Below are 72089 nucleotides of genomic sequence, written 5' to 3'. Positions count from 1 at the left end.
GCCCACAGGGAAGGGAGAGGCAGCAGAGTGTGTTTGCTCTCGCTCTCAGCCACGGATATACATACACATCTATGACGGCTCTCTTCCCTCTCAAGACACTGCCGGTTGCTAGGCAACAGAAGCATGCTGTAACTGGGATGTTGGGTTGTGTTTTTTTTTTTTAAAAAGGCAAGTGGGAGTTTGAATAAACCCTCCTGCTTCTGCTGATGTTGGCTTGTCCTAGTAAGGCAAACCAGGCCACAACATCACTGCTGCTGTGTGCATGTTTTAAACAACACACACACACACACACACTGAAGAGACAGGCAGAAACGTGCGTGCTGGGCCTCCAGCAACATACTCACTAAATGTCCAAAATGTCAACTGAGAAGAGCGACTGCTTAACTATATTAGGAGTGTAATTTGACCAAAGATAGACCGAGACAGCTCTCCACCAGCCTTCACCTACACGAGGCAACATAAACTGTAAACTGTGCACGGACATGAATCATGTCCACGAAAAACATTCTTTTCATTCCACTCACAATCGCTGCAGATCTGTTTCAAGTCAGACGCCATTTGGCTTTTGTGGAATTCTGCATTTATCAGATGAGCTGAGGCTGAGTGGAAGACAAGGAGGCTAACAAGAAATGGGACGAGCAACTCTGCTCTGATAATAGCCAGAGCAGAAAAACAGGCACACTTATCACAGCGCCTTCTTCACTAGCCCCTCCCTGCAGCATTACACGAGCCAATAAGAGGAGTCGTTAGTTTGAGTGACAGCTGGGACTGAAGCGCCTCTCTCCTCTGGGTTTCCACAACTGGCTCAGTGCTCAAGTTATATTGCAAGGGAAAATAAACTGTTGATTATTATTATTATTATTATGATTCAATATTAAAAGAGAATAATGAAGCGTTAAATTGTGAAACAAATACATTAGTAAAACGCATCAAATTCATTTTATATGAATTCTCTTTACTATTATTTTTAGTTGTGTTGGAGTATATTTATAGCATATATACATATATAAATATATGTGTAACGACAAATTTAAAACATACATCAAAAAGTGCTTTCAAAAAATAATTGGGAGATAATAAGATTTGGTCGTACCTGTCCTTCCTAAAAAAATTGTATTTTAAATAAAAAATAAACACGTTTATCATATCAGGTGCATAACGCGCATAAAATTAATAAGGGTGCACAATATTAGCATTTGTTTCTCTTTGAAATAAGACAAAATATGTCATATACGACCCACAGACATCTCAAAGTGCCTTTACCGGAATACAAAAGAATGACTGCTATCAGACTACTTTAGGAATTGATATAGGAAACTTAAGGGACAGAGAAAAGTGTTTCTCTACTTATTTATTCAGTTATTTCTGGTGAAACCACAGGCTAGGCCACTATGAAAGTTGGTTATGGGCCTAAAGTCTGGCTCTACTTCTTCTTCTCCATTTGTTGTGCAGTTGTGTGGCAGCATTACAGCGCCACATACAGGCCTGGCATATATACTACAGCATTTACAGTCGTTTTGGGGGCTTTCGTGTGTATGAGGACATTTCCTGTCCTCTAAGTATGCCACGTTATTATATCGTATCACATTTTATTCTGTGTGGATAAGGCCTATTGTGTTAACTTATCTTACAGATAACCACTTCCTGCAGATGCCAGGTTTCCTTCCACATCTCGGGCTGCGATTAACAGCTATTTTCTCGATTAATCGACGAGTCGCTCGGTCTATTAAATGTCAGAAAATGTTGACCACAGACCTCCACATAATGATGTTCTCATATATCTTGTTTTGTCCACTAAAGAAAATGACTTTTTCCTTTGATTTCTTTGTTGTATGGAATAAAGAAACAAGACAATATTCACATTTAAGAAGCTGGAAAATGAGATAACTTGTTTAAATTATATAAAAAAAAACACTTTTGACACTTAATTTGGAGAAATCATTGCAGCACTGTCCACAACAAACACCTACAACTAGAGCTGAAACAATTAATCGATTATTAATCAGTTACTAAATTAATCGACAACTATTTTGATAACCGATTAATCGGTTTGAAGCTTTTTTCATGATTAAAACAAGATTTACGATTGTTTAAGAGTCTTAAATGTAAGTATTTTCTTCATTCCTTTGCTCCACATAACAATGAAATCATTCAAAGTTTGCATTTTGGTTTGTGCACAAAACAAGACATTTGAGAACATCATCATTTCCGGGTTTGACGAACACCAATCAACATTTTTTAAGGTTTTCTGACATTTTATGGACCAAGCGATGAATCGAGAAAATAATGGACGGATTAATCGACTGTGAAAACAATCGTTAGTTGCAGCTCTACCTACAACGACAGCATTAGACTTTGACAGTCAAACTTTATACTCCTGTAAGAATCACCCGTGCAAACACAGCACATGCACATACATGCAGAACAGGTGGGACACCAAGCAGAGGACAAAAACCCCCGGGACACAACTTCACTGGTGGCATTTTGGCGCTGCCGCTCAACACAGCAGCCGCCCAATGAGGCGCAACTTAGCACATCCTGTCAACCAATCCCAGGACAGACAGACGGACGGACTGTGTGTGTGTGTGTGTGTGTGTGTCTGCATAGGGGCTGAGGGTTTTCTGGAAAAGGCCTCTGAGGGGAGGACGGGACACCTGAGCACCCTGGGGGTTAAATTAAGAACATCAATATTTCACATGTAAATGAAGCAGCACACTGCAGAGGCAGTAATGTGAGACGGATTGACCGGGCAGAGGTATCACGTATCTGCGCCCCTGGAAAGAACAGGCACACGTATGAGACGAGCCCATGACATACAGCCACAGTGTGTATGACTCTGAGGTGTGGAGCATGTATGTTAACACTATGTATATACAGTATGTGTGTGTGGGGGGGGGGGGGGGACGACCCCCCACATAACGAGGACCGCAATAAAGAAACAACCTTTTATAACGGCTTGATCTTTGCACTCTTACACTCCGCGCCGTGCATCTACACACACTCTCAACACTTCATAAGTGTATTTTTACCTTTGTCTGTTATAGTCTTCCCTTCCTTTCTTTTCTTTTTTTTTGCTGTATTATTCATGGCAATAAAGCACAGACAGGTGCAGTAATTATCCTGTATGGACTGAGCCATAATGTTTCTGCAGCCTCACTGCTTATAATGGGCCTTGGAGGGCCGTTTTCACCGCGTCGAGCTAATGACGACTGTAGTGGTGGTCAAGCAAAGCGCCGCAGGGGGTTTGGCAGCTCTTGCTCCTTGTACTCTGCAATGCAGCGCCCTCCCTCAATCCCTCCCTGCCTCCCTCCTCCCCCTCACCACCCCAGCCAACACAACTAAGCTCATCTCTAAATCAGTCCCGGTGCCTTTTAAATTACTGGGAGCAGCGTGGGTCTCTCTCTTCCTCTCTTATAGTCCCATCTCTCTCTATTTTTTTGCCTCCCCATCCTCCATCTAGGTTCCCTCTCTTGTCCTCCCCCCCTCATTTTACCTTACTTCCTCGTCGCTTGCCTGCACCATTTGTCTTAGACTGCGTTTTTTGGTTTTATGGACTCCAATCACTCATCCCCCCTCCACTTCCCCCCCCTCCACCCGCCTCCTTAACGGTGCCTCAGTGTCACCTCAGTGTCACTGTCTCTGGGCTTTTCGTCATCGGTGCCAGGCCCCCTCCTTCCATTTACCTAAAAGAATAGGCTCATCCATCTTTGATTGCTGTGAAATATTACAGTGGTGTCACAACAACCAAGCCTCACTGAACCTCATGCAATATTCAGAGGCAATGATATAAGATTCCTGCTAATGAAAAAAACAGCAGGCAATACAAACAGCCCTTTAATAACGGCCTGGCAGAACAGCCTGTTTTGTTATCGAGCTCCGGGAGCAAAGGCTGAAACACCCTGTACATCAACGCTGGGCCCCCAGGGTGAAGGCACCAGCACCCAGGAGTCTGTTAGCTACATGGGACCCACTTTCACCACAGGGCTTATGCACACAACAACGACTATTATCAGTTGTATCATTGTAGTGGGGGAATCAATAACATGGAAATCCACCTGTTGTGCAAACCCTCCCTTTGTGATACAGAGTGTAGCGGCACGGAGGGAAGACAAAGTGACGCTGAAAGGCCCAGTAAAGCTTTTACATTCCCCCGCTTGTGCTCCTGGATCTCCAACGCTTTATAATGTTACGCACGTGAACACAGAACAAACGTCTTAAGATGCAAGGAGGGAACACGCCCACTCACATGTACGCACGCACATGGGGGGGGGGGGGAGGGGGGGGGCACTGGAGTGGCACTGGATTGCATCACTAGCTACTGCAACAGGGATAAACCCCCCCCCCCCTGCAAGGAAGATCAATGCACAAAGACCAATTCAAAGAGACAGGATGGGAGTGAAGGAAAAGGGGGGAAGGGAGGGGAAAAAAAACAAGCAGAGGGATGGATGAAGGAGTAGAAGGAGGTGGGTGGTGCCAGGGAGAAAGCGCTGAGCGGGGATCCTCCTGCTTGGGATTTCCTCCCTCTGATGTACCCCCCCCCCCTTTTTTACCGCAACGTAATCTTTCGTGGGCTCATACCCGAACCCTGCACACACCGCACTAGCTTCACTCCAAACACAACTGCTGCTGCGAATCCACTGAGCCTCGTCGTGCCCCGTCTGCACATCAGCTCACCGCCAAGCTCCTGCAGATTGGCACCAGCCTGACACTTGGGAGAGGGTTGACAAGGGGAAGGGAGGGAGGCAGATATATAATATATAAAAGGGCAATAGAAGAAGGGGGGGGGGGAGTGAAATGGTGGGGCCACGTCTTGCAGAGGCAATGCAGAGGCAATACGATGCAAATGCAACATAATGCAGTGGTGCTGCACTGGGGGGGAGGCATTGCAGATGAGACGAGGGCAAGGACGTCCAAGAGAGGAAGGATGATACTCCCAAGTCTCCGTGGGCTTGAGGGATAAAGCTTGTGACGCTCCCTTGATGACCTTGACGAAAGTATTCGATGAATTACATATTACGACGCAATGGAAACGTGCAACAGAATCTACACCCCCCCCCCACGACAACAGATTTCTTTGCACCCCGCCGTCCAAGCGCACGCATTCATCAGCCCGTGTACACCCGCTCATAACAATCTACGCACGTGCCCGACTCCTCAATTATTCATTACCAATATATACACCGTCTGAACAAAACACAACTGGCTCAAATTTACTGTGACACAAAAGGAGTCATTACTGCAAATAGACTGGGGGTTTAGGTAATGCAGACATGGCAGCCTCTTCTGACGCGGTTCAAAGAAATAGCGTCTTCGGTGATAAGTCATTTGGTTTTTCAGGCCGTCTTGCACCGCATTCAGCCAGGGAGTCACAACACCACTCCCTCCTCCCCCTACGAACACGTCTGGAGAATGTTTTCCCCCCCTTTAATGTTATAACGTCCTGCTATTCTGGTTTAATAATTCAATAAAGCTAAACTTAAAATGGTCTGTGCTCTCTCACCGCTGCCGGGAACAATTCAATTAGCCAGACATGTTGTGACAGCCTGGTTTATGCTTGGATGCCTTATTTGTTCGTCGTGTCTGCATGACCCCTCAGCCTCATCCACCTCTCCGTCTACCTCTCCCTCTTTGTCAGTTCATCCTGCATCGACAGTACATCCAGGTGCCAAGAAAGCTGAGGCAACTCGCCGACTCAGACTCTCTCTGTCCTGCTGTGATGAGCTGCAGGCCACATTTTGTGCTGTGGGGGTAAAAAAACAAAAAACAAGGCTGCTGTCAGTAGGACGGCGGGGATGTGGGGATGGAGAGGCTCTGCATTTGTACGATATTGTACGTGAAAGGTGCTGACGGCGGAACGGTGCGAGGAGGGCACGGCGTTCGCTCCCAGGATAAGCTAATCCGGAGTTATGTTGATTGACAGAGAAGAGAAGTCTCGGCAAAGGAAAACAGCCTTGTAGTCGCACCACACACAGGCTTTTCCACACAAGAGCGTCGGCCCGCATGGATACGTGATCACCTCAGGTCTGCAACAGCATCGGGAGGTGAGCCAAGGCTCCCGAAAAGTAATCAATAGTCAATCCAAAAATAGCGCTATAAATAATTAGCATATTATATATCGGGTAGTTTATTGATCCCGTCCACTGAATCAACAAGCTTGGAAGGCTGCAGAATAACCACTGCACAGTCAGTTAGTGCCGAAACTGACTGTTCAAGGTCCAGTGTGCAGGATTTAGTGACATCTACTGGTGAGATTGCAGACTGCAACAAACACACTCTGTTTCCAGAGCACGGCAGAATACTATGGTACGGACTTTCAGAGATAGGATGTCGTTTGTTTGCGTAGTAAGCTTCCGCTGTAGAAACATGAAGGCACAAAATGGTGGCCTGTGTAATACAATGCCCTTGTAAAAAAAGGGGCTTATTTTTGGGCTATGAATCCCAAATGAGTTTTATTTTAAAGCCATTATAAACACCATTAGTGTACTCCATTTATAATATGCCCTACTAAGTGTTACAATCTTTAAAAGGTGTAGCGCAGAGTTTATAGTAATTTAATCTTCACTACATTCAAACTGTTAAATTAATTCACACATAGTGTTGTCTCTGTGTCAACATTCCTTTACTGCACAGAGTGTTGTTGTGTTTTACGTCATGATTAATGGAGGGAAGGCGGACACATAACAGGCTAAGCCAGCTAAGTAAGATGGTGGAGAATAGTTTGACTATGAACCTAGAGTTGTCCTTTCAGAGCGCTCTCGCCTGAGGGGTAGAGGCAGTCTGTTGTCACCTTGGCTAAAAATGCAATAAAGCACCCATAAAAAGTTCCCTCCTAATCCTCCTTGTCCTGACTCGGGCAGACAGCCTCTGTGTGTGTTTGTGTGTGCATGTCTCTAAGCTGCAGATGTGTCGTCCTCACCGCAGAAGCTCAGTTTGTGTCTATTTTTACTTGCAGCAGCTTGTTTTTCAGCTCGAGATCATAACTGCTGATAAACTGTCCGACAAAAAGCCTTTGGTTTCTTAAATTCATTGATTTGCTTGTCCTGTGTGTTAAGTCAGGGGGTGTGGAGGAGATGGCGATGCTAGCAGTGAGCTTTAACTTGCAGCCATGCCTGCAGGCCCATGACACTGTACTGAGGTCACTGCTCAGGGAACCAGGGAAACACTTGATTTGTCAGCTCACTTGCATAAGTTGCATAAGCCTCACATAAACTTTTGCTGGCCTGAAATAAGGCCTGTGGATTTTGGTCCACATCCTTTAAATTCATGCGCCAAACTCGTACTGACTCAGAAAGTCTGGGGCTGTGTAGCAGTGTTCATGCATGTCATATGTCTACGTATGCCTATCTATGCCAGGACTCTGCTGCATAAAGCTGCACATCTTGCGCCCATGCCAGTATTTCACAATCCAATTCAGTCTTTATTGCAGACTCGCAGGAGGTCAATAGAATAATAATAATAATAATAATAATAATAATAAAACAAGAAAATTAAGTAAAATAACAAACAAAAGCCCAACCACAGCAATCAATTCAGACAACATTCATACAGAGGGCTATCGTGACAATGCCTTCTGAGCCTGCAGGAGTACTGATAGCAGCTCTTCCTCGGGCTGGTGAAATCCTCTATCATGCTGTTCTCTGAGTCATCTAAGTGACACATACAGTTGTACATCAGATGTCTTCACATGTAGGAACACACAGATGACTCTGGGAACCTGAAGCATCAAACTCGATGCATTATTGAAGGCCACGATGAGCCTCCGCATACTACTTTTCCTGTAGTTGCACCAAAGATGTGCTAATATACATTAGGTGTGCAAAAAGCTTTCAAACGTGAGCATTTTACATTGATAGAACACATACTGAATTAGCGGGGCAACATAGTAGCCTGAGCATATTGTTTTATTTCCTTGCGTATCATGAGTGGGGTGTAGAGTTCTCAACGGGCCTGAAAATTACAACCCGACCCGACCCGGCCCGCGGGTCTGCCCCTCTCCATCAAGCCAGATTTACTCTTCACCCCACATGAACAGTGATGATTCACAGCAAACAACATATCATTTACAACCTGGCTAGACAGGCTAGTTTTCTATCCTCCCTGCTTCTGACAATATTACCTCTGGCATTATATTTGATGTCATAGTCAACGTCGTACTGCGAGCACACCTTCAGCAACTGCTGCAGCCCAGCACCACATGGACTAAAGATGACCAGATCATCAGCATACATCAGAAGGTAAATATTAATGTTTCCAACAACACAACCAGTTTCACACCCATTCAGTTGTTTTGACAGGTCATCCGTATACACACAGTATGGGAGACAATACCTCCCTGATCATTAGATACATGAAATGGGGTAGATACAGTGTTACCCCATTTGACCCTCATTGCCTGATAGACGTACCAGAACACTAGAATTCTGACAATATACCAAGCAATTTCAGGAATACTTTTTCATGATCGATTCTGTCAAAGGCCTTGGATGCAACAATAAAACACATGAACACAGTAGAATTGGGTACAATACTCAGCAACTATTCCCTTTAGTGCAAAAATACACATATCAGTGCCACGTTTTCCTTTGAAGCCAAGCTAATTATCTGTTGTGAGGAGAAAAATTTCCAGAATTTTTTTCCAGCAATTTAGAAAGAAAACTAGTAAGGGCAACAGGTCTAAAATGATCCATACTGTTAAGTTTGGCTGGTTTGTCCTTCCAGAATAAAAGCCTTGCTCAGAAAGTTCCATTTTTTTAGAGAGTCCAGTTAATCTAATCTTTAATCCATGTCTTTGGACTGCGGGAGGAAGCTGTTAAACTGAGATCAGAGATCTGGAAACCTTCTTGCTGTGAGGCAACAATGCAAGCCATCTCACCACCTTGTGTCCCAAAGTTGTTCATTTCATGATCAAAATGAAAATGTATTCTAAAGCAAAATCATACTGCAGGGTTAGTAGCATGTTGATACCGTACACAGACCACGTCTTTGATTGATCACAGCCACGCTATAGAGATATTAAATATTAAATGATATTAAACTATAATGAGAGAGCCCAGCATTTATTTGCCTTACATGGCACAGTGCTGTATTAAGGCCTCATGCTTATGAGAGCGAATATGTGTCAGTACATGCTGCTACATAGACAAGACTGGAAAGCAGTAGCGTCCTCTCCGCCGTGTCCACCCACACAGAGGCCTAGTCACCAGGTGGGCGGCTGGCAGTCCACTCTCATTGGCCAGCTGAGGCCGCCGGTCCACTGGTTTTCCCAGCCAAGAGATGATTTCCATCTCCTCACATCTCCCCACACAAACGCAAGCCTTCCGCCGCAATGAGCAGGGGCTGATTCAGAACAGAGAATTACCTTTGGTATAAATAGTTCAACCTTTATCATCTTCCTTTGATGAGCCTTCGCAGAAGATTTAAAGCGATGGTTGTAAAATGTACGTGAGTCACCGTGAATAAGGGAGGCCTGTCAGATGGTACACTTTCACATCGTTAAAAGCAAATAAACAAAGAAGCAGTTAATGTAAAAGGAAGTCATTAGTTTAGTGTTTAGTTGCTGGCCTCGTTCCCTCTCAGGTTTATTTTGGGCAAAGCATTTATACTTTTGCCTCACAGTCCTGTATCGTGCAGCCCTGAAGTACATCTAAATGGCAACCGGTCATGACGTCACCCATAAGAATCTGAACCCCCTCATTTTGAAGCATCCAGAAGTGCACTTTTTTTTTTGTTAAGGTTTGGAAACGTAAATTCTAAGGGATTCCCTACTGGACGATACCAGCTGTCCTCTCACATGTGCCATTCATTGTTGTCTATTTTCCTCTAAATGGGAACATCATTAACAAAATTGAAGAAGACCCTAAAGGATCAATGGAGGTCATTAACTCCTAAGTGAAATATGTAGTGATGATATAAATGAAGTGAAAAGTATGCTCATTTTCCTATAAACTTCCATTCAAACTGACTTCTTTTTGCAACCAAAAAGATGTGCCCCCTGCTGGCTATATAATATATTGTTACTTCCTGATTGACTTCACTGGGGAAACTGAAAGACTGATATATAGGTAAAATACCAAAGAGCAGAGCAAATAATCTCTGAGGCCCAGGAAACAGTCAGCCGTCTGACAAGTAAGAAGTAGGCTAATTTTCCCATAATCTGCCATTCAAATAGACTTCTTGTGCAAACAGCAGATTCGCCCCCTGGTGGCTATTCAGTATATTTTCTTTCAAGAACACCACTGTACGTTTTTCCTTTCAAAGGCTGGTGGTTATACCTCTGTATGATTATATAAATAAACACTCTACAGCACCTACAGGGTAGAGGTAGACAGACTTACAGAGAATCACCTCTTTCAGATGACAAAATGGCAACAGAAATCACAAAATCATAAAAGGCACACTGAATTTAATGACAGGCTACACTGTGTCGTACTGGTATTATGTCACACTATTTACATAGCTGACAGTCTCAGCATCCTACAGTTCCAAACCGTACCATGGTGAGATGAAAAGCACTGGTACCGCGAAGCATAGCCACGTTTTTATTAAATGAGTATAAATAATAATTCCATTGTTTCCTGTCAAAGAGAAAAAATACATGTTCAATGCACCGACATAAACATGATCAAGTTAATAAGTGAACAAATTCCAGGTCAGGATGGCGGATGATGACACCGTACTTTTAACATCTGGCCAAAGAATGACTAAACCTTCCCTGATGTACAGTCGTGTGCCTTTTGCTGAGCACAATCAGTCACACACACACACACACACACACACCCTCCCCTCATCTCTCTAATTACTGCCTTGCAAAGTAATGAGGATTCTTTCGTTAAACTCAACCAGCAGCCTGGCCTTTAATTAGCAGCCTCGCTGGCTTGTTTTTTGAAAACACTGGCAGAGAGTGTACGAGCATCTAATAAAAGCCAAGACCTAGTTGACACAGAGACAAACAAAAGCCGCGATGCTCCACATTATAAATGGTGGGGGAACATCTGTCAAGTGGCTTTGGGTATGCATGCAGACATTTATGAGTATGGATAGGATGAACTTCTCTGGTACCTCCTCTTGCTCATGTGTCTGAACAATACATCCACAACATGATAATTTAATAATCTGATTCCATTCAGACCTGGTCACATGCAGATAGTGCACAAGTCTGAATGCATCGTAAACCCATACATTCATTTATTTGTAGCCACTTCCACAATAATGACATGGACTGCCATATGATTTCTTCCTTCCTAATGGTTAAAATGATCTCATGTTACAGCAGCGCAAGTAGTGCTTTTGATTCCCTCAGACTCTTTTCTCCTCCCTCCCCGGTCACATCTACTGTATACAGACAAACTAGTTAAAAATATCCATTTTATTCTCATGAACAGTCATGACATCAGTGAGTATTTAAATGCAAGTGTGGCAATAAATGATTAGAGGAAGCAACTAGCACAAAGCACAGCATCCCGCCTTGCCCTAAAAAGTAGAAATAGATGTAATATTTGAACGGTTCGGTTGGGGTACATACTTCAATAGTACCAGAATAACCAACCCAACTGTTCCATTTCTTGGCCCCCCCCCAAGAGCAAAATGGTATGGGTCAGTTTTGTCAGTTGACTGGGCGACAAAAAACGTCACAACCACCTTTAGTGTCGTCTCGCATTCAATGTCATACGTTACTCAATGTATCTCACTGCCACGGCTATAAGGCACAGCCCATACCCTGCCTACCAAGTAAGATACTCTTCTCAGTTTAAATGCATGACCCATGGCTTTACCATTCCAAACCAAACATGATGGAACACAGCTGATGAGGACTACTGGTCCTGACAAGGTTAGAAAAGGTCCTAGAAAGGCAACAAATACAAGTGTGCACACACAAACAAACAAACTTGTCTAACTATATCCTTGGTGGACTCTCATTATCAAATTCCCAGCCTCTAAATCTCACTTGAAACATCAATGCCTTGGCCCACATAGAGCCAAAACCTCATTGGTTAGTGCGTATTCACACAAACACACACAGATACACGTACAAACGCAACAGAGCATGTTATATTTAAACGCTCAAGGCAAACTGGACCGTAATGGAGCAGCAGTATTTAGAGTGTCGAGAGTCAAATCTGTGCGGCCCAACAAAGCCAGTGCAGCGTCAATGGAGGGTCAAAGGTTAAACACACTGAGGGCACGGCTTGATGAACTAAAAATACACTTTTCCCCTGCACTCCTTAAGGGCACAGTGAGCAAAACACTTTTCTCTCCTTCCTCGTGTCCACTTTGATGCCTCTCCAGTCTCCCAGGTTTACTAAATGATACCTGGTAGGGAGAGTTGGGGTAGGTCTGAGGGTGGGGACAGTGCACTTCATCAGCTGTTACCAAGATGACTTTGGAAAGAGTTTGAAGATGAAAACCTGAGACGACAACAATGGCCTGCTGAAACTCGCCACCACTCCCCGAGGCTTCTTCAGTTTCTGCAGGAGCACCTGGACTCCAGGGCCAATTACAACACCCGCTGTCGGATGACAGACAGTCAAGGATCAATCGGTGGGATGAGGGCAGCTGGTTGGCAGTCCGCTGAGGTCACAAAAGCAATATTTGAGGAAGCTGAATGGGCCGCTAATGAGACATCGGATCCGAAATGATAATAGGGTGTTTATGAGCGGTCACCTGAGATGACTGATGAATAATAGAGGGGGGCTGGAACCTGGTGAGAGCAGGTGAACTCACCAGGTTGTGGTTAGAGCTCAGCTCCGAGCTGGAGCAGCCACAGGCCAACAATTATTGGCTGGCAATTAACCTCACGAGAGTGGCAACAAGTGAAAGGGCCAGATAAAGGCCAGTGGGCACAGAGCCCGGGGAAGTATGAGGTTCTGACCAGGACCAGGGTCAGGAACACAGAACAGGGATAATGAGACCCAATAGAATAATGAGAATACAGCACCGGAAGCTTGCTCACGTTATTCTTCCAGCTCAGTCCCAGGGTAAAAAGAAAAAGAAACATACTGTATGTAGTTTATCTCTTGTATATCTGCGTTTTTATTGTTGTAGTGTGTGGATTTTTATTCTTTTACTACAGACACTAAAGATCGAAGGATAGAAAATGATCGACAGAGGGAGCAAAGGGCCTCTGCTCAGACTCTGGACGTCCACAGTCCACAACGTTTTCTTTATTTAATCAGGACAAAGTACCTAATGGAAAACCTTGACTGGATTTCTTCTAAAAAGATAAAGGAATGAATAAGACTTTTACAACTCGGTGGCCACTTTATAAAGCACACCTATAAAATAGACAACCCAATACCTTTACACATAGCGGTAGTAATCAGACTGAAATTTGCATTGGCTGTTTATTATTTACTACTCCACCAGATTTTACAAATCAGAAATTTGCTAAATGTTGCTAAGGGACGAAAACTTTTCTTTTGTGTTTGTTTTTTTTATTTACGCATTATTTTTATTGAAAATACTGTATATTATTGCATGGATTTGCAGACACAAAATGTTGATTTAAGAGACAGACCATTACTGTTGTTCAATAACTGGTTACTGAAGTTTTTTCTTTGTATGTTTCTATCATTAAATTGTTATATTTTGTCAGAGGGAGGAAAATAAAAGAAAATAGGCTGCAACAATTAACAGATTACTAACCGACTAAACAATAAATAATAATAATACATTAATAACCAACCTCTTGTATCAATTGATTTAGTTTGAGTGTTTTACTTTGTATAAAGATACGTTTTGGACTAGTTGCAGTTATATTTTCATAAAAACCAACAACCAAAGTTAATGAAGAGAGGAGTGTTCTATTATATTGGTTCTGGTGTAAGTATCAAAACTATAAACTACTGTATATGGTTGAGACAGGCAGAAAAGTTATGTGACATTGTTTAGATAATAAATTAATCATCTCATTAATCTTCAAGAAATGATGTTTGAGTTTGAGTAAATGACACAAAAAAGAACATAATATATATATTTATATAAACCAACGGCCAAAGGCTCATCATTACTCTATGAAGACATCTTCAAATTGTTTTTTTATCTTGTTTCAAAGATGGAATCTTTGGACAAGATTCTGCAATTTTACTTTATGAATAATTAAAACTGATTGAGCTTTTATCACGATAATATGTAACATCCTCATCTCAGCACTCCCTCCAGCACATTCACACCTTTTGGATATTAAGTTCCGACTTCAACAAACCAGTTCAGCTTGTCTGTAAGGAAACACGACACCCACAGTAAACTCACATGAACATGGGTAAAACATGCAAAATCTATGCAAGCCAGCGACACACGGGAAAGGCCTCGGTGCAGCATCTGAACCCAGCGTCTTCTCGCCACGAGGCGCTGCCTGTAATGGAGCGCTGACGGCGGGTATTTAAGTGGTTAACATTTCTGGTGATGCTACCGCTGTCAGCTCAGGCCTAATGAAACATTAATGAGGGCAGATGTACTCTTAATAACCTCACTGGAAAATCCAGCTTTCAACCTTTTTTGGAAGTGCTCACTCATATTATTATTATTATTCATATTATACCTTAATAAGGCACAGTTACATCACACTGTAGAGCTATAATCGCCTCAGAAGCGGAGAAAATGTGTCACTATAAAAGCATATTGGAATTATTTGGACTTGAAAATGATTGGATGATGGTGGCTTCCATTAGTGCCTCCTCACTCTTTTCTCTGCATCTCCCTGCTCGTTTACTCTCTCCCTCTCTCTCTAACTCATTGAAGTATACATCCATTTCACAATAAAAGCCCCCTTTTCTCCCCAGCCTCCTGCATGAGCTCACCGACAGATAAAGGGAACCGACTGTTTCCCTATGAAGAGACGCAGACAAACCAGCCTATTCATTTCCACTTTAAACATGTATGTGGATGGATGGGTCAGGTAGAAGGGGCTACGCTTTGCTCCGAGGGCGCTCCGTCTTTATGCATATTCCAGTGCACAGTCTGTGGGGCTTAACACGCATCACTGGGCATCACTGAAGCCAGCGCATAAAGACAGAATGAGCCTGCTCCTCTGCTTTCCCTCCTTCTGAGGGTTACATAAGAACAGAAGATGCAGGCTTACCAGCACTGTTGCAGCTGGAGGTGAAAGTAGGCCTGCGTAGCCAAAGGTTTTGGTGCACGCGTGGCCGCTAGTGAGGAGCATGTGAGGGGACGGAAAATAGTTAGAAGCAATAGACTGGGACGAAAAAAAACACTGCTTATCTGTTATTTAAATTGACTTATTCATGAACGGAGAGCTTCAGGGCCTGAGTGTCAACACATTTGCAGTGTATTTGAACGTGTGATTTTAACAGAATTACACAAACAGATGGGTGCACGAGGGGGAGCAGGTACAATGCGTCGGGAAACTGATTTAAATTCAAACAGGAATACAAAAAAAGTAGGTGAACCTTTGCTGAAACATGGAATCACCCCAGCAGTAAACACAGAGCAGTGCACTCCCTCCCTCCCTCCCTCCCTCCCTCCAGCAGCCTCTGTGGAACAACAAGGCTTTTACCAAAGACGAGAGGACCTCATGAATATTCATGCTGCCAACACTGCTGGAAACGAAAGAGAAAATGCTGAGATCAGCTCGGAGATATTTCCATTGTGCAAAAATACACATGTACACTTGCTGGGTTGTACAGTGTGTGCACGCGCGTGCTTGACGGAGCTGCCCCTCTTTATTCTTATACACACTCAGATGAACTCAAAGCCACCGTGCTTTCATGTTTACATGCACTGGCTGGTGGACACTGAACATCTTCCCTTTCCCTCCGTGGGGGGGGTCCTTCGCTGAAACTAACAATGACGTCGCGCAGCGTCGTAATTCAGCGTCTCTCCTTGGACGATATTCAAATGTACAGCACAGTCAGTGAGTCTGGATTATTTCAACCGCACACACACACACACACACACAGGAACCACAACAAGCTGGACGTCTTCACGACCTGCAATGATCTGATTTGGACCAGGCTCCACACGGCACTTGGACACAATTTCACACTCTGTCCTCTCTTGTGTTTATGAGTCAGCCGGTGCTTCTCCCGCTGTCCTCAGATGGCTCCGCACCACTTGTTAGGCACCTGCCTCTCAACTGGGCGTCTGCCTCGGCAGCTCCGAGGCGGGCTCTTGATTGTAAACAGTGGTGACAGACAATCTGATGTCAGCTTTGCAGAGTTATGACGAGGCCTACGGGCGCAGTCTCTGACAAGGAACTGCTGGACGCGGTGATCCCCAGGCAGTGTGGTTATAAGTGCATGTGATAAAAAAGAGTGATAAGAGCAATCTGACTATCAAAACGGTTGACAATTGATTTAGTAATCAAATAACTGCTGCAACCCTGAACTAGTTCACACATATTCACAACTTCTCAGATTTCTGAGTAAATAAATAAATAAAAAGAGCACAATCTCACAAATTTTGATATAAAAAAAACGACAATACTTTGTTACATCATGCTGGGAGAACGCGAGCGAGAGTCACCGCCGGCAACAGTTAAATATTACTGTAAATAAACAGAGAACAGCCAAAACAATTAGCTTATTCGGTTTCAACTACTAATCAACGAGAGTTAGAGTCTACAGTCACGTGAGGCTGTATTTGGCAGCAGCAGTGCTTTGTCATCATTAGTGCTAACGGTTGCTAATGAGTACCAAACACAGATCATGGCTGAGGCTGACGGGAACGTCCAAATGACTTTTCAGGTAAAATATAGTGCAAAATGGTGAGCTGGTAATGAGTAAAAACCAGGAAATCACAACTTCTATTACATTTTGTGATCATTTGGACACTAAGGTATAATAAACAATATATAATAATGCCCAATAATACATAATATATGGAATATGACTTAAAAATACAGCTTCTACAGGCTAAAATGTCAAGTATTTATCATGTGACCTCCACTTACACTTGAACAACAGCACAACGCTCTTCAATCTGGAGTGGAAGCCTGATTAACATCATGGTAACATCACTGGTTCTTCCTGCTGTTTCACGATGAAGCTTGCTGCTGTAAAAAGGGTCTGTTATACTCGGTTTAAGACATGCTTGAGCATCACAAACGCATGTTGTAGTTGAGTTCAACTCATTCTCACGCACGTCGTTCCATTCAAAATGCCAAAGATCACAGAATTTGACAAATTGCACGTCTAAAATCTGCATCAACAAGGCCGACATCAAAGCTGGGGGTGACTTGCAGCACTTTCACAGCACTCTAGCATTTTCATATATATATAGGAGTTCAATGTCAACAGAAATCATGCAAGATGATGGGGTCTGACATGGGCAACTGTAGTTAAAGTGGGCAGGTGCTACTGCCACAGCTACATGAAAAAGAGACATCAAGAGATTATGTATTCCCGTGGCACAATATCAAAAAAGCACCATTTTACTATACAGTCATTCCTTGAGATAAACCCGATCCCATCTGACACTTGTTGAGAGAGTCTCCAATCAACCTAATCCAATCTGCCACGTCAGGAAGCCACGTCACTGCCAGATAAACACATCAGGAAATCGAATGTAACAGACATTTGTTCCAAACAACAGCTTTAAACTAATTTGATCAAGATAATAATAGAGCGCATATACTTCAACGGTGCATCGAATCAGAGGCATTTGGTGGTTGAACCGAAATGAGACAGAGACCTGCAGCTGGACATGGTACAGATCACCAATCATAACCCTAATAAACATAACAATAATTTAATCATTTTAAGCTCCTTGAGCTCTTGAGGTAACTCCATTATCACCAATGTTAAAATACAGTGGTGTAAATAGGCCGAGGCAAAGTGAGCTACAAACTTTTCACAGGATTATTCCCAATAAGATACTTTGCTCTCTCATCATCCTCTTCTTCCTCACATATACTTCACACACTGGTATAGTGACATTAATTAAGATGGAGCAAGATATAAGGAGACTCTAACACTGGTATATATAGTAGAACAGTATTTCCGAGTGTCCTCCACGTACCACTGGTGGTGCATGCGCCACAGTTTGAGAACCATGGAGTTATTGGAGCAATTAAGTTGAGATACTGGATCATTAATGTCATGTAAAGTATCTTCCACACACTCTGATGACATTGCCAATGCGGCACACGCAGTTTCCAGTGATTCTATCAAACCAAAGTAAGTAGCTACTGGCTGTAGCTTCATGTTATCGCTGGAGCATAACATTGAAAGATATTTCCCAGAATCTCACAGCTCACAAAACAAACTTTCGATGAAAATAAAAAACAGACTTCTCCTTCACATCTCAGTCTAGACTAACGAACATAATAATTCCGAGTTATCCTTTCCCAACGTCACTTACAGAGGACAGACGAGCTGCACCTCTGAAAGGCACACAGAGCATGACATAACTTCACATAAAGTGTGCGCGATGTGAAAAGACACCTGAAGGGATGTCAGACTGAGTAAATGTATTTATGAATGGGCAGCAGAGAGAAAGAGAAGGAGATAGAAGTGCATTAAGTGATATCATTGTGATCCATCAACGTGAAGTGTTGGGTAAAAGCACCCTGAGGTGGTAGTCTTTCCCATCCTTTAAACATAGCTCGCTTCAAATGCTGCCGACACCGCCCCCCCCTTTTTACTCACACCCCACCGCTCTTTGCTGTCCATCAAAAGCTCTGTGAGTGTTTCTGCATGTGCGTTCCCTGCAGGGTCAAGTATGCCATTACAATGAGGTGGATTTTTATGATCTGGACTTCATGTAATGTATTAAAACAAATGCTTTTTCATACACAAACATAAGGAAGGAGGACATTTATGTCTATGAAACATGTTACTGTGAGAACATATGTGTGTATGCACACACACATTCAGAGGCCAAGGAGGTCAACAAACAGTAAACAACCAAGGTCTGATAAGCAGCAGCGAGTGGACTCTTTCAAGCTGGCGAATTTCCAGCCAACACATTCCCTTTTTCTGGATCCAAAACAGAGGGGGGGGGGGGGTGGGGGGGAAACAAGCTTTGTAACTTGTCAAAGGGCGACACTTATTGTTTTTTTTATGCCTGAAAATGAGTAGAGCGGGGAATTCCTCTGAGGAAATATTTTCTCAAGCCCAGAAGATGAAAATGGAGCAAAACAGAGTACCTATCTGTGCAAAGTGCTCCGTCAGCATCCTGTCAACAGAGCACAGCCAATTAGGACTGCAGCCAAATGGCTGGGTGAGCTTTCAGTTTCTTACTCCACTGATTCTGTGTCCGGCATACACACACACACACGGGGCGATACACAAGTGTATTTTGCACATGTGCTCTTACAGTAAACAAACCCATCATGCATCTCGACAAACAAGAAGCCTGCTTCTAAATTACCACCCCGCCTCGTCCCTGTAGTCTCTGATGCCAGTTGGCCATTTGACTACATTTCCATATCGAGCCTGCTCCGAGCATGCCCTGTTTGGGAAGATGACACTGAACTTGATATCCTGTCTATGTAGAATCATAGCAACAGTACTACCAACTGGCCGGGGAGTCCGTCCAGACACAAACACACATGCTTTTGTAAGCCCTCAGACAAATTCATTAGCCCTGCCTCTCTCTCTCTCTGTGTAATGCTACAGCCATTCACTGGGCTACTTTGCATATCAGAGTTGACATAATGAGGAGACACTGTATGGTGTCTGGGGACAGTGGGTGTGGAAGTGGAAGGTGATACTATCACCTCGTATGGTCAGCTAAATAAACCTGACACAGAGAGCCCTGCCAGCCTGTTGAGGCTGCTCAGTTTCAAGCCCCCATGTCAAAAGGAATTATTATAACACATGAAACCAGACTTTAATAGGACAGAAAAAAAAATCATCTGGGAGTCTGTTAAGGTCATAATATGTTTTGTTTTAGGCAAAGAAAGAGGTTGGTGTTAAAAAGAGCCCTTATAACAAGCACCCTGCCTCTTTAAATGACAGTTTCCAGGCTTATTAATCCACATTGCATGATTTTTTTTTTTTTTTTTTGCTAATACAAACTGGTCATGTGACTTCATAGGGCTGCGTACCCTGATAAAATTTGCAATAGAGCACCGGTAGGTGAAGCACACAATCCAGACGTGCAACACTTGGAACCAAAACAATGCCATTTTGGCAGGAAGCAGCACTGTTCAACTCCCTGGACATAACCAGCAGAAGACTCGTCTCTTCACTGTTTTCATAAAAATTATAAATGGTGAATAGCTGAGCGCCGGGATGCCAAAGACAGGCTAACGAGAGAGCGTTTTACTCGATCTCCAAAGATCCCGAGGGCAGCGGAGATGGATCACTGCTATAAAACACACTCAAAGCGAAAGCAGAAGATTAGAGTTATGGGGACACTCAGGCAATGGATTCCGCTTGTAGAGTGATTACTTCATCCATCCATCCATGCATCCATTGTCTACCGCTTGATCCTCCACATGAAGGTCGTGCAGCTGTTGGTGGTGCCAATACCAGCTAATATAAGGTAGGTTACACCCTCGACAGGTTGTCAGTCCATCGCAAGGCCAACACATAGAGATACTCTCATACTCAAACCTATGGGCTTGTTTTTGGGCTGTGGGAGGAAACTTGCACACACAAAGAGAACATGCAAAGTCCATGTAGAAAAGCCCTTTTTTCCGACCGACTGCAGGGCAACAACCCTAACAACTACCACTGGATGATCACTTCATATCAGGTACGATCATGAATCACGACAGTGGCAGTAAAGAGAAACTTTAGGGAAATGTAACTTAAAACAACTTGTGTAAAAGTATGTTGGAGTAAAATGTAAAGCCTTACAGTAGTGACATTTATAAAACCTTTACTCTAGTTGACAAAGTTAGGGGCACGACCGTTGTGACTTGACCTTCCCCTTAACTACCAAGAGAAGCTGCAAATCGGGATGCCAACTTCAGCCACGTTACAAACTCCTAAAGTTGAAGATGTCGTAACGCTGCAGGTCTTGAATAATGTTAGCTGCGGCTGTTTCCATACTCGTGCAAAGAACCCAGGGGTATTGTAAGGGTCAAATTTTTCATTTTCAGGAGCTTTGCCAGCGAACATGGCGCTGTGAGCACATGACGTCCAGAGCTGTATCGTTTCACGGGTTAAATGAACACAGACAGCCAAGAGGATCCTTCCAAGATACCCTTACACAGCCAATGGCTGAGCCTGAGGGGGTTTACCAACAACACTGTCCACAGAGTAGGAAAAGTGGTGCAAAGTGCACATTATGAGAAAACTCAAGTAGGGTAGAGATGATGTTTTTTTCATTTCTGTCCCTCGATAATACATAGTGAAAGTGAAAGTGAACACACCTGAGTGTAAATGAACTTTAAATGTTTATGGGCTATCATGAAAGATTCAGTCTGAAACTAGTGTCTCTCAAGTCACCGCTTAAGCATGTCGTTTGCATTGAATGGCTTGTTTTCACCTTTTTAGCAGTTGCCAGAGCATGGAATGGATGGATAACAGCTTTAGCTGAGGTTGCCCGATGGTATTAAAAGAGGAGTGCGCCACAGAATGCAGCCGCCTCGCTCAAATTCAGCAGAGGGTCATGTATTCACCTTAATGGTGAAACGTAATGGCTACATAAAGGAAAACAGAACAGACTGGGTCACTTGCTAAGTCAGTTCCCTCTGCTGAAAGTGCAGCCATTTCCCCTGAAGACTGAAATGGAATGGCTTGTGGGACTTTTCTCCACAACAACTTTTGGAGCTAAACCTTAATTCACCCTTATTGAGTCAAGATCCAAACCACAAGGTTGACCTGAGTTGAGCACTGTGCCAGCGAAGCATTCCCTGATGACAATACTCCCTTGTGTTGAGGATGTAGGCTTGCATTAGCCGGGACAGCTCAGCATATCATGAGACTGCTACTCATTCGAAGGGGCTGACAGGTAGCGCTTTCTGTCTGACACTCTGACAGCTAAAGAGTAGATAGGGAGTAGGTGTTCTGTTGAGGCTTGACAATCATGGCTGTCACGGTTCTACCATGCTGCACACTTTGAAATGACGCCATAAGAGCCATCCCTTGTCACTCTGAGGGTCTTTTGGTCACCGTGACAGATTTGGGCACAGGAGGACCTCACTATCATTCTGCTGCAGTGAATCACGCCCAGTCAAACATGAGATACCGGTATCAACCACTTTCATTGGGCCAATAAATCTTGGAAGCAATTTCTTGGCTAAAATAAAGGTCTGGCTTGTGGCTTTTAGCTCATGATAAAACGTGCCAGGCCGCTAAAAGCAATGGTTTATTTAATCATGAAGAATACACTATCAGAACTGGAATACACCTTGAATCTACGAAGCTGGGAACCGGGGCCTTGATCTTAAAGAGGAGAAATTAACCCTGGAAAATATCTTCTTTCACACAGAAGTGAACTTTGTCCATCGTGTGAGAACAGCAATCTAACCATTGTTGGTACATCGTTGTAAAACAACAATCAGCAACGACGCTGGCGGATATTGATCTTTGGTATTTAATGACTTTGTTTCCCAGACAAAGAGATTTTGATTATCTAGAGATGGTTTATCTTATTTCCTCCTGCCACTATCCTCCTATTACTATTTTTCCAAAGCGTCGTAAATTTACAATGCACCATTACGCGTAAACACACATTTATCTCTTAGGCAGCAGTGACTTGATGAAATAGGCCTCTAGAAAGGATGAGATGAAGACACAGTTATACCCTGAGTGATAACGGTGAATTCTAGGCCACTGTCATTGACATACTTAGAGAGGTGATAGCAGGCAGCACCGTCCACCCGATCCAAATCACTCTCTGCGCGTCTCTCTTCACTCTTCTATCCTGATTGCGAGCAGCTCGATTCAGCCCTTCGACGTGAACGTATGGATGTATGCATTTAACGTTCTCTTACACAATCAGCAAAGGTACTCGCCCCCACACAGCCCTGGCACACGGCACACGCGAGCATGCACACAAGAGCTCCACACAAACGGCCTCACTCTCCTGAACAGGCATAAAAATACACACGCGGACAACGCACAGAGGGGCATGGATATAAGTAATTCAGCACAGCGTGACACTTTCATGGTCTAATTAGCCCCAGTGTTGCAGTAAACACGTCCCAGTGACCCTCCAGTTCCGGTTACTCATTAAGTATAGATGGGACTGATGAAGATGGTCAGTTTCTCTCATCCAGCAGGACCTGACTCATCACTGGAGCAGCTCCCCAGCACTCTCTCGAACATCAGGATGAGCAGTGCGCCCGACTCAGCCAAGCATCTTCACAAATACACAACGCTCTGCATATGCGTGTCATGTCCACTTCTGACCATTCATCCACGGAATGTGTGAAGCAGATTCAAGAACATCTCTAGAGTAGGGGTCACCAAGTTTGGCTACAGGCCGTTCTTTTCTTTCTTTTCCACAGCCATTAGATGGCGTATTAAGACAGGCAGCCCTGTGACTTGCTTGCTCACTACTGCTACTGCCTTTGACGCGGTGATGGGGATTTTCCTCCTCCTCTCTCTGTTGCGGTAGCAGACATGGCCAGCAAGCTGTGATCAAACCGTGCCTTCATCCTCTCCTTCGCTCTCTCTTTCATCAGCTGAAAGGCTTCAGTCGCAGGGTGCCCCAGATTTACAGACCACCTCCCTCCTAGCATCTAGTGCAGAGACTGCTGCCTCTTCATTGTAGAGCTCTACTGACACCTACTGGGCAGAAAAGGGTCATTCGACAAGGAAGAGCAAGTTGTTTTCATCCTTCAGAGAGACACACTTGTTTGAATAAGCTTTGTGATACTGACCAAGTGTAATTGAGGTAAATTATGGTAAATTATCTGCAATTTTAAAGCACACGTTTGGGTTAGAAAACCCAAACTAGAAGACTCGTTTTAACAAAGTACTCATTCAATTGATCACTGCTGAATATTCCCAATGGATCAATTAAAGGTTGCAGAGGTCACGCATGAGGTTTCCTCTCAGGCTTGAGGGCAGGCAGATGGACAGTGGAAGGGGCAAGAAAACCGTCCATCAGTGCACATCCTGAGTGTGTGGTGTTAATCTAGTGAGTGGCCTTTTGGCAGAAATAAGTGAGTGAAGAGTTGAGAAAAGCACAGCAGAACTAAGAGCCATTAACAAAGAGACCAGCTCAGCATTAATAAAACCTCCTTTTTTTTTTCCATCACAGTGTGCAATCATAGTCCAGCAACCCTCAGGGGTGACTTTGGGTTAAGCAGTGTAAGGGACTTTTCCGCCTCTCTACACTGAAGAATTATGAAAGAGTTTCTGTGGATTTTTTATGTGTGCATGCTACGCCCAATCAAATTATTATTTAAGGCTTTTAGGCAAGAGAAATTATCAGTGCAGGTTAATACTACAATCAACGAAATGCACAGTTTTATACTTTTTGACTGGAAAGCCAGACAAACGGACTTAAAAGGTAGATTTGAAACCTATTTGTACTCAAATGTAAAATCTTTGTTGTATGATGAATTATTCATGTGAATGTTGGACTCTTCAATTAATACAACCAAAAACTTTAATCAGGTGTACATGCATTGGAACATTTTACCTCTACTGTAGAAAAGTAATCATGATCCATAAAAACAAAGCAGAACTTTGAAAAAAAACCAACTTTACCAACACTTTCCTTTATCCAGGGTTCCCACACATTGGTTGACATCAAACCTGGGGACTTTTCAAGGATTTTCCAGGGTCAATCCCCTCAAATCCAAGGACCGAATGTGCTTTCACATGGGAGATCTGGCTAAGTGATTGTCCTTGGGATCTTAGGGAAGTTGGAATTTGCTCTCTCTCGTTGTTCCGCATGGAATCTCACGTCAACAGCAGAGAGAGACCGCTAGTAATTACGACTCGACAGTAGTTCTACGTCGGTCTAGTCTACGTTCATCAAACAATGCAGGACGCATGAAAGAGTAGGTGCCGTCGCAACAAACAAGGGAGACATTTACCTAAATATCAACTTAACGTCTTTCTTGCACAAAAATTCAAGCACTTTCAATGACCCATGTCTATTTCGGGCGGTTTTCAAAAACTTGCAAAGATTTCTCGGACCTGTGGGAACCCTGTTTATGGTAAATACCGAGAGAAATGTACTGGACGTATGACTGAAGAGGATAAAATACCACAACGACATTACAAAGAAAGATCATCCGTCATTGCACCAAATGTAATTAACATAGGATGAGTTCCTCTTCCAAAAAAGTCCCTTAACTTTGCTCTCTCTGTGTACTGTTAATGCATAAATGCGGAGGGTATTTTTTTATTGACAGATAAGACACAGACAAAGAGGAATAGGGAAAGAGAAGTGACAACGGAAGAGAAACAAAAACAAGAGAAGGTGGGAAACCAGAAATACTTTTGGATTTTTTCTTTTTTTTTTTTTTAAAGAGAGAGACGTAACATTTACACTACAGTATTTAAATAATGTCAGGCTAGATAAAAGACAAAAAATATGAAACATGGCACCGTGGTCTGATTCTGCTTCAAGCTAACCATTAAAAAAAAAAAAAAAAAAAAAACGATGCACAAAACTATTCAGCTAATTTTTTTGGAAAATTGACGTACGTTTCAAAATTGCTCGATTCCATTCAAAATATACTGCACTTTGGAAATTGATGAGTTAACTTTGTACGCGACACCTCACAGAAAATAACCACCTACTCTACAGGGAGCCACAACAGCCCCATTTACGGAAAACGGCAGGAAGAAACCGATTCCTTTAAAAGATTCGAGGCACTGTCACACCAATGGCAACATAAGAGGAAGGAGATGGAAAACAAAACATAGTGAACTAAATACAACACACACGGACGTCTCTATGTACAGAGAACTTCCCATTTCCGCACGTTTAGACTTCTTTTCCAACGGCCTGGCCTTGATTTGACCTAAAAATGTCATGCTGGTAAAATTACACTGAAACATCAAAACATCAAGAAATCATTAAGTACAGTGGTTACCCCACTGGGTTTCAACCAAACCCTGGGGTGTTATTGAGGAATATTTTTATCTCATCATGTTCATAATAATATAATCATCTACTCAATTCATTCTCTATCTCTATATTGGCTTTTTTTTTTTTCAAACCCTGGGGACGTAAATACAGATTTATTAGACTCTGTGGAGCATGAAATTCAAGTTTGACAGCGTCCTCACCTGGATCGGGGGGTTTCTCACTCACTCACTCGCTTATTGACCCGCTTCAGTCCACCTCGTGCTAGCACAGTACAGAGTAAGGCTTCACTGCATTGGTAGTTTGTTTTTTTTTCAGCCGAGGCATTGTCTCGTCTCAGAAAGGCACTCGACTGAGCTTCACAGTTCGCAACTGCTCCAGTTTTTCTCCTTTCTTTTTTTTTTTTCCTCTCTTTAGCAGCACTTTGCATTGATCTCCCGTTCCACTTTGTGGCCTCGGCGATAATATCAACATACATATACATATTTACAGAGTAGACCATCTTCTAAAAAGGGTCAATTGTTCCTTTGCCTTTCGATACTTCCACAAAGAAGGAGTGAAATGAGGTGTGTGTTTGTGTGCGTTTGTCAGGCTTTCGAGAGTAAAATCTCAGGACGTTAGTGTACGTGTACTATACATATGGCAAAACATGGCAAAAAACACGGGAGCGAGGCAAGAGAAACATGGCGAAAGATGATGGTCTTAGTGCTGCACGTGTCTGTGTTTGAGTGTCGGTGAGAGTTTTAAGAGTGCTTGATGGTGTATTTGCCTTTCTGCAGCTGGGAGATGTACAGCTTTGACTTGGTGCCGTCCAGTCGTTTGAACCACACCTCATCGTTGTTGATTGTGGTGATGATGGCACTGCAACACAAACACACAACGACGTGAGCACAACGCCACAATCCTCACAGATCATAAATCAAATCGAGTGGCTTTGCATGAAACTGAGCCTCTTGCATTTGTTTTTCTTCAGAGTGAACCAGAGGCTGCAGTTTTAATGATTAATATGTTATATGGAGCAAAGCAACCATAAAATAGCCATATTTGAGAAGAACAAGATTAATTTAGTAATCAATTAATAATCAATAATTGCAGTTATTATCATTATGTGGTTACTTTTGTGTGACAATATGTGTTTTGGCTGAACAGGCAAATGTATAATCTATAATAAAAAAAATTGAGGTAAACAAGTAAATCCTAACTGACGTGCAATGCTAGTGACTGTACAAACATGTGATGAATGAATGAATGAATGAACACAGCGACTATTAACAGCCACGACTGTGCGTAATGATCACATGTGACAACAGCCTCTCTGCCACTGCTGCAGAGCTTTGAGAAATCTGTGCCTTTTTTTCCAATGAGAGGTCTCAGAAATACCAAAAAGCCTTGTTTCCATCTATTTGCATGTCAGAGAAGGTGAGACTCCACACAGTGACTGAGATCTATTAAAAAAAAATAAAAGAAAACCTGAAAAATGCGTACACACAGCTTCACAGATCTGTCTGTGTACAAGTTCCTGTCTTTGTACACAGACACAGTTTGAAGTCGCGAACCTACGCAGAGTTTTGTGGCAATAGATGTCTTCAAGCTGACTTTAGTGAAACATTGCTTCCCTGGGGAGACGCTGCATCTACACGTACACACAAAGGCTGGCTGACACATTAAAGGAGAACGCAACATAAAGTGTTTTATGAAGGTTGTTGTGAAGACTCCACAACAGCTCGAGTGCTCTGTAGCATAGAGATTGTGTCTAATATCTCCCACAGGTGTTTAGCTGGGTTTATTCAGGCACTCGTCGACAATCTGCATGTTTCAGGAATGTAACAGTAACTGAGCATGTGTCAGAAGAAGGGTTTGGTTGTGAACTCTGTAATTGCAATGGTACCGGCCAAATAGGTAGGACTACAAAGTAATTCAAGTTGTGTCCTTCCACACAGATATACACAGACCTTGGACTCCTTCTAGAAAAGACACAGAGGAATAAAACTAACATTGATTCTGATTCTTGAAGAGTATCCTTTACAGGATGTCTTTAATTGCCTTATAAGCTCTTGGAGAGTCACTTTGAGTGCCTCAGTGTTCTACTTAATGTATAAAAAAAATGTATATCCCAGTAGCAGTCACATTTTCCAATGAAAGATGTTACTCCTATCCTTGTTTCTAATGTATTTTATTTATTAATTGTTGGAGAGCAATCCATTTATACCATGCTATAAATCTGTGCCTGTATTTGTGTCCCTTTTCAGAAGAGAGTCTCCTCCATTAAGGTGAGTGGAGCCACTGCGCTCTCACAGCTCCAGGTGGAGTCATCAGGTCACTGTATTTTTACACAGGTTTGTGCTGCTATTCTTCTCAGACACTGCATTAACTTCCAGCTTAACCAAAGTGTTATCCCTAACCATAACCAGTTAATGCCTAACCCTAACCTTAATTTAACCACAATTCAAATCTTAGTCCTAAACCTTTTAAAAGTAGTGTCTGTGTAAATAGGTATTGCTTTCTCCTACCCTAATTTTACGATTCAGTTTCACAGTTAATCTTCAACTTGTTTTTTTCTTAACTCTTGTTTCATTGAAAGTAGTTGCCAACACTGCCAGACAATCTCCAAATACAAGACTATGATGATAACAATGACAACAAAAATAGGGACAGTGAATGCCAGCGCAAGAGAGAGGTGGGGCTATGACATTACAGTTTTCATGAGGGCCAGGTTTTGGTCTCCATGAGGACTACTGGTCCAGACAAGGTCAGTGTTTGTGCCAAAAAAGGTCCTCGAAAGAGGAAACAAATACACTGACAGCAGGCACACGTCTACAGTCATTAAAAACATTATTTTGTCCTTGCAAACAGACATAACGTCAGTCAGTGCGTATTTGAACACAGGGCAGGGGAAGCCAGATCTTATTTCAAGTAAACACAGGAGGAGCATCAAGGGCATGTTTTAATGCCACGCGTCAACAGTCGTACTTAACGCTATCCACCTGCAATCAGATCACTGAGGATGAATGTTAATATCAGGTCTGAATGGGCCCTGCTGAACCCTCCTCCCAGACAAACGCATACACACCTTGTCGGATACTCGTCCTTCCTGTTGATGCAGATGGCCTGTCCCCTGCAGTACCACTGGTTGTCATAGAAGAGTCGACCGTCCTCGGAGCGCGCCACATGGTGATGTCTGTCAGACTTGACTGGCGGAACTGGAGGGAGAAAAAGACAGGGAGACGTGGGGTAAGGAAGTGATAGGAAGATGGAGAAGGGAACAAGTGACTGAGGACAGGGTAAGGTTAACACCAAAACAGGACAGTGAAGAGGACAAAGACATCATTTGTTTCTTTATCAATGAACTTGAGCACTTTTGTGCTTCAAAGTATTGAATCAACTCCTTCTGTGGAACTGTGGGTCGATCGCTGCACTCAGCCAAATATTGACTGTAACCAAGGACGGGGAGAAATAACACTTACCATCCACCTTCGCCCTGTGTGGCCCCAGCGATGCCATTGCCTACAGGTGAAACAAACAGAAGATCAAATCACCAAATTTAATATCAACATAGATGCACTTGTCATGTGACTTTTTTGTCCTTTTTCACTACCTTTCTTATCGCTGTCCAGTCTTCAAGAATATCCAGATCTTGCAGCATGTAAACAATATAAGGCCGTACTGGAAAGGTTAAGGAAAAACTGTAACTGTAACTGTACAAAACTGAGCTGTAGGACAAAAAAAAAGGACAAAAGACAATGGAAGGATATCGGACACAACAACGGGCTTCTTCTTCTTGACAGGGCAGAACGGATCTTTCTTCTTGTTCTTACGCGAGTGCAATCCATCGTTCCACAGCTCTGGAAAACAAAGAGGACAGATTATTATTGTGCCTCCATGATGATTCTTTCTGTTGGATATTAGCGTCACATTTCCTTCTCTTACGCAACACTTATCGGCCATAATATTAATATTTTACACTAATATTAATGCGAGTTGTTTGTTTTAACTGTGTGGCTGTACCATAACAATAATAAAAGATTCATTTATGTAGCACATTTCAAAACACATTTGCAAAGTGCTGTGCAATAAAAACAAATAAAAACACAGGAGAACGAGCTGATGAAAATGTAACAGAAGCAAAATCACAACAACATCAAGCTTAAAAAGGTGAATGAACAAACAATATGTATAAACAAACATGTCAAACTGTGTGCATAAGCAAAGCAAATGAGAATTAAATAAATAAAATGCCAAAGTCCAGCATTGAATTTAAATGGTGACCGATCAGTGTCACACAGTCATATACTCATCAGTTTTAGGATCAAGAATCAAGGACACAAAGATGTCGCAGTCTTTTTACCCACCCAGGTGGAAAAATCCCAGATTTCCCCTTTAATCCACTGATTCTTAACACAGTAATTACACAGTAATTGAACACTAAAAGGTAAGTGGGAAACTAAATACACGATCAATAGGTTTGTCAAGTGATGCATTCTATTGTCGTTCAATAAAAAAACAAAAATCTCTGCTGCTTTTTAGTAGACATGAACGTAAGGAGGTTTTTTTTTTTCCTACTTCATACAAATACTCTGGGTTTTGCATCACGAGAGGTCAGTTTATTCCCAATCTCACTGTTGACATACCTTCTGTTCCACTTTGACATTATATTGTCTATAACAGACTGGATCGGGACCCAGAGAGGGGTCACCGGAGATTTGTTTGGGTCTCAAAATAAATGTGCAAGTTGTGGCTGGTACCTGAGGTGATATCAATACTGTGTCTGTCCTCTTCCAATCTTCTTATCTTTTCCTCCAGTTCACTCTGCACAGTGTCAAACAGCAGCAACTTCTCACTCTGGAAGACAGAGATAAAGCATATCGCCACCATCATCACATCTCACTGCCTGGGGATCAATTTAATTCAGGTTGTTCATAATAAACACGAAGTATGATGGTGTGTTTCCTATTTTATTCAGACAATAATCTGCTTAACAAAATCTATGCTATTGTCCAAAATGTTAGTCTCTCACCTCCCAGTGTTGACAGGCTGCCTGGATCTCACATTCATACTTATTCTTCACCGACTCCAAACACAGCTCCCTGTAGATGCCTGCAACAGACATTGGTGGCAAGTTAATCTGAGGCAGCCGACATGAAAGATGAGGATTGTTTTAATCCAAGCAACTCTTGTCTTTAAATTACAACAGTAAAGCACTTATTATTAAATAATATTTTTTTTAAAAACAAAACAAAAAAAAAACATTTACACAAACATTAAGACCTTAGTGTGGGTGTGTTTTCACTAATGGTGTGTTTAATGCATAGGTTAAACTATCGAACTATCTGTGTGTGCAAAATATACTAATGCTAATTCTATAAGGAGGTTGTCTAAGGTTAGGGAGTGTAATCCCTGAAAGAATTCAGTGCAATACCAAATTATATAGCTTCTTTGAAAAATGTACTGACATTTTCAGGAAATTGTGTGTGATAATACAACCTCACACTGGCCATTTTACAGAGAGTCCTCCATGTAAAAGGTCGGGTGGGAGATCATTTTCTGGGGCCTTTTTTACTGCATTGCTTAAAATCCTCGTCACAACCCAATTGTAACCAATTGTCACAAAAATGGAAAGTGTGATTCAGCTGTGGAACGGACAGGCCTGTAAAAACACCATCCAAATCATACTTAACAAATTAATTGGATGCATCAATCAAACTGCTGTTGAAGTCAAAATGTAGCCTGCTCAAAAAGGTTTTTCCAGGATCTCCAACCCTACCCTTACAGAAAATGTCTGAGTGAGTGTAAGCAGCTTGAGTGTCTTGTCTTCTGAATGTTAGATACAGGCATCACCCCAGGTCTGGATGTATATTCTAATTCTGTTATGAACGCACCTGATGAAAACAATCTCCCGTTGCTTTCTTCATGTGAACGGCAGCCTGTACCCAAATTTTACAGACATTTACAGAGTTCATGTTTGAAATCAACTTATGTACAGCAAAGAGTGAAATATTGCATTGACTCACCTGCCACTTTGGTCCGGATTTGCATATTCTCCTGCAGGTTGGCTAAAGGTTCCAGGTACTCCTGGGCACAGCCAGCCATCACCTCCTGCAGCTTGATGTCTACCTGGCTCAAACGCTCCTTGTACAACCTATACGGTAACACAGAGAATATGACAGATACACAAAACTCATCACTCATTATTATTGCTGCATTACTGCAAGTTCAGCCGCTATGCTGAATTTTGGGAATCTAGCAGTTGTTTTAAGACTCTATAAACAGCCAAGTCACCACAGTGTTGACAGAAGAAGATAATAAAACACAGCTGGAAGCTGTCATCATACTCCGCTCTCAGTGGTCTGTGCAAGGTCAAAATAAATAGCCTCACTTATCATGATGAGGCATGACAGAGGCGCTGTAAGAGCAGAAAACAATTCATCTATTTTATATGGTGTTGGTCTCATGGGGTAATTAGCAGTCAGTCATTAGTTTGAGTACGAACTTTTCTGTGTTCACTCAGGTCTTTTGCCCAAGAAGTTTTTGACTGTTGATGCTCTGGGGAGTTACACATGTGGGTGTGATTGAAACCTCCTAAGTGTCAACAACCACCAGGAAGGAAAAACAGAAAAACAGAATTTGATGTTCACACATGGCATTTACATGTTTCCTGTATGTGTCTCGTGTCTGTTCATGAGAACATATGTAAGTTTTTTTAAGAAGTATAAAAGTAAATATGGGTCTCCTGTCAATGTGTGTGTGTGTCCCAGTCTGGTTATCGTTGACCAACAGAGAAAAAAGGAGCCACAAAGGAGCTTAGCAAATCATAACGTCACTTAAACCGCTGTAGCATTAAAAAATAATTTACCTAGGGATTGGACTTTTTGTCGATATTGGAATTGCTTGGGCCGATAAAAATACATTTTTCCCTGGGACCAACTGCAGAGGTCATTTTTCTCTTCTGTAGTGAAATTGACATAATATTATGCATAGTTGTCCCGCAGCAGATCAAAATATTCATTGCGCAAAATAAATAAACGTAAAAGAAATAATAGTTGTAGAGGGTGACAGCATAGAAGCCAAGGAGGTAGCAGCCTATAAAGCCTTCTTCAGTAGTCATTAGTCATATTGGCAGATCTTGGTGTGTTTGCAGATAACCAATAATACATTTTAAAGCCAATATCATTATCATGCTGATCATATCGTGCATCTGTAATTTTAACCACTGGAAATCATGTGTTGGTCAGTTGGTGGCTAATCAATGTTTGTCCCCTAACGGGCGTAAAAATCAATCCTCCAAAATGTGGTTTGGACCATCGTATCCGAGGACACATTCATAACAGCATAAATGCATGTTAATACCAGGTCAAATAGATCGTGGGTCTGGTAATAAACCTGAACAGAAACAAACCACATACTATAAAAATAGTTGGAACACTTCCTGTGGGGAAATAATCTCAAATGGTCAGATAATCTGACAGTATGACAATAATCTCCTTGTTTCTGCCACACACCAAAACATATTTACATTCATTCAGGTGAGACAGGTTTAGGGGAGGACTAGAGATTCCTCTCCTGTACACACAGGAACGTACTGCTCTTTCAGGTCAGTGAACTGTTTCTCCAGAGTGGTCATCTCATCCAGACACTCCATCCTCCTCCTCTCGCAGTCTTCATCGTCCATCTCTGTTTACATGAAGACAAGGTAGACATGGCATCAGCTGCTCATCTGTCACTACAGCTACAAACATAGCTCGACACTGTAGCATCAACACTCTAATGAAAATGTCACACAATTTTCAACAGCAAGTCTTTTCAAAAAAACTGTGCTTAAAAAGACTAAGTGTACGCTGGTGTTTAAGGCCTGTTTCTCTTACCGGAGGTGTCTCCATCTTCGGACACGGAGGAGCTAACGGTGTCCTCTTCGTCTGTGCTGCTGCCGTCCTGCTCGGGAAAGTCCACCTCCATGTCCTCGTGGTTGCTTTCTTTCTTCTCCCGAGAGTGGACCGGCATTGCGGCGTACAAATGAGCCGACGTTATCGGGGTGACAGAGCTGTTTGTTCGTCGTACCCCGCAGTAAAAAGGCAAAACTAGCCCAGACAGCTAACCGGTTTGCTAGCCTGCATCTACTTCACTTCTGCTGTGTCTTCTTCACTGGTTTTAGAAATGACGGCACATGACAACTTTGAGTTGCATTACCGCCACCTGCTGGTTGTACTATTGAATTGTTTTCTCATTCCAAAAGTTGTGAACAGTTTTTTGGAGTTTTTTGGATAAATACATTTTTAGAATTAGAACTACTGCACTTTCTCTGGTTTTAATATAGATATGTTTTTATTTATTGCGTTTATTGCATTAACAATATTCTTTTTTTTGATGTGTATATAAAACAAAAACCTATCAATGTAAGAACTAAAGAGATGCTTTATGTTTTCTTTGTGTACAGAAACATTTTATTTCTCCTTATTATTATATAAGGTAAGTTATAGGTAAGTTTTCACTCTTATGTAGATATTGCGCTCTTTGACAAACAGCCGTTTTGACAGACCACAGTTGGAAAGAAAATCACAGGTTTGTAGATAAGATTAGACTACACCCACAGCGCTATAGATAATGGATGTATGTAAATATTATGTAATTGTGTTGCAAATAAAATAATAAAAATTGTGTTTATTCTGTAGTTTTGTTTTAATTCTTAGCTGGGTTAAACTGCGAGAAAAAGCCCTAGGTGTTACCGAAAACATGAGCAATGTCTCTATTCAGTTCATGTCAGAACAGTATGGCAACGAGGCAACTTGTGCCCTGAGAATGAGGCAGCTAAAAATGGAACTCAGCCGTCATCAAATTGGTGGTTTCCTCCTGTGCTTTTCCTACTTTGACCTGTCAAAATGACCCAGTGCACTGTTTGCTTGGCTGACGTTGGTCGAATGTGTTTTTAGTATTTAACATTAACACATTAGATATTGTGCATTCTATCTTTTATCTCTATTTTTATTACTTACTCTATATTATATTTTTTTTTGTAATTTTTTTACTATATTGTATTTTATTTTATTCTATTCTCATTTCTTTAACTGAGCTGTTGTAAATGTGTTCCCCCCCCTGGGGGAGGAATAAAGTCATTCAATCTTCAATCTTCAACCAATCTTCAATATTTCAAAAGAACCTGGATTTCAGTCTTGATAAATGTTAACTGAACGATTCCAACACAAATAGAAATACAAGAAATCACTGGAGGAAACAGACTCCTATTCAGTAACAGCTGTCATGGAAATGCAAAATATAGAAAATGATTTGAAAAACATTTTTTTTAAGCTCACATATCAAGACATGGATGGCAGGAATACCCACATGTAAAAGTGTGTGTACCTGCAGACAGAGAGAAGAGTTTGTTTTTAAGTATGTCAACATTTTAACGTCACTTAAGAAATCAGCTGAATCAGACAGATACACTTTAACCTACTGGTTTTCTGAAGCGCCCTTGTTCTGGAAGTGACCTTTTAAGTCCATGTACTATGTCACACCCCTGTGGGTGTAGTGTTAACAGTGGTCACTCTGTGCAGCTGCAGGGGTTCAGTAGAAAATGTGCTGACTGGAAGATGAAAAATCATTGGAGCCGCAGCCCCAGAGGCAGGAGCTGTGACAGCTCGCTGCTGGACTCTGTGCTCGCTCACAAGTGACAGTGATGGACAGACTGAGGAGTGAGTGGAGGCCTGAAGCTGTGTGTTACCTGCAGAACTGATGACTGTGGAAACACAACACTCGATAGCTCTGGTTGATCACATGTCACAACATCAGTGTGTTGTTCTTGTTGACATGGTGCATATATTCCAAGAGGGCCCTCTGATCCCATGCTGTGCAATGCACGTGTTGACCACAGGAGGGCGATAAAGACCTGTGGAAAGGCGATAAATGGCACCGTTGCTTATCCTGCAACTGAAACAGTGAAATTTCATAATAGTGTTAAAAAAATAATATGAATTCAAATATGATATAATAAAATATAGTATTCATGAAATAAAATAGTAATTTTTTGGAATATAATCCACCGCGGGATGAGTGACTATAGTTTAAGTCAGTAAAGAAAGATCATGAATAAATGATAACATGGCACATAAACTACAGAGCACAAACTAAAATCCTCTGCTTCCTACAGACAAACAGGTTATAAAATAAATGAATCCGGGTTTATTTGTAATGTATTTTACCTTTTTAACAAAAATGAACTGAAACCAAGGGCCAACTGAAACCTTACAAGAATGCAAAACTGCTGATGGGAATATTAAAGTGAGAGATTTTGCTCAGTTGATTTGTGGTTTGTGTGGTAGCCTCACTGTTTCCGTGGTGTGTAGTGCGCTGCCAGTCACACGCTGCTCTAAGTGTGTCAGGAAACTTCTCTGGGCTCGTTTGTGTTCAGAGTGCAGTTCACTGAGCCGTAGCAGAAAACCTGAGCTGTCTTTGCGGTTTCTTTCATAATAGTGAAATTTTTCTCATTGTCTCACATTGTCCACAGCGCAGACGGCTGACACTATGGGCAATCAATACAGCTGCACATGAAGGAATGTAGGAAAGACTCGAGAAAACCAAACAGTGAGCTGAAGGTTCTCTGGTAACAGTTCCATGACTTAAAGTTGTACAAAAACAAAAATGGACATCAACTTGCAATTTGCAGCTGAGGCTAACAAGGAATTAAAATGTTATTAGCCACCAGGGGTTAATAATCTCCAGACTTTAAGACTTGTTACATAATCATCTGTTGGAGAGATATGCTCAGGTGCACATGAGTGCTCACAGGTTTGTTTGAAAGAGAGGGGAATTTTAGAAACAATCTAGTTAGCATGACATTTAAAGGGATAGTTCAAGGTTTTTTATTTGGTGTGGTTGTTTGAGGTACTGACACGCATGGTGTCTTTTCCACTACAGTTCCAGTTACCATGGCTCGGCACGGCGCAGCTTGACTTCGTTTTACACGAGACACACACAAACTAGTGACTTTTAAAGCAGTTGTTTACTGTGTAACTCAATCATTAGAATTAGGTAATTAAAAAGATTTGTTCACAGAATCGTTCAGTACTTCCTGCATGAACTGAACTAAAATGCAGCAGAAGGGGTTATGATGCAGCTTCAGCAGTGCCGTCGCTAAATACACAAGACTCCTCTGTTAAATATTGAGATTTCAGACATTTCCTTGCTAAAAGTTGGAGATTAGCGCATTTCTTCAAGATTTTTAAGTCTTTTTCGGTTTGATTCTTGTGTTGGACGTTTTGCTCATGTCTCTTTCACAGTGCCGACACTCTCTCTGACCAATCACTGGCCTGCAGTCTGACGACGTCACGCATAGTATCAGCTCAGCTCACTTGGAACCTCGCCAGAGCAGGTACGACGGAAAGTACCAGGTACCAGGTACTATCACGAATGGAAACGCAACAAAAACAAAAATGTGCCAAGTAGTGGCGTACCGAGATGAGCTGTGCCGGAACTGTGTAGTGGAAAAATGCCAATAGTTACACAAAAAAAATAAAAAACTCAATCAAAAATATGTTTGCTGCTTGATCATCTCGTCGCAGGACAGCCCTTTCACCAACAACTAACTCTTGAAAATTAGCCTCTTTAAGCTTATGGTGAGTTTGTATCAAAAAATCTGAATGGTGGATATTAACACAAAAAAAACCCACTGAAACTGACTGATGTGGTCAGTCATGGATCAACAGCTCCTGTGAGCCATCATGGAAAATCACTTTTCTCTATGAACTTCTGTTTCCCATTGACAAAATGTAGTCTAATTACAAGATAAACTTAAGATATCATTGGATGAAGCTGTTGTAGATTTTATGAAGTGAACCTTTTGTTAAATGCCTCGAATTTGTTTTTCCTTGTGTCTGGCAGCCATGTTTTCACTGAGGGTGTGCCTGCCTGGTTCAAGACACAAAGCAGTCAGTACCTCACACAACCACACTTCTTCAAACAAACAAACTCACCTCCCAGCACCCCGACTCACTATATTTAACAGGTTACACCTAGTTTGTGTAATCCATACAAAAGCCACATTGTGAAAAAGACAAGGTTTGGTTTTATGTGGGAGTTAGAGACAGGAAGCCAAATGGTAATGACATTAAAACCTCAACAAAATCGGGTTTTAGGTGTTCCCCCCCCAAAAAAAAAATTCAGCTGCTGCTTCTCAGACGAGTGCTATTCATGTTCTCAAGTAACGCTTATCTGAAAATCCCACCCATAAAAACGACCTACAAATGGGACACATAAAGCAAAAAAATGTTTTGTTCTTTGGAACTAAAGTCGAACCGAACCTTTAACATGTGTCCTTATATGTATATTTGTATATCATTTCTTAACCTGATAGTGTGTGTGTTCAAAACACCGTGGGAATGCCTGGGGAGGGAAACAAAGGTATTACCCCTTCTCCGAAAAACACCCACATTTCCCCGAAAAAATATGCATTTGCACATTCAGCGCGAAACCAAGTCAACACAAGGGGAGGATCTCAGAGTTCCTCACCTCAATTTGAAAGTTTCAATCAATGCGTCTCTGATGTCTTCACTTGGCTAGACAGCACTAGAAAGCTGTTGAAACCAGTCCTTCAAACCATCGAAATCACAGAGAGTATCACATGCATCTGTGAAGAGTTTTTTTCTTCTTTTGTTACATCTACAGAAACCTACTTGAAGTAATCGATTGTATTTGTTGTGGGGGAAAACGCGGGACAAAAAAAATAAAAAACCTCCTTGGGTTTATTTTGTAAAAAAGTGAATGAGGTCATGCATGTCTCCTCCCTGTGACTGTGTTGAAAGCTTATTCTACACTGTGATTATATGAGATAATAACCACACAAAATGTTTTCCTTTCACAAAGCACGGCTACGGTCAACTCGAGAAACACATTGACTCACACTGTCAAACAATGAATACGTCCCGACCCGTTATTTAGCATGGAAAACAGCCATGTGTGTGAAGCTGTCATGTACTAAAATACTCCTTTTTTTTAACCACACAATGTGAAAACATGGAGTGGGTGTAGAAGTGCTGTGTCAGTGTCACTGGACCTACACGAGCAATTCATGATCTGAGCATGACTTGCAGAGAAAACGTCCACTGAGCGATTACTGTAACAATGCGCTGATAGTTTCCTCCACACACAGGGAGGAAGTCGTCATGAGCGACAGTCACATATCTGGGAAGTTGAAGCTATTTTTAGAACGCTGACCTAGGTGCAGTGTCGTAAAATTAATAAATGCAACCTGACTCAGACAGTGACCTTCAAACTGACAGAAAATTATTACATCTTATTTTATATTTTTAATTTAAAGAGTATTACATTTTCCCAAGAAATGTGCTTCAGTACAATGCTGAGAAATGTACACATTTGATTTCCTCCTACATGATTTGCCTGTATGCACATTCTGGAGCTGGAAGCAGGAAGCTTTTTGTTTAATTTACTGTAGCTTCAAGGCCAAAGGTTATCCTGACTCCCTCCAGACTGATGTACCTCTATTGCTTTATAATTAAAATACAATATTTACTTCATTCAACATTCATTTGGATGGGATAAAACATACAGCTCAAATCTATCAGTCTTGTCAGGGTGAGATCATATTCACATATCACTGCATATTTCCTTTATTCCAGTGTTGTAACATAACAATATACAAATACTTTGTTAAAATTAAAATTATGTAACTGTACTTTAATACTTATATTTCTAGCAAGCTTTACTTTTACTAACTATCTTTGTTACTCTGCTGTTTTACATTAGTTTTGCCATTCACACATATTTCATACCCATTCACACGCTTCAACGTGTGGTTAAGTGTCTTGCAGTGTCAGGAATTGATCCGCAACCTTCCAGTGGAAAGACAATGGCTCAATCCTTACTCCTCACTTTTTTAATACTTTTATTTCTAAAACTTGAGTACATTTTATATCAGAAAATGACTTTTGACACTTAAGCACAGTTAATGTCATATACTTTAAAACTTTTACTTAAGTAACATTATAAAAAAGTAACTTCAACTTCTACCAAAGTCATTTTCTGGTAAGATACTTTAAGGTACTTTATATAAGACTTTTTTATTTATCTGCCTAAAAGTAGCTTAGACTGGATCTTCTTGTATCTATGGGCGAAGCAGTTAAGATTTAATTGTACATTTTACAGCCAAGTCATTGTTTTTTATCCCAGTTACATTCTGAAAACACGTACCTATGATTACGTGATAAATAAGACTTGGCTGATGGACTGACTGATTAACTGGTTGGTTGGTTGGTTGATTAGTTGGTGGGTTAGTTGACTGAAACCCAGACTGTTACTGAACTGAGCGTCAGTCCAAGGCCCAGACGGAACCATACCATCACTATCGTCTTAGCAATGTTACAGTAATTCAAGACTGACACTGACCTGCTCAACATTGATGCACATAGCATTAAAGCAACATGTAGATGTGAGTCCAGCATGACTGATTGATTGATTTATTGTAGTTGTGTTTGCTGTGTTAAGGCTCAGCACAGAAGCTGCAGCAACATGACATGTACAGGCTGTTCATTGGAACTGTTTCTTTGCAAATCAACACTTTATGAAAACTTTATGAATATGTTAATAATGTATGAACCCCCCTCCAGGCCATGATATGTACACTTGTTTCTGTGCAGGCTTCTTGTCAGACTCAGAACCCCCTTAGCTCCATTATAATCACAACATTTTACAGTGTGTTGTGTTGTGATAGGTTGTCTCTGCACTCCGAACACGGCCTCCAGATGACCTTATAGTAACTTGACGGGAGGCAGGCGTATAATACGAGGCCAGCTCGTTAAAAAAAAATATGCTGACCCTGCTGTACACTCGCTTGCCACTTAATTAAGTACACCCTTGTACTGCTTGTGAATGCAAATACCTCGTCAACCAATCACATGAATCCCAAAAGATGATTTGAATGTGACATGGTTGATGGTGTTTTCAGGGTTTACACAGACTAACGACCAGACAGTAAAACACTTGTTAAAATACATCCAGGTTTTGCAGAAGATAATCCCTTAACGTACAACCTGGGACAGATTATGAGCCAGTTGGACCCCTGAGCACTCGTGAGTTACCTGCAGCATCTCCCTGTCAAGAGTTCTCTTACTACTGCCGTCTATTGACACATCTATACTCATTAGGAGCCCCTTTCAGATATAATGGGTAAATAACATAAACCATGGTATATGATTGAGGGGCCCTATTAGTATATACCACATAACATAGCCAGTGTTATGTGGCTTCAGGGCCCTATTAAAAATATTGGTTGGAGTAATGTAGAAGCAAAAATATCAGGATAGGAGCGCAGAGGCTTGGGCTTCAGAGCCCCCTGAGCCTGGTCCCAGTAGGCCCTCACACACACCACATATGGACTACAGCAGTAGAAGTATTCACCGCACACATGATGCAAAAAACTCAAAACTCAAAACTCAAAACTGTGGGCTACCGTAAAAACTTCTAAGACTCATTCTGGGATAAGCTGTTCATACATTGAGGTGATTGTACACACAGAGGTAGATGGCAGCGCACAAGGACACAGCGGTTCTCAGCTCTCTGTGTGGGTGCATAGTTCAATGCCGCCATTAAATTTGCAGGCGACACCACGGTCGTCAGCCTCGTTAGCGGCAGGGACGAGACAGCGGGGCAGCGAGGAGGTGAAAGGGCTGGCGGGGTGGTGTACCGAACACAATTTACTGCTCAACACCAGCAAAACCAAGGAGATGGTAACGGACTTCAGGAAACACAGGAGGGGGAAGCAGCATCACTTTACATCAACGGGGACTGTGTTCTTTAAGTTCCTGGACACACACACACAGCTACGGACCTCTCCTGAACTGCAAACACAACTGAGAGAAGGAACCATGTGGAGGAGAAGCCGCTGGTACTAGTCTTTTACCACAGCAGCATCAAGCGTGTCCTCACATACTGCATCACAGCATGGTATGCCAACAGTTCAGTGGCAGAAACACCTGCAGAGGGTCATGGCCAAGAGGAAAGGGAACTTGGTTTGAGGTACCCAACTCCCATTATTCTGCTCTGTGGCTGCCCTAATCATAGGAAGGTTTCTAGTCGAGGATGGGATGAATAAAAGTAAAAATACAATACAAAAACTGTCCAAAAAAATCACTGCCTGTCCCTTACACTCTCTGGAGGACACTGCCAACACACGGTGTCTCAGGAGAGCAAGGAAAATGACTGCTGACACCTCACACTCAGGTCAGCACCTGTTTAACCTCATGCCCTCTCGCAGGAGGTACAGCTGCCTAAAAACAGCTTCTTCCCTGGGCCATAAGAACTTTGAACACAAAGGCAGAGTGTGGATCCTGAAAGCAATGTCTGTGTGTTTATATTGCTTTTATTGTATTTATATTTACTGCTGCTGTAGAAGCACAGCAATTCCATTGTATACCTGATGTGCAATGACAATAAAGCTATTATTCTATTCTAAATTTTACACACTGGACCTTTAAATACAAAGCCAGATGTTCTTCTCGGGTAACGCTCTCTCACCTCCATATTTAGCAAAGCAGTGGTAACAATCTCTCAACGTGAAAGTGAAAATGCATGAATCCCTAAATGTCAAAGTCTTCCTTTAGGTGTAAATAAACGATGCCCTCCAGAAATTACATGTGTTTCGCTTTCACAGATTAGCCATGATGTGATTTCAGTATTAGTGTGTTTTCTCCTTTTACCCCCCACTTCATTAACCTTTTGCTGAAAAAAAAAAAAGTTTTCCATCACGTTTACATGAAATGTAGGTCATGTATGTTCACATAACTAGATTAACTGAGTTGGAAACAGTGACAAATTTCCTATGAAAAAAATTGAACTATTAATGTAACTATTATTTATAGAGTGTAATGTAATGTCATTGTAGTTACTGTACAACTAATGAGGAAATATTCTCTTTAAAGATATAATATGTAACATTTCAGCATTAAATATCTAAAAACTACACATATTTTGATGAAGAGTGTACTCACTTGTACCAAAATGTATCCAAGACTCTTTTAATGTATAAAAACTCATGTTTATATTCAAGGATTGTTTGATTTTGATCGCCTTTTAATGCCGTCATCCACTTTATCTGTCTCTGTTATAAGTTAATAAGAGGCAAACCCGCATGAGACATCAGAGTGAGGAAAGAAATATTCCGTATACGAGTTAGCCAGTGTTTTATTGTGTGTATTTGTTGTAATATATCACGACTACTCATTGCTGCCATGGTTCCACTGCACTTTTACGAAAATCATCAAACAATGACCTTTGCCGCAGATATTACATACTGTGTCTTTAATTTGACGCAGGGAGGCAGGTAACACTTTGAGTATTTTGGATAGTCAGCAAAAGCACCACTTTTTATTAGGTATTTATTACTTCATAATCTGGCCGCTCCAAAGTTTCACCACCCATTTGCTGAAGAATGTGTGCTGCTGTGAGTGTTGGTTGGTCAGTTTCATGACCTCAGCTCCTCGCTGACAGGGTGTGATGCTCCCTCAGGCACCTACTGACTCAGATAAGCGGCGCTCTACCAACACGCAGACAGAGGGCAATGTACAGTGCTTGACTGGCGTCAGTGCTCAATCAGCGGTTGGTGCCCATAGTAACCACGTGTAAACACCGTGCGAGTGCAGACAGGCGCACTCGCACGGCATTACAACAACAACAAAAGCTCTCAAAAGACGTAAAGTGGAAGTATCAGTATTTCCTAGATTAGGTGAATATCTAGCCATATAAAGACAAAAATCCCAGTTTCTTGGCAACTGGAGAGAAAACACAGAGCTGCAAGTACAGTTTGTCCCCAGATGTGTCATTATGATACTTGGCACAGATTAAAGTATGTGTGGAATTCACAGCAGACACAGAGGAGCTGCAGAGAGCCTGTTAGTGATGTTCGTCTGCGACTCAGTGACATCAGAGCCCCACTGGGTGTGCGTATGTGTGTGTCTGTCTGGTGTGCATAGCGCAATCACAGATGAGTATCACCCCACCGAGGTGTGATAGCTTTACTTGCCCTTGGATACGGTTGCTATGTTTCCACCAAGCCACCTCTTTACAGTGTAAACACAAGCCATCCTGGGAATTTTATCTCAAATGTCAGGGGAGCACAAACAGGTAGCTCTGTCACACACTTCACCACCGTGTTGTGACATACAAAGGAATTTCCTTTTCTTTCGAAAAAGTTGCCTTGAAGCACAAGTGGGACAAAGGCAAACAAAGAGAAGAAGAAGGTCACAAGGAAAGTTACAGTGGGGGTTTGAAAAAAAACAAAACAACAAAAGGAAACAAACTTCCTACCAAAAGTCATAGCTTTGTGCGTTCTGCATCACTACACACTGTCCTTTCCTGGATCTAAGCTGAATTATGTATGGACTTTACCCTTCAGTGCCAAGTAAGAGCATCTGCAGGGCATGAACGGGTAAGTCCAGGACATCCCACTGTGGAACAAGCAGCTTTCACAAGGGGAGTCTCCATGAGGAAACTTCAGAATCTTCCCCTCTTTCTCTGCGCTGACTGTGCTGCGTAAATTCACTTCATAGAGTAACTGTGGACTGAAATAAGTGTTGAAATCCTGCCACCTGAAAAACGCAGGCTGCAGAGTGTTCACACCACTGGTACTGCCCTGGGGGGTCATACATTCTGGTTATAAAATAATAAGGTGTGACCAAACGTAAGGTGTAAACTAACGTTTTTGATTGAGTCAGATAAAGTGTATTATATGCAAATAAGCAAAGTTGAGTAATGCAATTATGCACTGTATTGTCAGTCATTGTATTGCATTGAATCATAATTGCTGCATGTTTTAGTGCTTGGTAATGTTATAGTATTTGTGATTGTTTTTTCTAACATTGATTTCTGTCCATTTCATTACTGTTCTGCATATTTAAGTCATGTAAAGTTATTTTTTATATTTTGTTTTTAATGTGACACTTGGTTATCACACTGTCCCTTCAACTAAAGCAATACATTAAAAAAAAGAAATAAATATATGATAGGTTTTCAATTAAAGCTACACATACATGCAAACTCACAAGCTCAAAAAAAGCAATAGAACAAACTATAATTGATTTTAATTTACATTTTACTTTTTTCTGAAATAACTCAGATTTATTATATTTTGTGGTAATTACATGTGTTGTAGGAGTAGTAGCAGTAGTAGTTTCTGTCCCTTTAACGACAACAATACATTTTTAAAAAAGAAATAAATGAACTACTCATATATGCCGTCAAATGGGCTTTATCTCTGGATTATTGTGTTTAATCCAAACTCACAAGCTCAAAAAAGTAATAGAACAAACTATATTAGATTTAATTTTGCATTTTTTTGTGAATTAAATCAGATTTATTTATTTTATGTGGTGGTGATTACATGTGTTGTTGGAGTAGTAGCAGGATTTCTGTCCCTTTAACAACAGCAATACATTTTTTTTTAAAGAAATAAATGGTAGGTTTTCAATTGGCCTTAGATCTGGATTATGGTGTTTAATCCAAACCCAACAGCTCAAAAAAAGTAACTTAATGTGAAATAACTCAGATGTATTATATTTAGTGGTGTTTACGAAGTACAACTTTAAATGAGCCTTGTGTATATAAATACACTTATCTTTTAGTAGTTACGTGATAACAGCGTGTGGTTGGTGGCGTAGGTGTGGGCTACTGTTTATTTTCAGTGTACATTTTGAATTGAACTTTTAAAGAGCTCAGTTAAATTTGGACAACTGGGTCAGAGAGGTATAACATGGAAACATGCCAGTGCTGCTTTGGTTAACCTCTAAAAAAAAAAATATGACATTTTCCCCCAGAGCAGAAGGGAATTCTTCAAGAGTCAGTGTCTCTCTCTCATTCATGATCACCTTGTCGCTCATTCACTGAAATAAATCGCGTCTTTAAAACTTACATGGCTGCTTCAAACGAGGTGTCGAATAGGAAACTACAAAGTTTTCGTTCTGAGTGAGCTGAGGGGGGGGATTTTTCTCACAAAAGCACATCTCCGTATGTGTGATTTCCCTCTGCTTTAGTCAAATGGAAATCCCCGCCAGGTCTCCGCCCAAGAGCCTGTAAAACCAGAGCGCCTCCCTCTCGGGCCACACTTCTACCCTGACCTTACATCAGACACAGACACACACACACACTCGGAGACGAATCTGCTCCTGCACACATTCGACATGGACGTGCACAGAGTTCCCAGCACTCACGCTCAAATGGATTATAACTTGGACAACATGGGGCCCAAACACGGCAAGGCGCTGCCGTGCCAGGAGGATCGCTTAGACAGCGGCCTGGACTCCCTGAAGGAGGACGAGCTCGTGAGCGACTTTGAGATCCTGGACATGAACGCGCCGGAACGCGCGCAGAGGGATTACGAGCCGTGGAGGAGTGCAGTGACCGAGGATGGTGACACGTAAGTGGACACTGCTTTTCCCCCCTTCTCTCTCTCTCTCTCTCTCTATGTGTGTGTGGATTGTTACGTTTAAACTGTGGATTGTTACGTTTAAACTGTGGATTGTTACGTTTAAAATGTGCATTTGCGAGAGTTTCACGGGTGGATTTGAGTTGCGCATTTTGTAGCGTTCAAACGTTTTTAAACGCAGTGCACCGAGGAGGTTTGAAAAGCTGCAAAAGTGCGCACGAAAATGGAGGAAGTGGCAGGGAAAACTAGTGGGCTTTAAAGTGTGTGTGTGTGTGTGTGTGTGTGTGTGTGTGTGTGTGTGTGTGTGTGTTGCGTGCATCACAGTGTGTACTCAGTGTGTGTACTTTGGCTCAGAGCGCAGTCTGGGCGGAGCTTAAGTCCGCGTTGCGCGTTCAGGAAAGTCCCTGGCGCGCTGCCAGTAACTGATAAAGCATCAGATGTGTCAAGCCACAACTGGTGGAAATAACCCGACAAAACTCCATTCTTGCGAAACGCTCCACTGCTCAGGCTTTGTTCTCCCTTATTTGCCTGGAACCACTTCCTCATGCATTAAAACAAATAATAATAAAACAAAATTCATAGAAAAGCAGTATTTTAACTCTCTTTTTCTCCCCCTCCTCTTCCCCACAGGCCTCTACACTTGTCCATCATTCACGAAGCCACAGATTATGCCCTCCAGATGATCAAGCTCTCCCACAATCACCCATTCCTCAACCTGCAGAACCACCAGAGACAGGTAATAACCAGTCACACATTAATCACCTTCAGCTAAATAAAGAACCCTCGTTTCCTTCCCTCCTTCCACACACTCAGAGTTGGTTTAATAATTAAATGTCCTCTCTCCAGACCGCTCTCCATCTAGCAGTGATCACAGAGCAGCCACAGTTGGTGGAGAAGCTGCTGAGGGCCGGCTGCGACCCGCGGCTCACGGACAACTGCGGCAACACGGCTCTGCACATCGCCTGCAAGAGAGGCTCCCTCACCTGCTTCAGCGTCATTACTCAGACCTGCCAACGCCACCTGACCTCCATCATGTCCTTCCCCAACTACAGTGGTAGGTTCAAGAAAAAAATGCAGAATGCCTCCCCACTTTTATTATTTTCGTTCTTCTTTGATTCTTGAATTCATTGTCACTGACGAAACTTTGCCTCATTTTCTCCTTCAGGACACAATTGTCTCCACTTGGCGTCAATTAACGGCTACATCTCATTGGTGGAGAACCTGGTGAAGCTGGGCGCAGACATCAACGCACAGGTAGGTGTCGTTAACACCCACATGAAGGCAGACTTTTCACCGTGTTTTGCAACATAAAGGCAAAGGAAGGGAGCAGGAAGCTAACGCCACATTTTTCACCTTGTTTCCCGTAGGAACAATGCAGCGGTCGCACGGCACTTCACTTGGCAGTGGATCTCCAGAACTCCACGCTGGTGCGCTGTCTCCTCGACCTCGGCGCCAACGTCAACTGCATGAACTACGGCGGCTTCACGGCGTACCACCTCACCTACGGGCGCCAGAGCGAAGAGATCCGGTGCCAGTTGTTTGACAAGACGGCACAGGAGCTGAGGGAGCTGCCCGAAAGCGAATCAGATGACAGTGACATGGAGGATCTGGACCTGTCGGAAGATGAGGTCAGTATCCGAGTCAGAAAGATCAGAAACCGTAGACCAGATCTCAGTAGCGTACGTCAAATATAATAATAAAAAGTGTTGGTTCCTAAAACATTTTTTTTTATTTCTTCCCTACAGCTTTACGACGACATAAAGTTTGGAAAATAAACAGAAGCACTCTTCTACTGATGAATCGGTGACAGTGAAGCTGCTGCTGGGTTGCCTACGGCCCCACAATGAGGGACCAGTCAGTGTCCGTCCCCCCGTCCAGGTCCAAGTCACAGGCGCTGGCCCCCGGGATCACTAACACAAATGAAGATGGCGTCTAGTCCGGTCAAAGCCGGTCCAAGTCACAGAAAGTCTGTGCCGAGAACCACATACCAGCAAGACCACGACCTCCATGTAGTCTTTTCTCTACTCTGTAAAAAAATGAATATATATATATATACAGTATATATATATATAGATGTGTACATATTGGACTTGTAATATATTGTAAATGCAGAGATATTATTTTTGTACCTGTACATGTGCTCATGTTGTGTGAATTGAACTATTTACATAAGAAAAATGCTCAGAATAAAAAAGAAGTCTATGAATATAAAGAGCTCGGATCAGTGTGTTTCATCCACTCAGCGTTTTTTTTTTTTTTCTTTTACGATTGCTCACTGATCTCCTTCTGTGCGGTGACTCTCTCGTGTTCTTTCCACATTGTAAAAATAAGCAGCATTTCTCACTTCTCGCACAAAATGACGAAGAAGGGAGTCATCAGTCAGACTTGTGAAAGAGTTAGAACTCTGAATGGTCTGGGATTTCCTTGTTGGGGCGAGGTCACCTGGTCTCTGAGTCACTGCGCTGAAAGTCCCTGGGCAAGAACAAGAGGAGCATAATATACTTCAGTATTCTGCCCCACCCTGGAAGAACTAGTGCTGAATAGCAACTCAGTCCTGGCACTGGGTACAAATACCAAGGAAATTTTGGAAGTAGGAAATGTGCTTTTTTTTTTTTTTTTTTACAAAAACAGGAAAAAGTGTGCCACACATGAGTCGTGTCAACTGCAGACCTGGAATTTTTCAGTCAGGAATTACCTGAATTGACTGCCTCTCATTTCCAATGTGAAGTAAAAGTGGAACAAACACTAAGTGAGAAAAACACAGTGATAAGACTTAATAGCTGTAATTTTCCTCGGGGCTGTAAAGCTTAACTCAGCAGAGGGATTTTCCAAAGGACCCGTAAGCAGGTTCCTTCTTTAACAGAGTGGAACTTGACTTACGAGATGTTAACATGAATCAAGAGTGAAAATTCCCAACATATTATAGAAGAAAATGTCACATTTTTGCTGCGAGTGTTTCTGCAAAAACAAATAAAGGGCAATGAGACAATGCTGATGTAATGAGTCTTATTAGAAAGAATGATTAACATCATTTCTGATCATACAGTGATGACAAAGTCCTCTCCACACCGAGTTAAACCTACACACTGGAGCCCATTGTTAAAGCCAAATGTATCTCAGTTGTATCTGTTGAGCTGAAGTCATCTATTTCTGACAGGTTACAGGTGCATTAAAAAAAAATTACGTCAAATCTGGTGACTTTATCATTCACTGTAGTAGAATCACCACTGATGTGCTGTATGATTTTTTTTTAGTGCAGCAAGAGCCACAACAGGAAGCTCTGGGGTAGAGCTGAGCAGTCGCTCATGTTCCATTTCCTCCTGCTGCTAAATTCAACCGACAGACGAAAACACAGCTGATGAAACAGGAATGAGATTACATGGGAGTTTAAAGGTGTGCACAAGTACGTTGTTGTGCTTAAACCAAGTTGTATCTGCTGTAAGAGGAAAAAAATAACCTCAATAACAAAATAAATATGAGAAATTTACAATTTTACTCCAAAAACTTTTTTTTATTTTTGAATGAAACAGTGGGGGGGGGTAAATGTACAGCAAACAAAGATAACACCAGTCTCCATCTGCTCAGACTTGTATATCCCATCATGCTCTAACTTAATCCAACAGGTGATGCGTCTCTGCTCGCTCAGTCCCGCTCTGCCAAGGACACCAGGTGGACGTCCACTTCAGTCTCTGTCAGAATCCTGGAGAGAACAAAAGATAAATAAAATATAAATTTGATTTTCATGCCTGGAATTGAATTTTGCTAAATGCAGAGACTTTGATAAATTCATTTATTAAGTCACGGAAGCAAAAACTTGCAAACTTGAGTATCTGAAAGAGTTCTGTGTCGTATATACGACACATATAGAATTATATAGATATTATATAGAATTTCTATGTTCTGATGCTATCCATCACAAGAAAACAGACAAATTGTTCAAGTATCATACATGACACATGACCCGAGGGAATCTCACCGTCTCTGAAACCCTCCACCCACACTGACATAATGTTTTATAGCATACTTAACATTGTCTGACTTTTTAAAGACTCCTTTTCCATTTTTTAGGTTGTTTTGCAGAGTAGGCAGTTGTTGCTGATGCTGGAATAGAGACAGGGTTCTTTCTAAACCAGGCGCTGTGCCCTCTTACCAAAATGCCAATTTAGCACTAGATGCTATTTTTTATGCTACTTTACACTACATATCAAATTGATAAACAATATTCCTGTTCGCTAGAAAATGCATAATGATGCAAAAAATAGTAAAATCATGGTAAATATACATTCACATAAACTCTGCCACCCCAGTGTTTATCTGTCCATGGCAAATACATATTATCATGAGATAACATATCCTTATATACAGGATCATGTTACGTGGAGCGAGGGTCTCGCGGGCCTGTAACCATTCACCACGAGCGCGCGATTTTTGACAGACAAACTTTGGTGTAATAATTACCCCCGTAGGGAGCCTTAGAATGCCCCCCCCCCCCCCCCCCCCCAGAGATGTTTCCACGGCTGATCAGTAGAACAGCTGATAGCAGTCTCGTCTCTCGCCATGAACTGCACTGTGACTGATTATTTTCAAGGTTGGAAACGGAGCCTAGAGGAGGTGCAGAAGCCCAGTTCTCGATCATAACTTGAGTTACATTATAATTAAAGGTTATTATGGACCATTACAATCATTCTGCACCACTGCAGCGATGTTACCGAGCACCGCAAAAGACTAATTAAATAAATAATCTATAATGCACCGTTGTGGTATCCTCATGAATCCCGGCACAGCAACACCGCAAATATTACGCCAAAAACATGTTGCTGGCTGTGAAAACAGTGTATAAATTGATTATATACTTGCACCTACTTTCCGAAATCTCTTTACTAAAAAAAGATGTATAAGATCATAGATTTAGATAGCTGCTATTTTCACCTTACAGATATCTGCTTAACTATCATGCACAGTTGTCTTTTACCTGAACTTGGGATCCTGCGTTGTGACAAGGCCCACCTCCAGCTCTGAAGGCTTGAAGTCGATGGAGAGAACAGTTGACAGACAAGAAATTGCCGTCTGCAGGAGAGAAAATGTGGAACAAACAGAGAGGTGGGTTTGCAGGAAGAAAAGATTAGGTTTATGTTTATGATATACATACACACACACACATATATATAATACTGGACTGTATAATATTAATATTTGACAAGTTATGATAACACTGCCTGGAAAACACCTTAAAAGCTAGATTCACATTCACTATCCTGTAAACCTGAGCTGTTCAGCGGTGATAAACAGTGACTTTACATACCTCAATAGTTTCCTTAAAGGTCCAGTCAAGTTTCTTTTTCACTTTCTTTTCAAGGAAACTGGTGGCTTCTGTCTGCTTGACTCCAGCGGCGGTTGCCTTGAAGCCACAATAGTAGCCCGCTGGGTCACATTTGTACACCTGGGGGCCGTTCTCCTCGTCAACGCCGATCACAATCATACCTGCAGCAGTACAGTGGCAGTGACACTTTTCATTTTTCCAGGACATACATCAATTTGTTGGTTGCAAAAAACCCCAAACAAACATTTCAATCAAATATAACTCATGAAAAACAGATGGTATATCAGGACACATTACAGGGACCCAAATTTGTGTAAATATCCAAATTATGGGATTCAAATGGCCCAGTTAAGAATGAATAAAGGAATTTTAATTTGGACAAATTAAAAGAAAATTTGAAAAAAAGAAATTCGACAAATTATTGATAATATTTTGTAACATCAAACAAAAAACTAATACTGAACTACACAAGAAGAAAATATCACTTCCATTGCTCCATTGCATGTGAATTTCTCTGTGAGATGAATAAAGTATCTATCTATCTGTCTGAAAGTAGCTGTAAAGAAGTGTGAATTTATCAAGCCCTAACCCTTCTTTGCCTTATGTCTTGAAATGTAATAGTTTCCATTGGATTGACCATATTTATAAAAACCATTTAAACAAATCAGGAAATAAAACTAAGACAATAAAAGAGCATTATCATACACTAATTTATGGCTTCAACTACACTTTTTCATCATTGACTAATCTGTCGATTATTTTCTCAATTCATTGATTAGATGTTTTGACCATAACATGATTTCTTTGTAACATGCAGCAAACGTAAAATACGCTAACTGGTTTTAATTATTTGAAAAAAATACAAAAAGTATTTATTATCTATTATCAGTAGTAACAGATTAGTCATAGCAGCCCAAGTTATTATTTTTAAATGGATACGTACAGCAGCCCAGTGGTCGCATCTCAGCGTTCTGCGTGTAGACTTGTGAGATGTCAGCCATCCTCTTACACAGCATGTCCACTGGAATCTCATAACCGTACTTGTACTGCCAGTTTGCAGCCTCATAGCGAGCTCGCTGCACTTGGGACCTGCTGTCGGCTGCAGGAACACGTTGAAAAGGGTGAGAAAAGAAAGGCAAAGGTGTTTTAAAGCATCTAATAAACACTGCAGAGTTTCAATTCTTGAAGGCAATTTTGAAATCTTTTCCAGAGAGAGTTATTTAATCAGTCATGGAAAATCTATTTTAACCATAAATATCAAAAAGATAAAGAAAAAACACAGCGTGTTTAATTTGGTTTTCAACTGAATTGTTCCTGCTCACTGAAATAGTCAGAGAACTTCACAATAGGTTTTTGTTAAAGTTAGTAACAAACAAAAATGCTTAGAAATACATTTAAATAGAACGTAAAGAGAAGAGGGAACAAAATTCAGAACAGCAACTGAATAAAATACTAAATAAATGGTAATCCAAAAGGGAAAAGGTTCCCGATTGCTTTTTTTTCTTACCTGTCATCCCTGACATTACACATCCAATATTATCTGTTATTCTGAAAAGGTGGGTCACTGTGGCGGCATCCAGGAGCTTGTCCTGTTTCGCAGAGGAGAAAAAAAAAGAACTTATATATACCAGATACACATCTATGGCCCCTTTCTAACAGTAGTCAAAGACAAAAGTAATCAAGACCATGCATGTTTTTGGACTGTGGAAAGAAGCCGGAGAACCCGCAGAAAAACTAAATATAAACTTTATTTTATATTTATTCATTTGTTTTTGTATTTCATATAATATTCATTATCACAGTATAAATGAATACAATAATGTTACAATATCACATATTAAACAAAACCATGATACAAATATGATATGTTTATTCATATTAATTTCAATGCCAACTACTACCAACAATAATGAGGTCTATATTCTATATTCATACATACAACAGCGTTGTTGGAGGTTTGTGTTCTCAGAGTGATGTATCGTATTATTGAGATGCTTTGTTAAAATATAACGATTTATTACAAAATGAAGAATACTATTAGCGGTAGGAGGATGTGAGTGATGTGGATTCACAGTACCACAACTGTCACAAGTTCTACAGTATGTAAACAACTCACCGGTACTTTTTTCTGTGTGACAACAACCGCACAGTCTTTCCCCCGAACTGCTACTGACGTGAGTCCACCTTGGTTAATGGCCTTGAAAGCATATTCTGCAGAGAAGATCAAATGTCATTATGTTTGGTAAAGACAAAGCATTCAAGAAAAAAATGACGTCCAAACACGCACTGCTGAAGATACATTCAAATTGGAATAAATTGTTCAATTAACTGACATGTTGCTGTATGTCATGAAAAGTTCACTTCAGCACCTTTCTGCTAAATGTTGTTGATCAGATAACTACATCACATCAATTATACAGATAAATCACTGAAATACATAAAAATTGCATACATGAGAACAAATTATATCATAACTGGGATTGTTTGATTACAATGATACTCTAAATTAACTTTCCCAAACCACAACATTTGTATGAATGGCAGTTTGACATCTTGAGCAATGAATCAGCTTGCTTTGCTGCAACGCTAACCATGCTAATTACCATGCTAGCCGGTTAGCTATTTTGATTCTCTTCTGTTAAATGCAACTGTCAGAAGCGTGGACGCAAAATAACAAACTACACAGCATTAGTTAAAATTTCGTGGTTTTTAATGACCTCACTTTCGCGTTGGAAGGGAGTTATTTATCAGATGGAAGACAAGCTAGGCGAACCATGACAGGGCATTTAGCTAGCTAGCAAACAACTGAACCATTCAACCGGCTTTTGTGTGAACACGTCCACATACTCACCGACTTGGTAGAGTCTTCCTTCAGGAGAGAAGATGGTAATGTGCCGGTCGAACCCTGCACTAGAGCCTCGGGACATTTTAGAACGTGAGGTTGGCCGAGAAGTTCGTCCAAATAGATTTGCGAGCAGACTTTCAAGCACAATATTCCCACCCGGAAGTTGAACTGAATGGAAAGGAACTCTTTCCGGTGTAAGAGGACTGCTTCGTTTCTATGGTGATATGATAAGGTTAACAACAACGACTACGACGTCCCCACAATATAACATAATATAACATAATTTAATATTAAAAAATAAAACATGTAATATAAAATTTTCATATATAAAAATCATATGTTATAACAACTATATATACTATATAGTTTATGGATATACTATTTATCTGTAGCCTATATCTATATATTTACAGATGGCAAAATGTTATATATTTTTTTGATCCATGTAATTAATAATCTAATAAAATATACATGGTACAGTTAAGTTTGCAAAAAACTTCTAAAATATTTCTTCCACCACGACATTTTTGGGGGAATTTACAGTGTTACTAAGAAAAAATATTTAATATGTACAAATAAAGTGGCTGTGTTTGTTTCTGAGCAACATACTGTAACTCGAAATGCAAAGAATATATTTGACGATGCTGGGGATTTATAAAAAAAGTATACAGGTTTGGTGGTGACACTTTTTAAACATTTTAACATATATAGTTGACACTGTGGTAAACTGAATGCTTTCTACAGTTCACTATTTAGCATTTGCGGATACATAAACTATTATATTACTTTCAGATGCAGCATAATGTCTGCCCAACCTGCATTTAACACCAAAATGTGTAACTTTATTACTGCAAGAAAGTGAAAACTGTTTAGAATAACTCTCATGACACCACAAAATGATTTGTCCTCATCATATTCCAAGCCATGTAAAAATGAAGCCATCTTTTTAAATGGAACATGAGCAGTTTTGTTTTGAAGTTAAAAAAAAGAAAGAAAGAAGAATCATTGACAGCTCATTTGTTATGCAGTCTTTCATTTCCTTTTTCCCGAAAGAAAAAAAAAACTGCAAATGTGCACGTGTTACATTGGGATTTTCCCTCTGTCCCCAGGTAGCAAATACAGCTGAAAAGAGGATGTTTACTTCCTTTTAGTTACTAAAACATTGAGACATTGACGTAAACAGCTGCTCACACTGGTACTGTGATCAGTGATAAACCGAAGTTGAATCTTGAATGAGTTTGTGTTGCCAACATCTTATCTTATAAGACGGTCTCATGTTTAAAGTCAGAAAGCCCCTGTCATTGGTTGCCATGTCATTGTGCAATTATAAAAACAGTGTGGGTTGTAATACTGTATAATCATAGATGGGAATGTTCAAATATGGTATAATAACACCTCATGCATGCAATGAGGTATTTTAATAGCAGTTAATTGGCGAAGGATTCTTCCAAAAAACAGTATTGCACAACAGCAAAGACGTGACATTTCAATATGGATTTTGCAACTTCTTTGATATGCACTTTTAATATTTTAAGATAAATACATTTATCTGGACTTTTGCCTTTGCAGCAAGAAGACCCTGGTTCACAACCCGGTCAGAATAAGGGTCTTTCTGCATGGAGTTTGCATGTTCTCCCCGTGTGTGCATGGGTTTTCTACGGGTTCTCCAGTTTCCTCCCACAGTCCATAAACATGTAGATTTGCGGATTAAGCACATTGGACACTCTAAATTGACTTAGGTGTGAGTGTGGATGTTTTGGGCCGAACAAGAGCTTTCAGTTTATGAAATGTCTGAAAGGTAAAGCATATTATGCTCCTGGCATAACATTGCTTCAGCATCGACACCTTCTTTGCTTTGATATTTTACATCTAAAACTTAACCCCCCACCCACACCTACAGTTCCCCTCTGTCCTGAAAGCTCTCACTTTCCTCCCCCTTTCCTGTGTTGTTAACCACAACCGTTCTTTCTCTTTTGCTCCCCCACCTTTGGTTCTGAACGTGTGGCTCATTCACACTGTATTCGCGTGTGCACACTGTATTCACATTTGAAACCAGAAAAGCCCCCCGCCCGCAGTTCTGAGAGCACGTGTGGGATTAGCCTAAAGAGGTTGATGGGGGGGATCTCCAACATCTATTAAAACACCTTTTTCTTCACATTGCAAAGCCCCAGTCTGTCTAATATTTTCCAAACACAGAAGTTTAGTTGTGAGGCAATAAGGGAAACCTTATTCTGATGAGGCCTGCTTTCTCTGAAAACTCTCACAAAATAAATGACACATTTTGTAAAATTATAAAAACTTTCATTAGCATTTAGAAATTCCTAAATGTAAAAACATGTAAACAGACTAACTGACCTTCCAAAACAAAAACAAACACACACAGATTGAGCACAACGTTTCAAAGAACCAGTTTCCAGGAACAGCTTATCTGAAGTGTAATAACGCAGGGTGATATAAAAGTGAGATATAGAGCGTGTGTGTGTGATAAAAATGCTGCATGTACACTTCCTCTAACTTTGGACATCTTCTTTAGAACCTGTTTGTTGTTCTTTGTAAATGATCTAGTGTGGGTTAGGGTCATGTTGCAAACAATGGTGGTTTGCTCAAGGTGTGTCGCAAACAGTGTTGTCACGCATGTTTCCAAATGCTCAAGATACATGTTTAAAGTATGACGTCTAAAATCTGCAATTTCAATAAAATGGAATTGAGTTTCGTCGTCTTAATCTGGCTGAATGACAGTGCGACAGCACAGAGCACAAGCACTTTATCTGTAGATAAACATGTTTGAAATATGTGTGGTTGAACGAGAGACGGCTGAAGCTCTGCACAAAACAAATCCCAGGCTTTTAAAATAAAATTAGTTTATATTGTAGATAAAACATGCTCTGATATCTTGAGCTAATGCCATATATTTATTGGTGATTCACTCAATTTGAAAAACACCCAGATTGATTCATAACCGGGAAAACACAGGCCTGCATTCTTTTCCACTGAATAGTTTACTTTCTTCTCTTGGGCTTCATTGAGTTAGATCCTGTAGCCAGGTCAATTCCCTTTAATTCACTTTTTATTTACTGAAGAACTCGCCAGGGAATTTTTTTCTGCAGGCCTTTATTCTTGGCACATGTTCTCCATTTTCCACTCATGCACTGTTAAAGTAATATCTTTAACAAAATCCCTTGTTGCTCTGATGATGATCCAACTAAACACCGTGTTAAGCTCTTTGGAGACTGGTGTTTTGTTTTCTGTTTGAAGTAAATACTGTTAGTAAGTTTTGTTTCTCCTTTTACTCCATTCAGCTGTTGCGTAACCGTTACAGTGTCTGTCACTCGGTGCGGATGAAAAATGTAAACACAAGGTCGAAACCAAATCTTGTAAATCACACAGAAATTTGAATCTGTGACCACAAAATAATACATACACATAATACACATAAAAAAAAACCCCCATTAATTTCATAGCTTCCTCTTACCAAGCTGAGTCTGAAGAGGCTGCAATTACTCCATTTAGTCTTGGCATTAGCACGCGATCTGTACCTGGGAAACACATTAATGCATGAGTAAATACATTCAGATGACATGATCAGACTCAATTAATCATCTGTAGGTGGACACCTTGAAAAAAACATCTTCAAAGATGATGTAGCAAAGCCAAATAGGGCAGCGACATCTGGACTTTGTTGTTTCCTCCATCAAAGTAGTTTATGTTGTTGTGTCTGACTTTAAGCAACGTAACTCAAAAAGCAACAAACAGATTTCAATGAAAAGTTCTGGGGAAGTAAGTTATGGCCCGAGGAAGAAATCATTCCCATTTTATTACCGATCCAAATCTGGATCTGGATTCAAGAGTGTTTTGACCCAATGGAAACCTGACTGGCCTTGGTGAAGGTCTGACATAAATAAATGACTATGTAACAAACTAACTCATGATGCAACTCTGTAGCATCTTTCACAACCTTCTGCCTCTGTAATGCTCACATTTTCCAAACCTCACACGTCCACATTTTAACACAGGCTTATATTCCAGATTGACACAGGAAATTATAGAAAATGTTGAGAAATATTCCACCACTTTTAACACTTAAGTTCAAAGAGAGAACATTTAAAGCAGCAGCTCAACGTGCACATTTCACCCTCAGCCAAGACCAAGTGATTTAAACTCGAACCACTATAGCAACAGTTGTCTCCATTTTCTGTCAGAATACAGTTTATGATTTGACTGTAAGAGTTGACTGAGACTTCATCATTTCTTCTAAAACTATACTAAAACAGATGTCTGCATCAGTCTGCACTGAAGACACAACGAGGGGTGGAGTTATCTGTGGTTTAATCCATGTATTTTACAATAAATGTCAAATGTTAAAAAAAAAAACCTCCGAGACAGACAAAACACTGATGATATTCACAGAGAGAGTCTGAGAGCTTTTAACTCAAAATAGATGCACTTCCTGTCTGCGCGCAGCAGCTTGTAATGTAATATAAAAATACCAGTATGAATAGGAACCCACATGGCGAGGTGGGTGAGATCAATGGCTGTTTTAGAGAGCAGCTTACTTCCACATACTTCCACTTGTCCCTGAATATCACTACAATGCTGTCCTGTAGGATGGATGGCTTGAATTAGATTCTATAACTAGAAAAGGCCGGTTGTATGGACATTGCTGCAGTAGAGGTTTGCTCAGTGCACAGAAATAAGGTGAGAGGGAAAAAAAAAATGGGGGCAACAACAAAAACAACCTTATACATGTCTCAAGAGAGCTTTACCACAGGGCAGCAGGGCAGCAGGAAACCCAAAACCTCTTCTTCTGTTTTCAAAGTATTTCTCTGTTTCTCTGTATTTTGAGTCTTGGGAACCTGGCAGCGTTTCTGAGTACACACCAGCAGGCACATTCAGACAGGATTTAACTATCAGGTTCTACTGGTAAGCCAAGTCTTCTGTGCTTCATACCCTGATCACAGTATCATCCTCTGCCTCATGCTGAGCTACCTTATTATTTATACCATTAATGCCCATCATTTGATAGCAGTCTGCAAAGCAGACATGCAGGGTTTTACTCATGTGCTGACAGGGAACGCTACTTTAACCCTCACCCTCAGGCTTTGAAGCTACGCTTTGATTTAAACCAGAAATCCAGCTACTCAGAAAACATCCAGAAAGCAGCTCATGTATCTGCCATAGTGTATCTTTTAATTCAATCACTTTCTGTGGGTGCAAAACATATTTTTAGTGACGCTAAAGACAAAAAAAGCTACTTTTTGGACCCTTGGTTTCAGTGGAACAAGGTGGAAACACAAATGAAGATATTTTTTGTAACAGATTGTTGTGGCTTTTTTTTAAACAGTCTGATAGTGTTACCTTGGTCAGGTTTCATGAGGTTGTAGCATGTTAGGAGCTACTGTAAATGCTCCATTTTCCCACATTCTCACACACCTGTGTATACCTATAAAGGGACATCCTTTACAGCACAGCATCACTTTATATCACCAAGATTTTCAATACGGCACTAAATATAATTTCCTCTAAGGACACTGTCATGTAGAAGCAGTATGAAACCTCATAGCGGCACTCATTTTGATTGGAAAGGCATCTTATAGGACACTACGTAACTTTTCTCCAATACAATGTTTGTTTGCTGCTATTTCTTTGGCCAACATCACATGTGTGGACCATGCTGTCCATGTGGACCCCTATATTTCCATATCTAGTGCTCCTCATGGACAGCGATTTGAGGGAATCAGTTTGTTTGGTAATCCTACTGTCAAATCAAAAACAACAGAACTCCGGCCTTGTTAAGACAGCAGGCAAGATCATGGGAACACTGGCTCCTCTTAACCTGCAAGAGCTCTTTGAGCAGGCTACAATCCGACAAGCAAGGAGCATCTTAGCTGACTGCACGCATGTGTTGTATCGTGAATATGCTCTGATGAACTCAGGAGGCAGATACAGGGTTCCCCTGTGCAGACAGAACAAGTACAAACACTCTTTCAGAGAAAATCTTTAACGGACAGAGGTGAATGTACGATGTGTGTGTGGGCTGCATCTACTCACATGGAAGAGGTGGAGTTGCTATTTTGCACAGCTCATTATGAACAACTGTATAATTTGCACTGTGAGCACCTATCTTTTTGTCAACCTCAAATATTGTATTGTGCTGTTTCCTTCTGTGCTCTGTGATTCTTGTTAGGTCTTCATGTCAGGGGCCAAAATAGCCCTTTGGGACAGTTTTCCTTCAGATTATTATTATTATTCCGTGGCTTTGTGGTCATTTTTGAGGGGGGTAACAGGCGAAAATGTGATATCGACATAGTGCTTGGACCCGTGCGTTGCACCAGGGCTCTACGGTTCCCCCTAAGGTGACACACGGATGGAGCAAGCCAAAACTAAGTTGCACGAAACTTCATGAATTTCACAAAACTTGGTGGGAACCGATGTCGAAGCCTAAGACGAACAAAAAAAGTCAAATGGGACCAAGGCTTAACTCAACAGGAAGTTGTCCATTTTGAACTTGGCTTGTTGATTTGCACGCTTTGCAAACGTCTGAGCACATTTATCGTACCAACATAAAAAAAGTTTTCCGTTGTTATATTACAGTAGTATTTGGCCTTCGACTAAACCAAGTTCCATCCCCTTGATAACGTCACTTTAGCAAATATTAGCAACTCTTGCTACATAGTCAGCCTCCCAACTTTGAGCGTTAATGTGACACAAAACTGTGAGTCCGCTGTATAGCTTCAGAGGCTAACAGCAAGCTAGCAGTGAGGTAATGACAGGGCATAATAATAGTGAAAAACGATGAGGTTCTTGGAAATTTCAACATTTTCTTTTCACTTATAATAAAAATGACATAGTAACATTTTATACTCATAAAACTTGTGGTCTCTTTCCATTTCTGAAAATGGTTAACAGGGTAAAAAAACCAAAACATTTGAAGGTAGCAGTTGTGATTTGAAGACATACTGTTTTAACTAGCTGGAAAACATAACAATAGCAGCCCCAGTGGTAATAAGCCTAAATGTGGCACTTCTTATTAAGGAAACAATAAAGTATTATAAAATCAGCCAGGGAAGGTCCTGCGTGGCAAAGTCAGTAATCTGGTGATGGTTTAAGAAGAGAGGAAAAAACACCCTGCTTCTTTGCACCAGTGCCAACGTACGATGCAGCAGGAGCCAAATTTACTGCGTTTTAGACGATTACATACGTGATGGTGAAAGAGATACATAGAGAAAAAAAATGGTCAAAAACCCACCGAAAACAATGACACAGTTGTGTTACCAAATGTTGAGCAATCGTGGGGCAGGACCACTGTCTAATAGATATGCTCGTGGTGTGCAAGGAAGGAGACTATGAAAGATCCAAGTCACATAAGTATGACTCATTTTTTTTTCTGCGCACTACTGTACGCCTATAAAAATCCCCCTTACTTATGCATTCATTAATTTAATTTTTTTATCTGCAAGTGGAAAACATGCTCTCATCGATCTCATTTGGTTATGTTAGATAGTCAAACGGGATTAAACAAAATATATTTTATCAGTCATTACAGGGAATGCAAGGGGAATTTGGAATAAGCAAAGTGTTTCTTTTTTTTATGTTCCTGAAATAGTTTACATGATATGACTGTACAATGAATGGTTAGTCATTTTTAAATCCCAGCATTTCTGCATTCTGGCAAAAAAAAAAAAAAAAATCCCCGTGAAAATGTAATCTAGGAATTAATAGAATACATTCCTCTTTATTTATTTTACATTGATAGCACTTCATTTTCCCAGTTCTAAATCCTCTGGTTTCTTCCTCCTTCTCCTGTGCTCGGCCTCTTCCTTCACACTCCCTCACTCACATTCCCAAAGAGATTTGCATCCAGGCAGTCTAGCAGGAATATAAGCTTACATGCAATATCCTCTGTCGAGAAAGAGTTATTACTCGCTTGAGGGTACGTTGAATGTTCAAAAACTGCCCCACAACTGTAAATTTGACTTTCATTTCAGCAGCGAGATGCACTGAAAAACGCAGGAATGCGCACACAAACTGTTAGAGTGGAATTTTTGCTGGGAATTTCCCACCAGTGTGTGTTTGCACATGCGCACTGGGCGTCTCCGGGCCTGTCTAGGGCCTGTTGTTCCTGAATGAGCATAAACAAGTCTGACTGACTCAGGTGAACATCTTTTTTGGAAGGAGGAAATAAACAGCAAGCAGGTGTAAAGTGCCAAAAAATGCATTTTAATTGTTTGTGGTTAAGTCCTAGTTTAATAATGGATTATTAGTAGTAAGAAGGAGGTGTTCCCTGCTACATGCTGTACTGCAGGTACAGGCTGGAACATGCTGTACTCTAAACTAAACAACGTAGTGCTCAGCCAAGCATGCTTGACTGAACATGGAATTATTCTCAAAATGAGGCCTAACAGGGAAATTTAATGTGATTAACATTTTTTTTTATTCTAGACCTGACAAGACAAAACTAACAATAACTGTGGGACAGAGTATGACAACAATATCAATAATAATGGTGACACTGGTGCAAAACACTGTAAGAGGCAGATATTCTCACCCCACCTGCCATGTGCATTTTAAAGCTGCAGTGCATAACCTTCGGTAAATGTATTTATTATCATTCTGCCTATGTTTAGGCTTCAAGAACACATTTTCCTGCAGAAATGATGTAACATTGTTTGTTTGCTGCATTTGAAAATGGGCTCTGTCAGGCAATGTTGTCAGACTTGACTGGAGACGTATCCACGTGGAAACAGAACTTAGTACTATTCCCAGTACTATTGTTTTTCTGTTTCCTTACAACATTGTTTCAAGAATTGTCTTCATACACATGAAACCCCCACAACGACTCCCAGTCGGCCAGTGTGTGGTGCTGTAACAGAACCACAGAAATATATACAAAAATTAAGAAAGAGACGTGTTCATAAAGCTGAGAGTGCAAATGTCAAACACAAGAAGACGACAAAGACGGTGCCAGCGAATGCAAGAGCAAGACAGCAAAACAGCCTATACGATACAATACAAGAAGCTGCAAATGTTATCTGCAGATTCTCCGACACTCTTACTCGTGTGTACGGCCCCTGAGAAAGTGCAGGGATGGGTGGGGTCAAAAAGCCTGTTAAACTGCTGAACTACCTGTTTTTCTTTAGCAGAAGAACTCACTTTGCAAACTTTATGTGGATGCTTCTTTGTGTTTTCAGTCATACAGCGTTGACATAAAGCATCACTTCCTGTGTGTAGCACAAGAATGACACCAGATGACGACCCTGATCTCAACTCCACTACACTGAGTAACATAGAGAGAGAGAGAGAGAGAGAGAGTCGTGTGGAACTGACAGGATTTATCAGCCTTGTGTGAACTCCTTTGTCGGTGGTTTGAATGTAACAGACGTTTGCTTATCTTTCAAATGTGCATATACTGCAGCTTTAAAAGCAGACGTGGTCAAAAAGCTGTTCAAGAATAGAACCCCGAGCTTTAACGTACACATGCTGTAAAAACTCATAACATATGAGCGCAGATTTGCAGAAGTGGCCAACTACTGCTGACCTCCAGTAGCACTCGAACTTAGAAGCTGTATCTTTCCCTGCTGAAATCCCCCAAAACTTTCCCCTCCGCCAAATCTCTGCTACCAGCTGCCAAGATAATGGTCTTTTCAGGCCTCCTGTGATACACTTCACTGTGGATCGCCACAGCCGGTGAACTGGCTGCCTGGTGAGTAGTAGTTTACACTGGGCCATGTGCTCTAACTAATTGCTTTTCCAGGGTAGAGCTGAGGGCACTGTTATAAAGACGAGACATGGAGGGCTCAGAGGATGGAGGAGGGGGAGGAGGCATGCGGGGAAGCTTTTCTGGCCCAGATGTGTGCAGTAGCAGTCGGCCAGGCGCACATCTGCAATCATTTGAACTTACTAGGGGAATTCCTTCTCTCACTGTGCGTCCCCATGTATTCTGTGCTGCTGAATCCTTAACTCTGGACAATGAGTTGCTTGACTGCCTCCCTCTGTTCTTCCTCTCATATTTCCCTCTGTGTGTCATGAGCTCTTTTCCCCCCACAGACAGACAAACAGGCTGGTCTGGTAGCGACATCAGAAGGTGTGGGATCCCTTTGTGTTGAGGAAATTTAAAGGGCAGATAAAAGGGCCAAGTAAATATACAGTGCCGAGTAAGAGGCACAGACATAACAAGCACTTAGCCGTGAGTCGGTGTTTGGTATCGTGGGCTTCGCATGCTCCTCACCACAGATGACCTGACGATGACAAAGGGAAACGGTGAAGATTTCAGCCACAAGTGTTTTATCAAAGCAGTGAAAGAAAGGAGCAAAGGCCTCCGTTTGTCCAAAATACCTCCAAAAATGTAAATAGCAATTTCATTTCAGCAGTGCTGGTGAGTGGGTTAAATTTAACAAAAGGGATAAAAATATCTATTGTTTTGCTGCTGCGTGGGTCGGTCACAGCACAACAAAAGTAGGGAGTTTCCTCTCCAGCAGGATGTCGGGAGATTTCCTTGTATGTAGATGTAGCTGCTCTGATTGACATTTGATCTGCACCGAGATGCACTTTTGTCCCCGACCTCCTCGGGGACATGGTGTTCTCCGTATTTTCCCATTTCTCCCGGCATCAAAACTGTTTGGATTTCAATTTGCAGAAACAACTTGTACGTACTGTACCTGCATTACCCCGACTATGAAATGATCTTCTGCTATGTGCTGTGTTTAAGCACACACTGTCTTCAGTCTGTACACCACTCTCTCCACATTCATTCAGTCTCAGCTGCTGAAGCTTGCAGGTGATTTGGCACACCCCTGCTGATCATGTACTCAAGTCACATGCATGTACACGCATATTTTTGTCCTTTTGTCCAGGAGGACATCTGAGACAGCGCCCACGTCCATGCCTTATTTGGCCCGTAGATAACAAACAGAAAGTTAGACTATAAATAACACGGTTTGTGTTCTCCTTTCAATATTAGTCTGAATGTCTAACCATGGAAAATAAAAGTCTTTAGGCATCTGTCTGGCATGTGGATCCCATCAGAACCAGATCTGCACGATGTTCAAAGCTGAAATAAGTGACATTTGCATATTAACAATGTGCCAAGAGCCAGCTATGACATATTTATGTGGTGTTGATGGAGAAAATTGGACATGAATTGATTAGATGGCCAGAAACATGATTTCAAATGCATGGTAGTTACTCCATTGCCAACATACAAACCGTAATTAAAAGCATATAAGGTGATAACATCTGCAGCTTTTTAATGATCTGACATTAGCACATGTGCAGCAGAGTGGAATGTTTAGTGAGTTTTGTTCACTCGGTTATCGGTTACACACAATCTTAACAAACTCGATGAGTTGATTTTGGACATTCACATTTTTGTGAAAGACAGCGTTTACAAACGTTTATTAAACGCTTGTATATTACAACATTTTACAGTTGATCTCGTTTGTTTTTAACTTGCTTCCACTGGCACGCCTTGCCACACCATTACAGAGACAATGCAAAGCTTTAATTAGATTGTTTTTGTATAAACTACGCTCCACCTAACTGACCAAACTGGTTGAACGTGGATCATATATGGTATACATATATTTTTAGCATTCTCGTTTCACAACATGCACGTTTTCCATTCAGACCACACCACGGCATTACGGAGACATGACTGTGCTTTTAAAAAATTCCCATCTGAGTTAAATTGTCAGGGAGACCATTTAACTGATGCTTAAAAACACAGCATTTGACTTCACATCACAATAAAATGAAGCATTACAACAACAAACAGATCAAAATGTGACGCTGATTATGTCAGAAACATTCGGAAAGTCTGGTCTCCACTTGCTCTGCCTTTAATATTGTTTATTAACAACACTCCTCTTTGGTTCTGTTGTGTCTGAGTGCTACAATAAGACTGTTTCAAAAAGCCCACAAACTCAGGAGTCCCTCTTCTGTTATTTCTGTCCACATTCAGCCACAGGTCTGAGCTATTTGCCACTGGCCTTGTTCACACTCCTCGCTGCATGTAGAGTTTGAGCGACGGATGCAAAAGGAAAGTACCTAGAGTCTAGATTTGGACATCGCTGGCCTTTTGCAGCACCGCACTCCACCCATGCAGGGGCATTATTCTGCAGAGGACGTCTCACTGCCGTTTTGCTCTGACCAGCGGTTACATAAGGCGCTCTGAAAAAAAGGGAGCGGGCCTCCACCCTGCACAAGAAAACACCCACTTTCTCTTTTGACAACTGTAAGGCGGCCAAAATAACCACACTCACCGCCACTGCAGATCCAAGTGGAAGTGAAATTTCACCTGATTAAATGTGAACATTCAATGTGAAAGCAAACTTAATTAAAAACTCTCTTTTCAAACTTTCAAATCAACCAATCAACGGGAATAAAAAGCTTAAAATAAAACATATCTTTTGATGCCTTGAGTATGATTCTGTGTTCATTTGAAAGCGCCTTTCCAACACTCAAGGTCACTTTACTTATTAAATAAGAAGATAAATCAAACAGGCAAAAGTTGGGGTAAATCACAAATTATAAAGGTAAAGAGTTGAGATGAATACAAGAGTTTAAAATGCAGAATGCAGTAGTTTTTTTGTGTGAGGCCTTTTATATTTCTTTGGAGTTGTTTTGCATCTCATTACTGTGGTTGTAGCAGTCGACGAGCTTTGTTGTTAGAAAAGGGAACAATAAAGTTACAAAGTAAATGTTCTAAATTAAGAAAGGAACAGTTTTGGGCATGAAGTATCTCAGTGTCGTTATGTTTTAACACGTTTTTGAAATTATAGTTGAAATTATTTCATTCTGATGTGGTTAAGCTGATGAAAGTACCTATAAAGTTAAATCAATAGATGCCTTATCTCTCTGTGCAACTATCAGTCAGTGACAGAGGTACATTTTAAGAAATCAAGTTCAAATTTTGCACAGGGACTTTTCGACCTTAAAGCACCCGTCAGTCGTGACTCACGTCCAGCTGCGGAGAAAATCAGAAACAGTGATTAAAAGACACGCACTGTGTCCACAGGCTGATATGTGACAGTAGCTTGACTCATAATGTGCTCGACAATCACAGAAAAACAGCGGTAAAGACGAGATACTGTACATCGCTGGGTATCAGGGAAATGACTCAAATACCTCGTTCACCTTGAGGACATAAGCGGTTTCTGCAGATAATGCTTCAAAAAATAACGAGTTCAATGAATTTCAAATACGAAGGCCACACACGTGCACGCACACACAAACACACACGGGGAGCATCTATCATAGAGACGGTCCCATTTTAGCTTTAAAAAATAGCAGCTTTCCTGCTTTCTCAGCCAACTCGGCCAAAGAACGATAAAATACTGTAGCACGAAGAGGAAAAAACAAACAGAACAATAGAAGTTCGATTGAAACATTGTGTCTACTATAGGAAAAGAATGAAAGATTATACAACATTTGACAGATTTATCTTCTTCTGCTTTATCCTCCACATGAGGGCTGCGACATGGTGCCAATCCCAGCTGACAAAGGGAGCGAAAGGCGGGGTTCACTCTGGACAGATCGCCAGTCCATCACAGGGACACAGAGACAAACAACCATTCACTCTCACACACACTCACACCGACGGTCAGTTTACAGGGTCCAATTTGCCTAATCCCCAAATCTGCATGTTTTTTTGAACTGTGGGAGGAAACCGGAGAAACATTTGACAAAAACAGTACAGATAAAACAATAGATAAAGAGGTTCCACAGAGTTTAAGTGCTGCAACTGGCTACTGAAAGCATCTGTTTTGATTCTGAAGAATAAGGAAGGAGTATTTCAGCAATGCACAATGTCTGTGAAATGACAGAGGCCTGAGTTGGCCAACACGTTGCAGAGAAACACAGGCAAAAGTTACGCGGGAATCTTCACCTTAATGTAGCAGACGGCACAGCGTGAAACAGAGGATGCATTTTATAGGAGCATACATTTTGAGTAGGTAAAGCTGAAAGAGGCTGACCTTGTTTCAGGAATAATTGACCTGCATTCTGGGTTAAAGGAAGTTGAGAGTCTGTATGAAATGAAAGTAGATCAACATGCAGAGCAGTAGCAGCGACATTCCACATAACTACGCTTGAAATTAAATTCTTTGGTTGATTTGTTTGGGGCTTTTTCCTTTGTCGAGTCTGCCCCGGCATGCGAGCTGGCAGCAGGTAAGAAGATGACAGGGGACGTCCTTAATTGAGGTGAACTATGTTTTCTCTTCCTTATCTCTTTTGTTTGTCGTATTATTTAATTTCAGCTCCTTCCTTCATCTGAAACTGACTCATGTCAAGCAGCCAGTAAACACTTCAGTTGTGGGGAAAATGCAGAGCTTAAAGGGTGCAGGGTGTAACTTTTGTTGTTGATTTCTCTGTAACATTATTTGCATGCTATGTCCTTCATACAGCAGGCTTTGTCAGTCAGTACTATCAGACCTGACAGAGGGAGCGTTTGTTTTGCGTTTGCAGCCGTCTCATTTTGCCCGGGCTACGTCGCTGTTGCCTCCGTCTGGTGATGTGACATCTAAGCACCAGACACAGAGAGTCATGCAAAGCGAATAAAATGTATCCGCATTGTGTGAACTCGTGTCACAATGGTTCCAATGTCAGAGACATTTGTTTATATTTAAAGTGAACACCCTACAGCTTTAACCTCTCTAAAACTAAAACTGAAACTTTACGTCCTTGAGTTCCATCTGTTGCACTGGTACCTGCAACTGCTGTCACATTTAGTCGTAGTTCTTGTTCTATTTTCCGCAGCTTTGGAGCAGAAAGACAAGAAAAACACACCACGAACGTCTGCAAAGTGCAGTTGTGAGATTAACTTGATGCTCTGGGGCTGCATGTATCTGGCAGCTGGTGTTGATCTTAAGCTCTGAACACACTTTTCATATGGATTTAATAGAACACTTTTTTTCATCCAAGCAAACAGCAAGTCTCTAAATGCACAAACAGTTGGTAAAGTATGGTGTAGGATTGCAGGCCATATTGTCTTCACCGTGTTGTCACTGAAGCAGCCACCTGTACTGAGATAGAAGGCAGGTTGTGCCAGGGACTTTCCACTGCCTTGTCTGTGTGTGTGTGTGTGTGCGTGCGTGTGTGTGTACATGTGTGTGTAAAGAGTTTTTTTTGACAGTCAAGTGCATGTGTCTGCATTTGGGTGTGTGCATGTGTGCCTGGGTGTGTAAAGAGCGCGGTGTGCAGAGAGACAGACAGACAGACAGACAGACAGACAGACAGTGACTGAGTGAGCGTATGTGAGTTGCAAAACACACCGAGGAGTTTTTGCAGTAATTTAGTGGAGCTGATTTTCAGTGCACGCAGATATTAAATATGCCTTTGCGTGTTCAAGGAGGTAATGTTGACATGAAAGGGCGTTCACAAACTATAAAACCAACAAAGGATCCTTCAAAGAAGCAAATGCATTCAAACCACTTTGATGTAAAGATGAAAATGAAAATAATCGATGTTATCAAATGCAAAACCACAAAAAAAGAAGCAACGTGATGCCCCACAGCAAGGGAACCCACTCTCTTCCACCTTGCGTATTCTCCCTAACTTCACCCCCAAAGGGACTTGGTTATAAAATAGCCTCTTAAATGCAAGAGTGACAATTCCTCTCATTCCAGTGTCAGTGTGAGCTGCAGGGACTATGTCTCAGAGGAGACGAGCTCTCTGTGTTTTTAAGCTGTAGCCAACGGAGGAAGCAAAAGGCTAAGGGGGTGAGACAGGAGACCAAGCAGTGCTGGAAATCCCCTTCCCTCAGCAAGACACATAAGGCCCAGCTGAGGCCCACTTCAAAGGGGCTGCTGCTGTTCTCATCACCCTCCCTCCTTCTGTCTTTCTATATGTCTCACTGTCCCTCTGTGTCTCACCTCTGTCTCAGTTTCCATCTATACACGTTCTTCACCGCTGCAGCTCATCTTCATCTTTTAAAAAAAACCCACTGCATCTCTAGGAAATTTGTTGCAACATGCCACAAACCGACTTCTGGAGTCTTGTCAGGAGCCAACGTGCTCAGAGGAACAATCTGCAGCACAAGCAACACTCACTTTTTGATTTCTAACAACGCTTGCGAGTGACTAAACTGCACGTGTAGCCCCCAATAAATGACTGATCTACATTTTTAAGACGTGTGGTTAGACTCAAGTGCGCACTTTGAGGAAATCAGTAGTGAAAATGCTCGCTAAACTGGTCTCCGCAGAACAGTAAACACCTCCTGCCCCCACCCTCACCAGCCCAGAGCCCACAAAAATGTCAAAAAGGTATGCTTGAAGTTTCAAATGACTCAAGGCTAGCACGTGGACGTATGCAGGTGGGGGGGGGATTGTTACACAAAAGTTGAAGCAGCGCTCGGGACAAATGCTCAAGCAGCTGCTCAAGAATGTGTGTGTACACACACTCACACACACACATACACGGCTGCATCAGTAAACACTTAGTCACAAGGAATGGCATTGTGAATTTTCAACTCCGGATTTTCCCGGTTAATCACAGTTTGCCCCGATGACTGCTGCGTGCCTCACGTCTCCCAGAAGGACAACACTCAAAAGACAGAGTCCCTTCTCTGCTGCACCACTGCATCTGACTGTTGTCCAATGTAAAAAAGACAAAAAACATTTTAATTCTAGAACGTTTTCCACCCATGTGTGATTGATGGTTTTATCGGGATGATGATGATGTGCTTCACTTAATAATAGAAATAAAAACATTTGTTTCACTTCACTGGTATTGTGCACGATAATAACCCCAGTTGTTCTCTCCTGTTAAATACAGTACTACCTTCTAGTGGATTGAACGGGAACTGCAGACTGTTACTTCTGACGAGCAGAGACTTTTATTATATACATATGTATATATATATATATATATATATATATACATATATACACACATATGTATATATATATATATATATATATATATATACACACACACATACTGTATATATATATATATACACACATATATTTATATATATATATATATATATACACACACATATATATATATATATACACACGCGCACAGTATATAAATGTGTATCAGTCGGGAGTCTAAAGCAATTATTTACCCATATCTTCTCCAGCCCATAATAAACCCCTTTGGAACAATGTAGCTGTTATTACAAGGCTGATGCTGGTGCCACAATTGCATCGCTTTCGTTACACACTTAATTAAGATATTGATGGTTTTGCTCCTTCTTATTCAGATGTGTTCTCTTTCTCTGCATAACTCTCTTTGCCTGCTGCGAGTGAATAACAAGGACACCCAATGACACTCTGAACCTTTTAATAACGGTAATAATTAAAAATGATCCTCACTTAATCAAATTTTAATATGTGGGAAAACGGCGCCTTATATATGTGAGTCTCTTTAGGAGAATCAAGTTGTGTGGAACGAGACATAAAAATCCCAGCCGAGGCTTAATGCATGCGCATAACTGACTTAAAAACATATAAATAAATCATTAGGATAAAAAAACAGCCCAGAGCTGTTTTTCAATCATTTGATTTCATTTTCAGTCGCAGCAGAAGCAGCTGAGCGTCTCGACCTTGGCCTCAAGACTCACATTCCCACTGATGCTTTTAACTACGTCATCAAAGATCGAA

At 41.3% G+C, this 72089-nt stretch overlaps 3 protein-coding genes across 4 annotated transcripts; 1 reads left to right on the top strand and 2 right to left on the bottom strand.

Moving 5' to 3' along the window:
- Positions 1–24453: 24453 nt before the first annotated feature.
- On the bottom strand, positions 24454–34052 carry LOC131444161 (breast cancer metastasis-suppressor 1-like protein-A). Of its 2 annotated transcripts, XM_058614348.1 has the most exons (11): positions 33765–34052; positions 33483–33573; positions 31914–32041; positions 31782–31826; positions 30920–30999; positions 30648–30744; positions 29658–29747; positions 29501–29565; positions 29370–29409; positions 28976–29105; positions 24454–26766 (listed from the first exon to the last, which is right to left on the bottom strand). In XM_058614348.1, exons 1-11 carry the CDS (start codon positions 33898–33900, stop codon positions 26649–26651), a joined length of 1020 nt encoding a protein of 339 aa, XP_058470331.1. In that variant the 5' UTR covers positions 33901–34052; the 3' UTR covers positions 24454–26648. The 2 variants fall into 2 exon arrangements, with proteins under 2 accessions (XP_058470331.1, XP_058470332.1); XM_058614349.1 differs by lacking the exon at positions 31782–31826 and having other exon boundaries at positions 33765–34051.
- An 11936-nt stretch (positions 34053–45988) lies between these two features.
- LOC131443197 (NF-kappa-B inhibitor alpha-like) lies at positions 45989–48533 on the top strand. The gene is made up of 6 exons (XM_058612618.1): positions 45989–46312; positions 46952–47057; positions 47168–47375; positions 47487–47575; positions 47689–47949; positions 48067–48533. The coding sequence occupies exons 1-6, from the start codon at positions 46077–46079 to the stop codon at positions 48094–48096; spliced, it is 930 nt and encodes a 309-aa protein (XP_058468601.1). The 5' UTR covers positions 45989–46076; the 3' UTR covers positions 48097–48533.
- A 1278-nt stretch (positions 48534–49811) lies between these two features.
- On the bottom strand, positions 49812–54668 carry LOC131443196 (proteasome subunit alpha type-6). Its single transcript, XM_058612617.1, has 7 exons — positions 54493–54668; positions 53758–53852; positions 53149–53230; positions 52585–52740; positions 51624–51802; positions 51294–51388; positions 49812–50021 (listed from the first exon to the last, which is right to left on the bottom strand). Exons 1-7 carry the CDS (start codon positions 54566–54568, stop codon positions 49964–49966), a joined length of 741 nt encoding a protein of 246 aa, XP_058468600.1. The 5' UTR covers positions 54569–54668; the 3' UTR covers positions 49812–49963.
- Between the last annotated feature and the right edge of the window lie 17421 nt (positions 54669–72089).

The sequence above is a fragment of the Solea solea genome, chromosome 17 (genome assembly GCF_958295425.1).
Source record: "Solea solea chromosome 17, fSolSol10.1, whole genome shotgun sequence".
Taxonomy (NCBI): Eukaryota; Metazoa; Chordata; class Actinopteri; order Pleuronectiformes; family Soleidae; genus Solea; species Solea solea.
The sequence above is the reverse complement of the archived record's forward strand: the minus strand, read 5'-3'. Positions and strand labels throughout refer to the sequence as shown.

What these genes read in the sequence shown, in the direction of transcription:
- LOC131444161 (XM_058614348.1), bottom strand. Translation starts at nt 33,900, where the DNA reads ATGCCGGTCCACTCTCGGGAGAAGAAAGAAAGCAACCACGAGGACATG. An exon ending in CAGCCTGTCAACACTGGGAG is followed by an intron (nt 30,745 to 30,919) that starts GTGAGAGACTAA and finishes TCTGTCTTCCAG; the next exon opens with AGTGAGAAGTTGCTGCTGTT. An exon ending in ACTGGACAGCGATAAGAAAG is followed by an intron (nt 29,410 to 29,500) that starts GTAGTGAAAAAG and finishes TTTCACCTGTAG; the next exon opens with GCAATGGCATCGCTGGGGCC.
- LOC131443197 (XM_058612618.1), top strand. Translation starts at nt 46,077, where the DNA reads ATGGACGTGCACAGAGTTCCCAGCACTCACGCTCAAATGGATTATAAC. An exon ending in GTGACCGAGGATGGTGACAC is followed by an intron (nt 46,313 to 46,951) that starts GTAAGTGGACAC and finishes TCTTCCCCACAG; the next exon opens with GCCTCTACACTTGTCCATCA. An exon ending in GTCCTTCCCCAACTACAGTG is followed by an intron (nt 47,376 to 47,486) that starts GTAGGTTCAAGA and finishes TTTCTCCTTCAG; the next exon opens with GACACAATTGTCTCCACTTG.
- LOC131443196 (XM_058612617.1), bottom strand. Translation starts at nt 54,568, where the DNA reads ATGTCCCGAGGCTCTAGTGCAGGGTTCGACCGGCACATTACCATCTTC. An exon ending in AGGAAGACTCTACCAAGTCG is followed by an intron (nt 53,853 to 54,492) that starts GTGAGTATGTGG and finishes TCTTCTCTGCAG; the next exon opens with AATATGCTTTCAAGGCCATT. An exon ending in CCTTTAAGGAAACTATTGAG is followed by an intron (nt 51,389 to 51,623) that starts GTATGTAAAGTC and finishes TCTCTCCTGCAG; the next exon opens with ACGGCAATTTCTTGTCTGTC.